The 72,089-nt window shown below is 40.9% G+C and overlaps 1 protein-coding gene across 1 annotated transcript; it reads right to left on the bottom strand.

Annotated features, from left to right (window-relative positions):
* Positions 1–12,608: 12,608 nt before the first annotated feature.
* Positions 12,609–59,042, bottom strand: LOC110367981 (major histocompatibility complex class I-related gene protein-like). The gene is made up of 6 exons (XM_036134379.1): positions 58,821–59,042; positions 25,262–25,540; positions 23,663–23,962; positions 14,143–14,253; positions 13,837–13,860; positions 12,609–13,483 (listed from the first exon to the last, which is right to left on the bottom strand). The coding sequence occupies exons 1-6, from the start codon at positions 58,858–58,860 to the stop codon at positions 13,434–13,436; spliced, it is 804 nt and encodes a 267-aa protein (XP_035990272.1). The 5' UTR covers positions 58,861–59,042; the 3' UTR covers positions 12,609–13,433.
* Between the last annotated feature and the right edge of the window lie 13,047 nt (positions 59,043–72,089).

The raw sequence follows: 72,089 nt of genomic DNA, 5'->3' as shown, positions 1-72,089 counted from the left end.
GGGTCTTTGTCAGGGGGAAATCCGTTTAGATCAGGCAGCGGTCTCCAAGGGGGAATCCAATAGAGCGTCCAGGTCCAGGTCCAGGTCAATCCAGAAGGTACAGACAGAACAGGGGGGGGGCAGGCGAACTCGTTAACTCACGGACAGGCTGGGGTCGGAATCACGGTGAGGCAGTCCAAAACTCTGAGGCTGACAGGCAGGACCCAGGCAGGCAGACAAATCCAAAGGGGCAGGCAGGTATCCAAAAAACAGAGGCAGAACAGGTCGAGAGGCAGACAGGCAGACAGGAATTTCAAAAATGCTGGAAGCGCTCACCGTATGGCTAGAGACGTTCTGGCACTGGAGGCTACGATGAGCAGAGCTTTTAAGCAGCCAGGGTGGAAACAGACACAGGTGTGCTGATTGCAATCAGCAGCTCCAGTGCCAGAAACGTTACATGCACTTCAAAATATATATTTTTAGTCAGTTTTACCTCAGTGGTTAACTTTGGATAACTTCTTTCCTGAAAAACAGGCAAATCAATTAAAGACAGAATGATACTTATTCTCCTTTAAAGAGGCAGTGTAATGCATGATAAAAAAGTTTCCATAAATCAGCTTACTTCAGATTTGAAATTGTTGTACTACACAAGAGTTTCCCACTTAATCCACTTTAAATTAGCTTTGGCCTAGTCGACAAAGACTGTTATTTATGGGAAGACCTCACATATGGAAGCATGATGTTTGAATAATTGATTTTACCAGTAGTTTTGGATGGTACACGAAAGTGTCTCCAGTGAGCTGTGAAAATCTTTCAGAGTCCATGCATTAATATCTCTGCATCTCCATTGAAAGAATCATGATTATTTTTGGTGTGTCATCAGTGGGTATTTTTTTCACTGAACCTGTCACCAATAAATAACGAAACATAATCTTATAACTTGAATATAAGTACTTTTTCTTAAAATGTTTATAAGATTATACCGCACGTTTTCCTGTTCAAGACTCCTCATCAATTGTGTTCTTTGTCTCTGATATTTCATGCATATTACATGTTCTACATGTTTCTTCCTGTTTCATGTTTTCCCATTAACTGTAACGTGGAATTAGGTCCTGTATGTCCCAACCGTAGTCTAGTTATTATCCATTCTTCAAAGCCATTTTCCTTTTATATCTTCTTCCCAGTGTTTTTGCGATTTGTCATGGATCTTTCTTTTAATAACACTTTTAACCTCTGATTTACTCCTGTTAATTCTTATATCACTCTCACTACGGTTTGTAGACTCTTTAGCCTTCTTATCAGCCATTTCATTACCTTTCACCCCTATATGCGCAAGAACACAAAGAAACACCACTGTTAACCCCATTATCTGAATATGATATACTTTTTTTGAATATCTAATAATATATCTGGACAGCTTTCTGAATGATTTCTTTTTAAACTGATCACTGATGAACTTGAATCTGAACATATAACGCTCTTAGTGGTCTCACTCCTTCGATCCATTCTACTAAAAGCAGCAGTGCTATAATTTCTGCAGTATAAACAGATAATCCTTCATTTAATTTCCTCCCTATAAGAAGTTTAAACTCTGGAACTAATATGGCTACTCCTGTTTGTCCTAATTGATTTTCTGATGCATCTGTATACATTTTAACATAATTGTAAAACATAATTTCTGCAATCTTATGAAATTACATATATACATTTTCTATTTTTCCTTTCTAATATTGTTACATCTACAGTAGCATCAAGTAAAATCCATGGTGGTATTATTGAAAATGACACTATTGGACTAATGCTTAAATTATTTAATTGTAACTCTGTTTCTTTCTGAATGATTGTCCAACCAAATGACTTATTATCAACTCTTTTTTTCTCACTGCAGGGATGTAAAATGACCTTTGTAGGATGATTTTGATTGTGTCCTTGCAAATGAACCCAGTAATTTAATGACTGTTGAATCCTTCTCTGTCATGATTTTAGGTTCTGTCTTAGTTTTGAATTATGGAATAGTTTGAGTTTTGTTGTGGTTTGATTTTGTTCTTTGTTTTATACTATCTGTTAGGGTTCTGTAAGCTTTTAGCTCAGTTCTGTTCACCTGCCAGCTCACCTCCCTGTTTTTACCCTATTAGCTTGTCACTCCCCTGTCAGCAGTCACCAACCTATCAGTTCACTTCTGTCAGTCACTTCCATGCCTCTGATTAGTTCCAGCTGTTTCCCTGTAATTAGTTTTCACTCCATTTCACCTGTGCACTTCACTATATAGTTCTGTCTCAGTCTTTAGTTCTCCGCCAGATCATTAACGAGCCACGGTGAGTTTTGTTCCAGCGTTCCTTTCTTGATTGACCTGTTGATGCTAACCTGAGAGCCTTTTTGATTCTGAGCCAGCCTGTTCCCTGATCTGTTTTTCCTGCCCTGTCTGACTGATTTACCGGTTTACCGACCGGATTCTGTCCCATGGTTATCCGAGCTTGCTTTTGCCCTGTCTGTACCTCTGCCTATTTTGGACTGCTTTTTGTGTACCGGATTTTGGACTGCCCTTTTGACTATTGAGCCCGCCTGTCCCTGTTTCATTATTAAAATCCTGTTTTTTGCTTATACCTCGCTTGTTTGGTTTGAATACTGGGTTTGCCTGATTCACGTTCATAACATTCTCAGTGCTAACGGATATTCACCCACCTCCACCTGTAAAGTTGATGTTGAAGTTGTCATGGTTTAGTTTTGACTCGGCTTTTGTTCACTATTAATTTCAGTTTTTCCTCTTTGTTTGGGTTCTAGTTATGATTTTACTTTATTTATTGTTAGTTTTCAGTTTCATCATCCCTTCTCAGTCAGCTTTCAATTCCCTCCCTCTGCAGTCAGTCGCACCTGTTAGCTATTTACTAATCAATCAGTCAGACTCCTTCCACCTGTTAGTTCCCCTATTTAAATCTCCCTCTGTTCTCATTTCCTCGCTGGTCCGTCATCATTCAACACCTACTCCTCACCTGTCTACCTGGTTTGGTTCTGGTCTTCAAGTATCCACCCTGTCCTGCTGTTAATCCTGCTGTTACTCTGGCCTTCAAGAACTCATTCCCTGCCGTGCTGAAGGGCATGCTGCTGAGCTCTGGCTAACTCTTGCCGAGCTGCGGACTCTGTTGCCTAACTCGTTCATGGACTATTACTCCGTTCTGTACCTGCCAGTCAGCTCCTGCATCCTTCATCTCCGCCTGGTTACAGACTCTGGTTCATTATGTCATCATCATTCACTACTTTCAATAAACTGTCTTGAAACCAGCTCTGTATGTGGTTCATCCAAAGACAAATCGTGACAGTTGTCCTAATTGTTCCCATTATCAAACACAAAGCTTGATGTTGGATGGTATCCAGTTTTTTTGAGTACTGTCTCCGATACTGTAGGCCTAATTAGATTTATATAAATTAATTCTACAGCTTGTCTATCTGCTCCCCATTCATACCCAACTAAACATCTCGTTATATTAAGTACCTTTTTACATTTTTCAATAACCTTACCTATATGCACTTTCCAGAATAGTTTTTCATTGAACCACACTCCGAAGAATTTAAATTGCTTTACTCTCAAGTTCCTGATTATATAACTTCAGTTTTACTACTACTACTTCTTTTCTGAGTAAAAACCAATACATTTATCAACCGAAAATTTAAAACTCCACTTGTAAGACCATTGTTCAGTCTTATGAATTGCTTTCTGGACTTTCCCTACAGTAAATTTTGTATTTCTTCCACGTTTTAAAATACCTCTATCATCAGAAAACAAAGAACATCCTAATTAATTTTCTATTTCTTTAAATGCATCATTTATCATGATTGAAAATAATCAGAATCACGTTTATTGCCAAGTAGGTTTGCACTTACAAGGAATTTGACTTGGTGTTGATGGTGCAGACAAAACAAAATCTAGAGCTATATACACGGTAGACTGTGCGTTAATGTAAAGCAGAAGGTCTGGAGATGCTACCTTGGTGTAGCTTGTAAGTCCTGAACGGGGGAGAGAGACGGTGTCCAGTGGCTCTGGGCCTTGTTCATAAGGCCGGTAGCAGATGGGAAAAAACTGTTCTTGTGACGTGAGGTTCTGGTCCTGATGGACTGCAGCCTCCTGCCAGAGGGAAGTGACTGAAATAGTCTGTGACTGGGTGCGAGGGATCAGCCACAATCTTCCTGCACGCCTCAGAGTCCTGGAGGCGTACAGGTCCTGGAGAGATGGAAGATTGCAGCCAATCACCTTCTCTGCAGACCTGATGACACACTGCAGTCTGCCCTTGTCTTTAGCGGTGCCACCAGCGTACCAGATGGTGATGGAGGAGGTGAGGATGGACTCAATGATGGAGGAGTAGAAGTGCACCATCATTGTCCTTGGCAGGTTAAATTTCTTCAGCTGGCGCAGGAAGTACATCCTCTGCTGGGCTTTCTGGGTGAGGGAGTTGATGTTCAGCTCCCACTTTAGGTCCTGGGAGATGATAGTTCCCAGGAAGCGGAAAGACTCCACAGTGTTGATGGTGGAGTCACAGAGGGTAATGGGGGTAGCTGGGGCTGAGTTCTTCCTCATGTCCACAACCATCTCCACTGTTTTGTGCAGAAGAGGTCAGTGAAAGTTTGACCAGATGAGGCCAGTGAGAGATTGAGGGATTGTTTCAGAACCACAGATTGGATCATGTTCCAAAGCTCTCATGGTGATGATATCAACAGTTTGAGTGGATGTACCACTGGCTACATGACCATCTGTCTGGAGAGCATTGTGCCTACGGCTACGGTGCTTTGCTACCACCCCTGGGTGACCCCTGAGCTGAAAGTCCTCCTGAACCAGAAGAAGAGGGCTTTCTACTCAGGGGACAGAGAGGAGCAGCGTAGGGCTCAGCGGGAGCTCTAGTGGAGGATTAGGGCGGCAAAGAAAGACTATGGGAGGAAGATGGAGGAGCAGCTGGTGCAGAACAATGTCAGAGATGTGTGGAGAGGTCTGAAGAACATCTCTGGCTTTGGGCAGAGGATCAGCAGGGCTGCAGACGGTGACACCAAGTCTGCAGATGAGTTAAACAGGTTCTTCACCCAGTTTGACTCCCCCTCACACTGGCCCCTTCCCTGCCATCAACCCATCCCCCCACCACTCTCACCAACCCCCGACCCATCCACACCTTCGGTTCTGCCTTCCTCCCCCCCTCACAGTCACACCAATGCAGGTGAGAGGACAGCTGATGAAGCTGAAACAGAGGAAAGCCTCAGGACGAGACGGCATCCCCCCCAGGCTGCTGAGGACCTGTGCAGATGAGCTCTGTGAGGTCCTCAGCTACATCTACAACCTGAGCCTCAGCCTGGGGGTGGTGCCCACCCTGTGGAAGACCTCCTGTGTGGTACCGTTTCCCAAAACACCACACGGCAGTGAACCGACCCACTTCAGACCAGTCTCCCTGACCTCCCACCTGATGAAGACCATGGAGCGCCTCATCCTAGCTCACCTGCGCACTGTGGTGAGCCCCACCCTGGACCCGCTGCAGTTTGCCTACTGTCCCAACATCGGAGTAGAGGATGCCATCATCTACCTGCTGCAGCGGGCGCTCACCCACCTGGAGACCACCGGGAGTGCTGTAGGGTCATGTTCTTTGACTTCTCCAGCGCTGACAACACCATCAGACCGGTGCTGCTGAGGGGGAAGCTGGAGGACGCTGGGGTGGACAAACATCTAGCTGACTGGACCATGGACTACCTCACTGACCGCCCTCAGCACGTGCGGCTGCACGGCTGTCAGTCAGAGGTGGCACTCTGCAGCACCGGGGCCCCCCAGGGCACAATTCTGTCTCCGTCTCTTTTCACCCTCTACACCTCGGACTTTACTTACAACATGGACAGCTGCCAAGCGGAGCAGAAAGAGGCTGAATAAGCTGGTGAGGAAGGCCACTGCTGTCCTAGGCTGCTCTCTGGACTCAGTGGAGGAAGTGGCTGAGAGGAGGGTGTTGTCCAAGCTCACATCCATCATGAACAACACCTTCCACCCCTTGTACCAGACTGTAGAGGAGAGGAGGATTAGAGGAGAGGAGCTGAGCAGCAGACTTAGACATCCTGTCTGTGAAAAAAAGCGCTACCGCAGGTCATTCATCCCTGCTGCTACCAGATTATACAATGCTGCACTATAACTGTAATAAGAGGAAGGGGGTCTTCTGGAAGAGAGAGACACTGAGGGAATCTGTGAGCAGAAATGTAGTGTCCCTTTAAGGTTTGGATGTTCTGTAGCATAAATACATTGTAGTAACTTATGAAGTGTAAGTAAACCTGAGCCACAATGTGATGAATATTTCATCCCCCAGAGGGCGCCAAAACTTTTCTCAATGGCTGAAACCTTTTAGTGAAAGGGGTGGAATTTAAGGCATTAATTGGAGAATGGCTTATGTGACACTTTCTGTTTGAAACATTTGGTTAAGTTGCCAACGTTTCAACTATCCTTACTTTAATAGAAACCATAGAGCTAATAAATGAATTTTTTGATTTGATTTTTAACTGAGAGAAGGATGAATACAGGCAGCAGAAAAAGGACAGAAGGCAACCAAGGTGGCCACAACATAAACAAAGAATGCATAAAAACAGATAGAAAAAACAAAAAAAACACTCACTTTTTCTGAACAGAAAAGTAATTCCATAATGCAAACAAAGTTTCAACCATGCAAAGCAATCCGTTGTTAACCGGTTCTTCCAGTGACTGTTGATTTAATCTTTATCTCACGTTTGTCTGGATTTTCCAGCACGCTGGTTTGAGTTGAGCCACGACTTCCCCATTATAAGCATACCTTCAACTGTGGGAAAGAGAGAAGAAACTGCCCATACCGAGAACTTTCTGTTATTATATCACAAAAAAAGGACTCAGCTCAACCTCAGATTTTGCCCAACTCACCATTTTATTTAGTTACACATCCCGTCGGAACGTTTTTGGTCTCTCTAAGAATGAGAGCTAAACAGGGATTTATATGTAGGATCCTAAACACTTATTTACATCTTATTAAATAATTTTTGTTGCCATGAATCATTCCAGCAAACACTCTTGACAACATGCCAGTTTTACAGATATGTTTAACAGGGATCTTAACAGTCCTCTCCAAGGTCACTTGACTTAAAGAAAGCACAGATTCATCTTGACATGACATATGAGCCTCCATTAGGTAAAGGTTCTGTGTGACGTTTTTTACAGAAACATTACATATTATAAAATATATAATGTCTTTACCTTCCACACAACCTCTTTGGTCTCATCATCCCAGGACAAAGAGGCAGAAATGAGAAACAAATAAAAATGTCTTTAATCTCTTTTCATCCCAAAAAATATGAAACATTAAAAGTACATTAGAAGTCTTCAAAGACGTTTAATCAAACTTCTTAAAATTCCTTGAAAATATGTACAAGTTTAACCTCAAATTGTAGGCTTGAGCAAATAGGCAAAATAATGACCAAAAGAAGAACCTTCTGTTTAAAAAACAAACAATTGCACCAAATTCACCACAGTGCTTTAAATCAAAAGACAGAGTTTAGTATTCAGGAATGAGGAAGCAGAAATAAGACTCTGACCTTTCATGAACTTTTGTAGCTCTTATGTAAAATGCAGTTTTGGCTGTAACTGAATAAGTACTGGCATTGTTCTTTAAGTGTGAAAATATGTCTCATAATAGCAAACAGGCTTAAACTGGAGGTAACCAGACTTTCACTCAGTTTTTCTGAAAATGTTTCGACACCTATCCAGGAGTCTTTGTCAGTTCTGGCGGCTGTCACTTGATGAACCTATAGTTGTAGTTCTGCTGTTTTTAAGGACATGGAAGCCCATGTCCTTAAAAAACATTTTAATTGCATAACATAGAAAACTGTTATAAATGTATGGGTAGCCGCTTAAAATCAATGTCTCACCTTAAAAAAGGAGTTCTGTTTAATGCAAACCAGTTCAGTGAAGCTCTAATGACACAAAACGGCCTCCATTGGACTTTTGGAAGCTGAGGTGCTGGAAATTGACGGAGGTCAGATGGTTAACCTACCGAGATTAGTGTAACAGGGACGGCAAGAAACAATTTCAGCATTGAATGGCTGGCAAAAGACCGAGAGAACAAGCAAACAGGCAAGTACTTCTCTGCAATTCACTTAAAAAAAGAAGAGTTATCTAAAAACTGTATGGACATTGTAATTGTGAAAGCAAATGAGATTCATACGTATGCTAATTCTGCTCTGGAAAACTCTGCTCTCTGAGTCGGTGCCAAGCGCACCTAGCTGAAAAGGGGGAAAACAGAGCCAACACTCTCAGAGCTATAGGATAACATTGTCCAACTTGTTTCAGAAAAAAAAATCAAAGAAAGTGTTGAAAATCTCGCTGTAATGATAACAGAAAATTTGTATTTTTCATATTATTTTATAGTAATAAATATTTCAATGCAATGGGTTAATAAATTGGTTATTACAGTAGTTGAGCTTCAAATGGAAAGTAGTTATTGTAAGCTAAAGCGAGAATTAAAGTTATGCAGTTTTTTGTTTTTTTAAAAAGGCAGTCAAGAGAAACTGAGACAGAGCCAAGAGGAAGTACAGCATAGTTTTAACATGGGTTAGTAGAAACCCGGCACAACCTAATACAAAACGAACAATAAAAGCTATACAGCCTGTTGGACAACTTTGATAAAAAGTTATGTTACATGATGTAGTTTAGAGAATCAACCAAAACAAATACAGAAACTTGAATATTCCCATTTTATCTATATTTCTTCCCCTTCATCAATGCATCAATGATGCTCTTGTTACTGGTGTTACTTCCTCATTGCGTTATATATTGAGACAATGTAGCCCTTTCAAAAAGGAGGTAATTATTCACAGGAAACTGTCTCTCTGGTTTAATACAGAGCTGTGTTCTTTGAATCACAACATTAAGAAGTTACAGAGAAATGGGGCTCTACACATCTAAAGGAATCCTCCCTAATCTGGAAAAAAACAGTCTACTGTTTTATATAAAGACCCTTCACAGAGGTAGAACAGCATTATTAGAGGATAATAAAATAATCCTAGGTTTCTTTTTAGTCCAATTACCAAACTTTGAGTCATATTTCCTCAGCTCTTAACAGTAATGACTTTATGGGATTCTGTATAAATAAAATTGATTCCATCAAAAATAAAATTATTGGCATCCTCCAAAACATAGTTACCTCGTTCTCAGTAAGTGAGGCAGGTTAGAGGAATCTTTCGAGCCTGATTGGTGTTTGAACTGTTTAGACCCAGTAGAGATTTCTGAGTTATCTAAAACATGAGCTTCGTCTAAATCTTCAATAGGAGAGTTTGCTGCAAAGAATAATTTATTATGCAGTTTTGTAACGTAAATTTGTAAAACAGTTCACGTTATAATCCATACAAAAATTGGTCAAAAGGCTAGCCTCAGAATAAGTGGCATTAGCACTGAACCCTCAATTTCTATACTTTTTATTCTGCTGTATACATTTTACTTTACATTAGGGGTTTTGGTTCCATCACAGGTTTTCCATCATGGAATTGGAGTTCCTGATAGTTTCTTGTTGGGTTTTTATAGAAAGGATTTCCTGCAGGATTGTTAGTTATGGTGATTTTCGCTTCATTCTGAAGCTAAAATCATACTGACAATTAAATTATTCTCATTTTACAATTGCAACATGAGAAATGTGTCTTGGAGCTAATAAATGCAAAGAGATAAAGCCTCAGATGTATCGAAACCCATAAAAACATAAAAATCTTTGATTATAACACCTTTACATCAGTTTAGTTTTAAGGGGCATTAAAGTTGTGTCTTTCATGTCCTGCAAGAAGTTTTGCAATGTTCCAATAATGTTGCATTGTAATGTGATGAGCCTTTTTATCTTTGTTGTGCTTTCTGCTCAGCTATTCAGATGGAGGCATTAAACACTGCCTAGCCCAAAAAAGGTCCCCACCTGGATTTAACTAAGCAAATAGGTACAAGCCTCCCATTGGATAATTACTGCATAGGTGATGATATTTCAGCTGGCGACAAGTTATTTAACCCCACAAGTGCAAAGCTTTGCTTCTCATTTCTTAAACAACCTTGTCGAACGACACATCTTGTGGTCGTTGAAAAGATGTCAGTCTGTTTCAGAAGGGTCAAATCAATGGCATGCATAGAGAAGAGAAAACATCTAGGGAGTTTGCAGAAATGACCTAACCTGACTCTGGCCAGATGGATGTCGTTCTGCATAGCTCCACACGGCTCCTTATATCCATCTGGAATCGCTGCCATTCGGATGGATTTCATCATCACATAAAATGAACGACCCAATCAGGATCACCAGGTGGGATTTTCATTGATGTGCCGTATCAGAGAAGCGACTTTTTGGATTCAGACAACAATGGCGGCACGCAGCGAGAAAGAAAGCGGTAACAATAGCCCCTTTTCCATTGCAACTTAAAAGCATGGGGCTTTGTAAATCACGGGTAGCTTTTTCATACACATTTACACAACTAATTTCATTTACCTGCGCTTTACTTTTCCGGGGGTTTGGTCCCCCCACTGACCTAGTACTTTTCTGCTTTCTCGGAGCTTGTTGAGGGTGTGGTGTTGCGTGCAGTAGAAAAAATTGTCCACCTCAAAGGTGAAGTAAGGAGATGAGGGGTCTACAAACCTATCAATCTTATCTTAATTTATCACAAAAAGTTGTTTTAAGATGATTTTAGGTGAGAAAGTACACCCCCAAACTTCATCTGTGCAGTCAGTTCATCAGGATTATGAGCCAGTTTAAATTCAATATTAATTAAAAAACATGGGTAATTGTTTAAAAGAACACAGATATCGTCCATTTACCGACATCACACTATCTGGTTTTCCCTGTGTCGCTCTCGTCAGTGTCACAGGTTGATTTCGATGTGAGTGGTTGAAGTAGCACGTCAGTAAAGATGACGGACAAGTGGTTTATTCAACCATATGCATGGATTTTTGATAAGGCCCCTACTTCTGAAATACATCTCCAATGGAGTGATCCCATGTGGATGTGTGGAGCTCAGCGGAACTAAATCCATCTGGCGAGAGTTAGGTTAGAAACTACCAAAAATGGGTTAAGAATTGTCCAACGTAATATTAAAAACTGTAAGGATAGAGAGGCCCCCTTGTTTTCGAGGTAAAACATGTGGCATAAGTGATACACCCAATATACCGAGTGCCTACTGTCTGTGGGGGCAGTGCTATAATCTGGGTTTGCTGCAGTAGGTCAGGTCCAGGTTCAGCAACAGTATGTGCTCATACAATAAGGTCAGCTGACTACCTGATTATACTGAATGACGAGGCTATTTCATCAATCAAATTTTTCTTCCCTGATGGCACGGGTGTATTCCAGGATGACAATGCCAATAGTCATCAGGCTTGAAAAGTTAAAGATTGGTTCAGGGAGCATGAGACATAATTTTCACACCTGGATTGGCCACCACAGAGTACAGAACTTAACCTAGTTGAGAATCTTTGGGATGTGCAGGAGGAGGCTCTGCACAGCAGGCAGAGTCTACCATCATCAATACAAGATCCTGAGGAAAAACACTGGGTGGAAATAAATCTAGTGACATTGCTTGCTGTAATCAAAGCTAAAGGCGGTACAATGAAATATTAGAGTGACCTTTTTTTGGTGGTGACTGTTTTTTGTCCAGGCATTATATTTTGAGATAAAAAAATACAGAAGAGATTAATGGAGCATAACTCTTGAACTGTTATGTAGTAATGCTTATCGTATACATAGGCATGTAAAAACTGTACATCTGTGGATAGTAACTGCCTAAAGATCCTTTAGGGTAAAAAGATAATTTATTCTTGTTGTTTTATGACGTACAGAAACTGTAAGCAGTCAGGGAAGCCGGTTTTTGTGGTTCATCAAAAACAGTCGAAAGAGAAAATGGACAAAGTGCAATAAAATTCTTCCCCAGTGATATGAACACTATTTAATTTATGCTACTCAAATGCTAATAATAGAAAGACCATTTTCCCAAAATAAGATTGAAAAGGACTGCTTGTGTTTCCCAAATATGAACATCAGGCCATTAACCATTAAAACGTGTTATTTAATGTTAATCTGCATTTGGGTGGCACGCTTTCTCTCAGACACATTTTACCTGCAGGAGATTTTTCATACTTGCGTTACATGTATAAGTGCAGCTGAAACATTACAAAAAAAGTCAACAAGAAAATTTGCAACCAGGTAACTTATACACTCCAGAGAGAATGTTAATGTATAATTACAAGTGCCATCATGTACACGTTAGTAAAGTACAATGCCTTGCAAAAGAAATTGTATTGTAGTGGGATTTTATGTGATGAACCAACTGTGAAAAGGAAGAAAAATGTAATGATCAGAGGAAGCGGACATAGAATTCTGCCAGACCAGCAGAGGTTTCTTTAAAAAGAAGGATCTTTAATAACAGAAATCAAAAACAGAGACAAAATCCAAAAAGCCTGTTGCACCAAAAACGGCAGAAAAACAAACAGTCCAGTTGGGCAGGCAGGGCAGGAACAGACAGAAACAGGATGGCTCAGATCTCTGGAGACAAGGGGTCAAAAATCCAAAAGCAAACCAATAAACAGAAACTTGCAGGAGGAGACTCACCCATACTCAACAAGACAACCTGGCACTGATGTCTGGTCCCTTTTTTATTTGAATCCAAAATAACAAAATATGTTTATATAAAAACATGTATTCTTTGTGCCTAAATTATTTCTTTCTGAAGATCAAACAGAAAGCAGTTCCTAAGTAACCTTGCATCAGGATAACATTTAGGAGATGAGCCAGAGTAGAAAGCCCTTGCAGTACAACCTTTTACTATCGAAGATGTCATTTCGCTGCTATCGTGTCTCAGACTCAGATTCAGATTCAGACATACTTTAATAATCCCAGGGGGAAATTACTTTTGTTACATGCTCCAGAATACACACATTGTTATATATATATTTACAACATTCCACACAAGGTATTACCATATCACAATAGTCATATCACTTCACCTTGGGAATCCAAGTGAAGTGATGGTAACTTGTGCAAGAACAGTGCAGAGAATGCATAAATGACAGTTACAGAGGGGGGGGGGGGGGGTTAGGATAACTGAGGGTGGCGTTGTAGAGATCGATAGCCACAGGCAGGAATGATTTCCTGTGGCGCTCTGTGGTACATCTGGGTAAGAGGAGCCTTCTGCTAAAGGAGCTCATCTTGGAGTGTGTGATTTGCTTTTAGACGCACAACTGAGCAGCTGATAACAATGGTGGGAAACAAGTCTTAACTTGAATGAGGTTTGTGGTTTAACACAAACAGGTTTTGGCAAAGATAAAAATCTGGTTTCACTTACTCAGTATCTGTGTATCTTAACCCCTTTCTACATGACGTAATTAGCAACAACAACAAAAAACAGTATTCACAGAACTTCACATGAATAAATATAGTGAATTCTCACATCAAGCAATGGATTATTCTTCAGATCTCTGGATTCAGAGTCTCAGTGAGTTCAGTGCCATTCTCGTGAGCTGAAAGGTCAGAAAAAGTCAGGGTAAATGGAGAGTGAAGAACCCTAAAATAGTTCAAAGCAAAAAACTAAGTTAAAGTATGGAAGAAGTTGAAATTAAGTTCCCTTATCTGCAGTAAACAAATAGCAAACATTTTCAGGCTGACTTCTTTCAAATCACTAAAATTGGCTAACATGGGAGTCTATCTAATCAGATACGCCTCTCTGAGGTTTTACAAGATAACAACACGAAATCTTTCAGGGAAGTATTACTGGTAGTGATTGTATAAAATTATACCTACAAAATCCTCACTATTACTTTAAATATAAGTAATATACAATTAGCTGAAAGAGAGTAGTAAAAAAATGTCTTACAGGTTGATGGTAGTGGATCTCGAACTGCAAAACATTTATAGAAATTCATGTAATGTTTAAAAAATGACTGCGTGTAATAATTTGCCCAAAATTAGCATATACACTGTATTTAGTAAACCAAATGAAAAACATTTTGCTTTATTTTTATATTGTTTATGCTCTTATTACTCTGTACCTTTAATTACTACCATACAATCACAGTTTTCTTAGTCTGTAGCTCTGTAGCCTAAAACTACTTAAAGATTAAGAAAATGGATGAAGGCATCAACAATATATCATACCAAACACAAAATTCAAGTTGCTCACCTATTTTCTTTTTGTAGACCACATGCCCAACAGCAGCAGCAGCAGCGATGGAAACAAGAACCAAAGCAATAACAACAGCTATGATGGGGAGGGATATGTTGCTGGGGCTCTCTGGTGAACAAAGACAAAACAAAATAAAAACTAATTATTACAACTTTATAGAGCTTTTGTATTTATCTAATTCCATATGATTTAATGCTGATGTTAAATACTGAGTTATGAAAGAAATTAAGGCGTGGCACACCTAGGACAGGTTGCCAGCCTATCAAGGTGAGTAACTCTAGTAACACTAAACACTAAAACTGCATTTCCCTGTCTCTCTACATTACCTGATAATATCCCTATAGATTTAAAGAAATAAATGTGACTAATATAAATACATGGTTTACATTATAGGACATGTTTCTGTTCACCCTCTACTTCTCCATCAGCTCCACACCTTGCCACCTTAGATTAGAGCTTGTGTTAATGTTTTTTTCCCCTTACTATTAATTGTATGTAACTCTGTGTCTTTTCCACTGTTACGCCTGAATTTCCCCATTTTTTTGACAATAAAAGCATTTTTTTTTCAAAGGTTCTTTGATGACTCTGCCGTAGTTGGTCTCATCACAGATGAAGACAAGTCAGAGTACAGACAGTGAATCCAGACTGGTCCCAGCAAAACCATCTCATGTTAAATGCTGGGAAAACCAGGAGCATAAAAAGCTGCTGCAGCTCCTAACTTTGGTTCAATGGACCACATATCAGTGGAGGTCACTTTCTATGTTCATGCTGATAAATTAAATTATGAGGCTTTTAACCCTGTTGCCTAGTCACTCCCATTCCAGATTGTGTGATAAGAAATAATTTAATAACAATTATGTTTTTTTCTTATCAAACATCTCATGTTCAGTGTTTTAATTTGGCACCTTATGATCTGACTCCTAGCCTTGTAGATGTCAGATGGTCATTGTGTCAACTCAACCAGAGTTTGGGAGGTAAATCTTTAAATTTTGTTAATTTAAAGAACTAAAGTTGGTTGCTCGATGCTGCACTGTTGATGTTGATAATTATGTGGTTCCTCAGCCACTGGGGAGGTGCGAAAGGACAGTAAATAACTCAATAGACTTCTCAAAAAAGTCCCCCTAACTTCTGAGAGGATGGTTATACGACTGCATCTCTCAGACTTTTACATCCTGTGGAGTCTGCTGGAGTTCAGCTTCTGCTGATGGAGGGGGTCAGGTTCCCATGATGAAGGTATCTGCCTACTGCAGTGCACCAAAACAGCAAGAATGACCCCAACAAAGAAGGCAAGGCAAGGCAAGGCAAATTTATTTATATAGCACAATTCAGTACAGATGATTAAAATATAGGAAAAAGCAAGTAGGGACAAAAAAGAACATTTGAAAACAGTAAAACAGTTTAACTTGAACATTCAAAGGCAATTTTAAACAAATGTGTTTTTAATCTCGATTTAAAGGAACTCAGGCTTTCAGCACTTTTACAGTTTTCTGGAAGTTTGTTCCGGATAAGTGGAGCATAGGAACTAAATGCTGCTTCTCCGTGTTTGGTTCGTGTTCTAGGTATGCAGAGTAGGCTGGAGCCAGAAGACCTGAGTGGTCTGGAGGGTTTATATGCTGATAACAAGTCTGTGATGTATTTAGGTGCTAAGCCATTTAGGGATTTATAAACTAACAGAAGTATTTTAAAGTCTATTCTCTGAGATATAGGGAACCAGTGTAAGGAATTTAGAACTGGGGTTATGTTCTCTACTTTCTTAGTCTTAGTGAGGACGCGGGCAGCAGCGTTCTGGATCAGCTGCAGCTGTCTGATCCACTTTTTAGGCAGACCTGTGAAAACACCGTTGCAGTAATCAATTCTACTAAAAATAAACGCATGGATTAGTTTTTCCAGATCCTGCTGAGACATTAGTCCTTTAATCCTGGAAATGTTCCTCAGGTGATAAAAAGCCGACCTTGTAATTGTCTTTAGATGCTTTTGGAGGTTCAGGTCTGAGTCCATCACTACACCCAGGTTTCGGGCCTGAAACCTGGGTGTAGTGAAACACCAAGAGACCAACTATCAGTCCAGTCATGTTCCCTCCATCCTCTATCCCTGTTCCCTGCAGAACACAACTAGGCCAAGATCATCATCTACTGCTCCCTGCCTACAAGCCATGTGATTAAAACCATTCAGCTTTGGACAGAGGACGCCTGCTCAGCTCTACAGGACTGTTTTGAAAGCACAGACTGGAAAGGGTTTTAAGAGGACGCTGACTAAGAAAGCTACACATCATCTGTGCTTATCTATATCCACTTCTGCACTGATGCCAGAGTGTTTCCTAACCAGAAACCATGGGTGGACAGTTTGGTGTGGTCCCTGCAGGGCTAGAAGTGAATTAAAAAAAGGCCTCCAAACAGCAAAGCACAGATACAAGTAGCGCATAAAGGACCACTTCAGCAACAACAATCAACGTGACATGTGAAGAGGCAACAGAACCGTAGCAGGCAACATGCACAGTGACCAGCAGCCCAGCAATGAGCCAGCTCTCCCTGATACCTTAAACAGATTCTTCCCAAGCAGGTATGATGATTAAATCGTAAAGAGAAACTAGTCTGCTGTTTTTTAAGGAGGCATCAATTTCTTTAAATAAGGTTCAGCTTAGATTTCTTTTAAAAAGTATTTTTCTGTATGAAAATCTGTAGTTATTTTATGGTAAATCTGACTTATTTAACTTTCCTAAGTACAAAATGTGCCTACGCAGCTAAAAAAAACTATGTTTTTCAACTCTTGAAGGAATTCTAACATTGCATTTTTAAAATAAGCCTGAAATACGCTTAGTTGGTAAGCAAATTGGATTTGTAGTGCTATTGAGCCATGATGAGAAAAATAAAATCAGATTGGATTGGAAGCAAAATTAAGCTTTACAGATACCAAGGACCTGCCCCCTTAGGAGGGTTCCATCAGTGCTACCAAAGTTTTGCTTCCACAGACAATCAGTCACTTCACTTCCTGCCTGGGACTCCGGAGGAGAGGGACTGGGACCAGGGGTCCGTTCTTCGTACGTCGCTAACTCAGTTAGCTGGATTTCATTGTTGACGATTTGGCATGATCTTGGATCGTTTGGTTCTTCGAAAGACATCCTGCACTTGTTGTTATAGCAACATGTGCGCCAGCTTAAGCCTGCTCGAGAGCAGGCTTATTTCATGTAAACAAGATTAGATCACGGCTGTATAAGCGGAGGAGATGGAGAAGTCTGCCGTAGCCATGTCCATTTTTACGACTGCAACCTGTTGCAGAAGGTGCAAGAATGATTTGCAGAGTTTTTCGAATTAATCGCGTATTGCGCAATAGACAGGATCCTTTAGCGCAGCGCGACAGTGAAATTGTAGAGATTTTTCTTGGTGGCTGTTATAAACAGACAAACACATCATTTAATAGTGGCTTTAAAGAGGAAAAAGTGATGTTGGAGCCATAAATCTAAAATATTTAAGTTATTTGTATGATAGTTTGCTTTTTATTTTTATCCTATTCAGTAAGAAGATTTGTTCGGGCCATTTTATTGTGAAGTTTAGTTTACTTTGAAAGGGTTGCTTCCTGTCGAGCCGTATATTGTATTAGAACTATGGATGGATTATCTAGCCACGGAGCAATACAGTTTTACCGTGTAAACTGTGGATGACTTGGAAAAGGAAGAACTTCATTTTTTATGGATAAAGATTTTTTTTTGTTAAAATTCCCAGTTTGCACGTTACTTCCCGTCTCTAAAGAATGACACTGAAATTTAGATCTCTTGACATAACAAGTGCCTTTTTAAAATAAAGTGTAATAATTAAAGGCTACCATTTTGTAGAATATTCTTGTATTTCACTTTTACTTGTCCCCATGTTCTAGTGGGTCCCGTGGAGGCTCTGATATAAAAGAACAAAGTAAATATGAGATTATTAAAATGCAAAAATTGATACTGTAGAAAGTGATAGAAACATCTACCATGGACAGTATTTACGCATTAATTTGTCTGCTGCTTTTTGCCAGCCCTCTCTCCTGGCTTTAACAGACTTTGGGGTGTTCCCTGTCGTTTTAATTAATGACTCAAATTCGGCATAACCTTCCAAGCTCTTGTTCTGCTTGGGAGAAAAACTGTGGGCGTTCTTTGGCCATGCTGAACAGCCAATAGCAGCGTTGCTGATCATTGTTTCTACTATCGATACATTTCCCATTTGAAACAAACGCATGAACGCGCAGTTGTCTCAGATAACTCAATCCAGCCATACTAATCGTAAACAACAGGTGTGTTGGAAGAACCCAATTAGCCGGATCATGATTAGCCGGATGAAATCATCTTGGATGTCTCATTTGATCTCGGATGTTTTAAGCAACGTACGAAGAACGGACCCCAGACCAGCCACCATGCAGGCCTCATGGAGCTCGAATGCTCACAAGCTGCACAGAACAGGCCTTCGGTGAAACTCATCTCCCCCTCGCTTCAAAGGAGTGACAAAGGGGGGGGGGGGGTCTCGTCCGACTGAGTTCGGAGAACCACTGACCAGAACCAAGCTAAATTGCAGTCTGACTTTTGCTCAACCAGTCGCGAAGTAAAGAATGCCAAAACAGCTTTGTTTATTTTTGTCAGCTGTTGCAGGAAAATGGACGCAAGACGGCGGATCAGCCCCCTTTACCCATGTCACGTGGCTGGCCTTAAGCGGTTGGAGTACGTGGGGTGTGGAAGGATTGATGCAGAGGCAGAGATGTCGTGGTCCACATTATTATTATTATTTTTTTTTTTTTTTTTTTTTTTTTTTATTTATTTATTTATTTTTTTTTTTAATACCTATTTACAAAGTGCAAAGGAGGTTGAGGGAGCAATGTGCCTTCTCCAGCAGCAGCCCAGTAAGTGATGAAACAGGCGCCTTTAAAACTGTCTGACTAACTGGTTAAAACCATAAAACTCTCCCAGGGGTGTACATTTAAAGATGACTTCCTAAAACTATCTAAAACCCTCTATAAACCATAACAACAACCATAAACCATGTAAAACCCCAAGCTATCTACATAAAATCCTAAACCAAACACCAAAGATAAATAGAAACCTCATAACCATATAAAAGCTAAACTTGGCTCCCCTGCCTTGGTCCAGCCCGGAACCTTCTTAAGGCAGTCGTTTCAGCCCCGGCCTCTTTTAGGGGACGGACCTGGACACAAGGACAAGGTGAGTACAACCAAACATTTCACTTCCACACTTCCACATACAACACTAAGGATAAAATAGATATTGCACACATGTTGACATTCTAATTTGTCACCCTCTTCTCCAGGGCCCAACCACTCTACTATAAAGTGCTGCAGTGCCACTGGATCTAAAACCAGGAAAAGGAAATGCGTTCAATAAACATTTATACAAGTAACTGTGTGCAATTATTTCTTAAATGTGCAAATATGCATCCTTAAATTGCTGTATGCTATCTAAAGTGCTAAATAAAGTGCTTAAATACAAAGTTAAGTGTTCATTCTTAGATGTAACAAACGGCTGTTTGTTACAACCCACCTCCCAGGCTGAGAACAGGCAGGACGTCGGGCCAGTATACCCTTGACCACGTGTTGGCTAGCCGCAGAACCGCTAGCCCGGTGCTGAAAGAATCAACGTTTTCCTTTTCCACTGCTCTCTTCCTTGGATGGCCAAAGTGAACCGAACTCACACGAGACACCGACAGGTTTGGCAAAGGATGAGCAGGGAGAGTTAAAAGGTTTGTTTGGAAAGCTTGTGTAATGTGTCCACGTGGTGTTTTAAACACAAAGGCCTGAGCGACAAAACTCTCGTTAGCACATTGATACCATGCCATTGCCGATGTAATTCGAGTGTGTTTTATGGTTATCACAAACTTTATGTCCACAAGAGTTATATACACTGATGGGATATTAATGTTTATGTTGTCCGGCTCACTCAGTATGACGAAAATAAAGTCGGAGCTTTTTAAATTTAGCGTCTTTTTAAATTCTAATTATAGGAAACAAAGCTTGGGCATGTCAGCTCAGATGAGAGTAGTGGTATAGTTGGCAGGAAAAAAGAGAACAAGAGAAGCCAGAAGGAAATTAAATTACAAAAGTGGGATTAGGGGCATCGTCTAGGGCAGGGGTGTCAAATTCATTTTGGTTGAGGGGCCGCATACAGCTTAATCTGATCTCAAGAGGGCCACCCGTGTAAACTCATTGCAAGATTAAATAGAACTAATAAAAGTGGACTTGTTGATTTTTGTATTAAGTTAATTTCACTTTTACACAATATATTATGAATAACCTCAGCGTTTTTAAGAAAAGTATGTGCAATTTCAACAATACTTTTACTCAGTTAAACATTTACTTGTGCGTTATGCATAAGAACTGATCACAGTGATTATACAATGTTGAAAAACATTTATTTACATTTTTAGAACTTAAAAACACTGTCCTGCATGACAAAATACATCAAACAGATAAAAATTAAGAAATGATTTGAATTTTTCCACACCTGAAGCTTAATCTGCTAATTAAAACACAGTGCCCCTCGTGGACAATATAGGAACTGCATATCTTCAATTAAACAAAGTACATGTTTTTTTCAATAATTGTTTTATCATTCTCTTCCTTTTATCTTTTCCACTTGTGAAAGTCAAATCTGATGAGCTCTTTGTGGCATCTTATTGCCACATTGCCAGACAGGACACTGGAAAAAAAACAAAAATTATTTATTTATTTTTTATAATAATGCATTTAGCCACAGGCCCGGACTAAATTGTTCGGCCGGATCCTGCCCGCGGGCTGTATGTTTGACACCCCTGGTCTAGGGAGTTGAAAAAGAAGCTTGGAGAAGTAGAGTTGGCAAATTTTTTAAGAGATAGAAGTTTGTTAATTATTTTGTGCTTCGGAGGAGTAGAGAAAGAAAACAACACAATTGGAGCATATTTGTAAAGCCATTGTGACTGAGAAGAATTGTTGGAGAAAAGAGGGCAGTTCTGTCTCCTTGATTCTCTGAGCCTGCCTTAACCCTGTCGGACCTGATTGCCTGCCTGTTACCGGACCTGTTGCTGTGCCCCGACTCTGCTCCCAGATTCTGCTCTGGACTCCGGATTCTGATTATTCCCCTTGTTCATCCTGCATGACTCTGACATCCTGGTTCGGACTCCGTGCCCGCTTATCGACAAGCTGCAGGTTACCTCACAATAAACTGTCTTTTACGATATCTGTTTGTCTGGCTGAATTCTGGGTCCTCAGTTTCCGTTCATCACATTTGGTATGTTGCAACCCATTCTCCATATAAATCCTGAGTTAAACAAACATTATTCGAGAAAATAACATTTTAAAGAATAATTCGCTTAGTAAAAATCAGTATCGTTAAGACACTCAATTATATTGATGTAATTATTTCCACTAGAAATGATTAAGCATTATCAAATGTTGGCGTAGCTAAACTAAAACAAGCATTATGTTTAAAACGAACCGTAGTTATGTTTACTTGGTGGCAGTCGTAAGCTATTAAGAGGGGCTAAATAGCGCTATGCTAGCAAACATTCTGAGCTAACTTAAAAAGACTTTTAAGTACAATTTGGTGGTAATAAGTAGATCAGACAAGACAAACATTTAATTTATATAATATCCCATCAGTGTATAAAACCCTTAAGGAAATAAAGCTTATAAGTGTAAATCACACTCAAACACATCAACAAGACTTGGTTTCCAGAATGCTAGCAGAAGCTAGCCTGTTAGCTCCAGGAAATTTACTTCGGTCAAAGCTTAAAACAAAACAGTTAAAAACATTTTGAATAAACCATTTGACTTTCCCTGCCTACCTCTGCCAATCCTGTCTGTGCCTCTGTGTCAGTTCGGTTCACTTTGGGAATCCAGTTGGAAGCAGTTGAAGTAGGGTGAAGCTGGTTCTTTAGCACAGCGAGCAGGCAGCTAGTCCAAAGGGAAAACGGCTGTCGTTTGGGATACCATGCCTGGGCAAACTTTACACTGTTTTTGGGAGGAGGTGCGGTTGATCTGTGGAAGGGGGATCCCCCGCTAGGTCTCCCTGGTGTAGCTTTTTCCTTTGAGGGCCTGTGCAGGTTGCAGCGTGCTACTTCAGATCAACGTTCCTCTTAGCTTGGCCTGGCCAAAGGATAGGAGACCCCTCCAAGCCGTCTCGACTCAGCTGTCCTCCAACAGGAAGTCTATGCACCCCATGCGGCCGACGTGTGGCTTGTCTCTCCAGTGTAGAACTCCTTGAGGGTCCACAGGCAAAAAGAGCTGAGATTGTTCTCCCCGATGCTGCCCAAGCAGTGGGCAAAAGAGAAAGATGTGAGGAAGGCAGCATAGCTTCGTTGCAGTGCCCTCACTAAGACTAAGAAAGTTGAGCATATCACCCAAGTTCTGAAGTCCTTCCATGGCTCCCTAGAATAGACTTTAAAATCCTCCTGCTAGTCTGTAAATCACTGGATGGCTAAGCACCTAAATACAACACAGACTTGTTATCAGTGTATCAACCCTCCAGACAACTCAGGTCTTCTGGCTCTAGCCTGCTCTGCAGAATCAGAACCAGACACGGAGAAGCAGCATTTAGTTCCTTTAAATCAAGATTAAAAACACATTTGTTTAGGATTCCCTTCGACTAGTTAAACTGTTTTAATAAATAAAAGCCTATAGAAATAATGAATTATATTCAATCAAACAAAATAGGATTCACAAACACAGAACAGTGACTGAAGTTTTAAGTTTATCATTAGTTCAACTTTGTATTCCAACTGTTTAATATTTGCTGTTAATTTCTATTTTCCCATTTTGTTTCTACATTTTATTCCAACTTGCTTTTATTCTGTTTTATTTTCCTGTTTTAATCATGTAAAGCACTTTGCATTGTTTTTGTACTGAAATGTGCTATACAAATAAATTTGCCTTGCCTTACACTCTCTTTTTCCTCTGCTATATTTTTGTCAGCTTTTATCACAATAACTTTTAGCCTCAACTTTTTCCCTTCCTTTCTTTCTCTTCTACCTTTCCATTTCTGTGTCCATTGAATTTCAAATTAGCCCAAAATAATATCCAGTAATTTCTTTTGCTTACATATCAAGGGGAGCACTATAGTCAAATCAGTAATGCTCCACTTGTGAAAGTATATATTTTGGGTCCTCTTTGGCATTTTGGCATTTGACTCTCTCTGGCATTATTTATGTGTTTAATTAGGTAAATATCTGCTCAAAAAATAAGTAAATATATCTCACTCACTGCTTGTTTATGTGTCCCGTGTGTGCTCGACTACGCATTCCTATTCTGATTGGCCCTTCATTCAAATTAATTATGTCCATGTAAATAGGTAATTACTAGATGCAATATGCACCTCCCTTTCAGCGATGAACAAGCACAGATAGTGGCTGGATGAATGCACGAACTTATTTTAAATACATGAGACATTTATCCAAACCTTTCTTTTTGAGTCATGTGGCAGATCTAGTGTGTAAATGGGATACATTGTTAACATAAAAATAAACAACAAAATACATAATAGCATCAGGCACATATTTAGGCTTACCTCTGTTGATTCTTAGAGTTGCTTCATCCAGTTTGATGATTTTTTCCACTTTGCCAATAAGCTGAAACACACAGTCGTACCTCCTCCAGTCTTCAGGATTGATTGAGGAAATGTCCAGGTAAACCCTCATCTGGAAGGTCCCATCATGGTTTGGAAGGATCTCTCCATGATCCACATTCTCATGAAACTCTTCCCCATCTTTCCTCCAGAACATCAGGGCTTTGCTGGGATAGAAACCTGTAGCGTGGCAGCTGACAGGAGAGGAAGGAGACTTCTGCAGCAGAGACAATGAGGGATGCTCTGAAAATGGAGTAAATAGAAAATAAGGAAGGAGATAGAGTCAGAAAGGGTTGATATACAAACAAGAGATCAGGACAACCAGTTGATAGGAAAATAATTGGGAATGAGGATGAAGATAAATAAAAAAAACCTAGACAACAAATACAAATTGTAGCAATCACATACAGTTCAAAGCAGGCAGTGACACAGTAAAAGATACATTTTATTTTCTTCTAAAATCTTCTAAAATGCATTAAATCAAACTAAACGTTTCATGTTTCAGGTCAGTTGGGAGGAGCAAACTTCTTTCTTCCTAATGTTGATTAATTGTGTCATGGGTTTTGGGAGCCCCAATACAAAGATAGGTTTTAATCATGCTCTCAGTCCTGTAAACTTATCTAAAAGGTATATGTTGCTGAATTAGTTTTATAAAGTATACCTACATGCTACCAACTATTAATAACTCATTGTTGATTTCCCAAATGATAATAACTTTAGCTTAAAGTCTTGTATTTAGGTTTAAGCCAGAGTAATGCTTGGACCTTTATCATCCCACCCACCACATTTTAAGCTGCAGAGAAAATCTGGCCCCAAAACAACCAATATTTAAATTTTAAGGTTTTGAAGCTCTTGACAGAGCTCTCTCTCTTATGATCTTGTAGTGTTCTTTTCCTGTTCTTACTATGTTTTCTTTATTTGTTTCCCACATACCGGGATGCTGAAACCACTGGAACGGATAAGTGCTAAGGTAAGGTCAAACTTAATATTTGAAAAAAAAAATGTATTGTCTTTTGAGCAATGTTTGGTCCTATGATCCCTTTTGGAGCAATTGTTTTTATGGATGGAGGTGTGGTGGCCCTGTCAGGGAATTTGACTGTTTGAGCTGTTTCAGGAACTTATCCATTGGATGGAGGGCAGCTGGCAAGACATTTGGAAATACCTGTACTGGCACTATAAAAAGTCTCTGGTGCAGCACAGCAGCAGAGAGGGTGAATGGGTTTATCTCTCCCCTCTCTCCATTAGCCATGGGTTTCTGTCAGGGTTTGGTTTGCATTAGTTTGGCTTGGTTAGTTTAATCTAGTTTTGTCGAAATTAGATAACATAATTTATTGACCTTACAAAAAGTTTTGTTATTTTCTTTAAATAAATTAATCTGAACTGTTTTTGTCCTTTTCCTCTTTTTGTCACAATCCTTGAGCCAGGTTGTAACAAAGGCAACAGGGATTATGCTGTTTCACTTCTTCTGGGAGTTCTTATGCTTTAAAAAAAAATGCAATATTAATCTGTTTTTAAAATCATTGTAATTTGATATTGTCATACCAGTTCTTAGCAGAATGCTCTTCCCTTTGTCCAATAATAGCTTAAGAAGCACAGGGAATTCCTTGGTAATTGTCCTTTCAAGGATCATTATTCCAACTTCATCAGTGTCTGCTACCCGTTTAACTGGTATGGCACGTGGTTGTAGAGCGATCCATGTCAGAGTTTCAAAATCCAGCTCTAAAAAGTCTTCTCCATCATAACCTACTAGTTGGACAAAAGAAACTTTCTGAGTCTCCTCATCCCAGTCACAGGTACCTCTCAATTGTACAATATGGACTCCTGAAAACAAAACAGAGACAAATTGAAACAGATAAACAACATTGTAGTAATTAATTACACTCAGAACCACTACAAAAATGCAATATGATTTGCTGAACCTGTCATACTTTTGCTCACCAAAAGCTACATGAATGAAAGCCACACGTGACAATATGCAGCCCTTGCACCTCAGCACCGCTCCAGCCTGTGTCGCAACTGCAGGAGAACGGCATCACTACCTGCGCACCTCCTTATTACTCACCTGCCGTTCCACAGGTTGCCACTAGCTGTATAACGAATCCACTGTCTGCACAGGTTTGGAATTCACAAATGTATTATTATTATTATTTAAACAACCTTTACAGGCCAGCCAGTGGTTGAGAACACATGGCACTTATCCTCATGACATTCTGACGTAAAGTGTACACAGCAGTAAATATGTACCAATATCTTAAAGGCACAGTAATCCTTTTCAAAGTACACATTATGTGAAAGCTTCCCCTTTCAAGATAACAGTGTCATTAATTAGCTCAAACTTTCTCAAATGAGCTTTAATTCGACTTTAAGAACTTTAATCCAACAAACTTGGTTCATAGCTAAATTCTCCCAATTCTCTAAATGGGTGGCTACACTTACAGTACAATGAACCAGAGAAGTGAATGCAGTACAATAAAAAGGTGATCTTTCTTTAATTTATCTTTCACAGATTCAGTCTTTCAACAGGTTTACTTAGTCTTCCGGACCAAGTATACAACAGTGCTTTCTGCATGACCGTTGTTTTGTCACCAAGGGTTGACAGGACAGCATCAGCGGAAAGTGCAAAGTCCGCCTGTAGCCTGAGATCCCCTCGCTTGTTTTCTTCATCAGCAAGAGTGTCCTAAACTGCTGGTGCTGCAGACACAAGTTGCAAACAATGACAATTACGCCGCTGTTTCTCTCCCCTGGATGTCTCAACGGTGTAGGAGGGAGGTGTGTTGCTTTCTCCAGTGACAAAGCAGGTGTAGAACAAGATTTTTGATGGTCTAGTTTAATAGGAACAGGATCACCTGGCTCTAATGATGGGAGGGGTCTCACATCATGACGCTGATTAAAGTAGAAGGCCTACTTCCATTTTTCCTCAGTATCTTTAGTTCTGATCTTTTCCAGATCAGGCCACCTGGGCTGAAGATTTGCATCCAATGTAGGTTGAGTTGTTTGACTTTTTGGCCAATGAGCAGCTCTGCTGGGCTTACTCCTGTGGAGGTGGAGGGCGTTGAATGGAAACACATAAGGGCCACCAAAGATCTTTCTGTTTTAAGATTTTTTTTTTTTTTTATGTCTGAAATCCTCTTTCTGCATGTCCATTAGCTTGGGGATTATGAGGGCTTGAAGTAATAGTAATAGTAATATCATCTTTATTGTCATTGAAACATACAATAAAACATACATTACAACAAAATTTGTTCTCTGCTTTTTTTAACCCATCCCCTTGGGGAGCAGTGGGCTGCCATGTGCAGCGCCCGGGGAGCAATTGGGGGTTAAGAGTCTTGCTCAGGGACCCAGAGTGCCAGCACTGGGGATCGATCCAGGTACTTGAATCCTTCTCTGAGTGCAAGCACGCTGCTCTAACCACTAGGCAACGACCCCCCTATCACTCTAAAAAAAGTGATATGCAGATAATCCAATTTTCTTGCAAACCCCCAAACTCCTGACATGAGAACTGGGACCCATTGTCAGACACGACTTCGTCTGGGCAGCTAAACCTATCAAACACTGCCTTCAGTTTTAAGATAACCTGTGAGACAGTTGTTATTGGCAAGTGAATTATCTTGAGGAATCGATAGAAATAGCCTGACACTACTAGATATGTGTGCTTATTGTGCTGCTAGATATGAGTGCTTATTGTGCTCACACAGATCTATGGCAAGTCTATTCCAAGGGCGATCCGGTAGAGGAGTTGAGATGATGTTGGCACACCGACAGGACTGAACTTTGACTTTCTGAAGAGATGCCTGAATACATTTTCCCAGGTATTAAAAACATGCCCAAAACACGTGTTGGCTCCTTCTGGTTCTGTGATGGTGGGAGTTCTCGTATTACATTGACCTTTTCTGGGTGTGGTTTTACACTTGATTTGACCTAGAAGTTGTTGCTGGTACTGACTGAACTTGCATTTTCAGATTCAGTCCGGTTGACTCTGTCCTCTCCAACACTTTACTGAGATGCACGTCATGTTGCTCTGGAATGACACCATACACCAGTAGATCGTCCATGAAAATAGCCACACATTCTAGGCCACTCAGAGTCTCAGTCATTTTCCGCTGGAATATGTCAGGGGCACTTGTTATTATTATTTATTTATATAGCGCCAGTTCATGAAACATGTCATCTCATGGCACTTTACAAAGTCAAATTCAATCAAATCATACATATTGGTCAAAAAGTTTCCTGTCTAAGGAAACCCAGTAGATTGCATCATGTTTAGACAAGCAGCATCCACTCTTCATGAAAGAGGACAATAGTCCAACATTGAAGTAATGTTGGACTATCCTGGACAGAATCATTCATGGACAGAATATTTCTAATTTTGGCAATATTCTGGAGGTGAAAAAAGGAAACACTGGAAACCTATTTAATATGAGATACGAATGACATGTCCTGGTCAAAAATAACATCAAGGTTTTTTTTTTACTTTAGTACCAGAGGCCAATTTAATGCCCTCCAGATTAAGTGATTGATTAAAAAGCCTTTTTTGAAGACTCTGGTCCAAAGATCACAACTTCTGTCTTGTCAGAATTTAAAAGCAGGAAATATAAAGTCATCCAGCTTTTGATGTCATCAAGATATGCCTGTGGTTGAAGTAATTGATTGGATTCATCGGGATTCATGGATAAATATAGCTGAGTGTCATCAGCATAACAGTGGAAATTAATCCCATGATGTCTGATAATTTTACCAATCGGAAGCATATATATAGTAAAGAGAACTGGTCCAAGAACTGAACCCTGTGGTACTCCACAAGTGACCCTCGAGTTTGGAGAAGATTTATTATAAACATGAACAAACTGGAACCTGTGAGACAGATTTCCCTTAATCCCTACAATACGTTCAAGTCTTTCGGGAGAATATTGTGAGTATTGTATCAAACACAGCACTGAGATCTAACAGCACAAGTACAGACAAAAGTCCATTATCTGAGGCCATGACAATATCATCAGTGACCTTCACCAGAGCACTTTCAGTGCTATGATGAACTCTGAAGCCTGACTAAAACTCTTGGAATTGGTCATTACTTTGTAAATGTTCATATACTTGATTAGCAACTACTTTTTCAAGAATTCTGGATAGAAAAAGAAGATTACATATGTCATGATTTGTCGAGATGAACTGACCACACACAGAGAGCTTATTTCTGAGAGTTTATTGAATGAAGGATGAGTTGTGGAAGAAGGAGACCAAAGAGGCTGTACCAGGCTGGAGCTGGAGGATGTAGACGAAAGCAGGAGCTGGAGCTGGACGACCGGAGAGAACTGGAGAGCTGCAGGTGCTGCACTGAAAACCAGCTGCTCAACAGAGAAGTGACTAGGAGCGCTGGGGAAGCAGGAGACCAACAGCACGGCTGAGAAAGCTCTTTGGACACAGGGGCTGCAGTAGACCGGGAGAGCAGCAGAGAGTGAGTCCTTAGAATGCAGGAGGGGCTGCAGTAGATTCAGCAGCGCTGCAGAGAGAGAATTCTTGGAGGTGCAGGGCTGCTGCAGAAACAGAGGAGCAGCTAGAGAGTTTTTTGGACGCGGGGGCTGCAGTACGACCAAGAGAGCAGCAGGGAGAGAGCCCATAGAGTGCAGGGGCTGCAGTAAATCCAGCAGAGCAACTGAGATAGTTCTTGGAGGTGCAGGAGCTGCTGTGGAACCAGAGGTGCAGCAGAGAGAGTTCTTTGGACGCAGGGGGCTGCAGAAGGACCAGCAGAACAGCAGGGAGAGAGTCCAAAGAATGCGTGACTCCAGTCGAGGGAAACTGAGACTAGCAGGAAAGAGGAACTCAGACTGACAGACGTGGGAAAATCTCTATCAGTAGACGAGGTTTGAGTGGTGACTCATGACGATCCGGCAGGGAAGAGAAGACTGAGGGAGTCTTTTGTAGAGAGGCTGGCAGGTGGAGTGTGTACTGACTGATAGGTGCCTGGCCGGTGTGACTGATTGGTAAGGGAGTCGAGGCTGAGCTGTGTGAGAGGAGAAGGTGCTAGAAAATAACAGGGGAAACAGCCAGGCCAAAACCGCACCATGACAAGATATAGGTCTGTAATTTAATAAGTCATCTTGATGACTAAATAAAGAGATTTACATTAAGTTACATTAAAAGCCTGTGGTACCTATCTATTCACTAAGAATAGATTAATCATGTCTAAAATGGGGCAAAGGGAATACCTCCTTAAATAACTTGGTTGGGAATGGGTCTAACATACAACTTGAAGGTTTAGATGAAGCAAAAATTGTAGATAGCCTAGAAAGCTGCACTGCTTCTAAACAGTTTAGACATTGATCAGTTTCTAAAGATTCCTCCAAAGCTGCCTCACTTACTGAGGATGAGGTAATCATGTTTGGGAGGGTGCCAATGATTTTCTTTTTAATGGAATCAATTTGGGTGGCAGTCAGGGGCGGGGACCTTGGTGTTCTGATCCTCGGCTGAAGAAGCTGGCTTTTGGGACGTGGAATGTCACCTCTCTGGTGGGGAAAAAGCCTGAGCTAGTGCGCGAGGTGGAGAGGTTCCGACGGAATTACCTCGACACATGGCTTTTGCTCTGGAACCAGTCTCCTTGAGAGGGGCTGGCTGGACATTCTTCCACTCTGGAGTTGCCCCTGTTGAGAGGCGCCGAGCAGGAGAGAGCATACTTGTTGCCCCTCATCTTGGTGCGTGTACGTTGGGATTTACCCTGGTGAACGGTTCTGACTGTTGTTTGTGCTTGAACAGCAGTTCAGATTACCCACCCTTTTTGGAGTCCTTAGAGGGGGTACTGAAGACTACTCCTCCTGGGGACTCCCTTGTTCTTCTGGGGGACTTGAACGCTTAGATGTGCAATGACAGTGAGACCTAGAGGGGCGTGGTTGGGAGGAATGGCCCACCTGTTCTGAACTCGAGTGGTGTTCTGTTGTTGGACTTCTGTGCTCATCATGGATTGTCCATAACAAACACCATGTTCAAGCTTAAGGGTGTCCATATGTGCTCTTGGCACCAGGACACCCTAGGCCGTAATTCAATGATCAAATTTGCTGTTGTTTCATTTGACCTGTGGCCGTATGTCTTGGACACTCGGGTGAAGAGAAGGGTGGAGCACTCCAGCAACCACTACGTGGTGGTGAGCTAGCGCCGATGGTGGGGGAAGAAGCCTGTCAGATCTGGTTGGCCTAAACGTATTGTGAAGGTTTGCTGGGAACATCTGGCAGAGTCCCCCGTGAGACAGAGCTTTAACTCCCACCTCCGGGAGAGCTCTGAAAGCTTTCTGAGGGAGGTGGGGGGACATTGAGTCTGAGTGGACCATGTTCCGTGCCTCTATGGTTTAGACGGCTAATCAGAGCTGTGGCCACAAGGTTGTCGGTGCATGTTGCGGCGACAACCCTTGAACACGCTGGTGGACACCAGAGGTGAGGGAAGCTGTCAAGCTGAAGAAAGAGTCCTATTGGGCTTTATTGGCCTGTGGGACTCCGGCAGCAGCTGATGTGTAGGGATGGTCAAAGCAGGAGGCGGCTCAACTGGTCGCTGTGGCAAAAAACCCGAGCTTGGGAAGAGTTCGAAGAGTCCATAGAGAAAGACTTCCGTACGGCTTCGAAGCGTTTCTGGTCAACTATCCGGCATCTCAGCAGGGAGAAGCAGTGCTATACCTGTTTATAGTGGGGTGGTGTGCTGCTGATCTGGACTTGGGACGTTGTGCGTCGGACGGCGGAATACTTCGAAGACCTCCTTAATCCCACCAACACGTCTTCCATTGAGGAAGCAGAGCCTGAGGACCCCAGGTAGGGTTTTCCCATCTCCGGTGCTAAGGTCACAGAGGTGGTTAAAAAGCTCCTTGATGGCAAGGCCCTGTGGGTGGATGAAATTTCACCCTGAGTACCTTAAGGCTCTGGATGTTGTGGGGTTGTGTTGGTTAATGTGACTCTGCAACATTACGTGGAAATCAAAGACAGTTCCCCTGTATTGGTAGACTGAGGCGGTGGTCCCACATTTAAAAAGGGTGTGTGGTCCAACTACAGAGGAATCACACTTTTAAGCCTCCCTGGTAAGGTCTATTCCGGAGTTCTGGAAAGGAGGGTCTGTCGGATGGTCAAATCTTAGATTCAGGAAGAGCAGGGTGGTTTTCGTCCTGGCCGTGGAACACTGGATCAGCCCTCAGCAGGATCCTGGAGGGTGCATGGGAGTCTGCCCAATCAGTCTACATATGTTTTGTTGATCTGGAGAATGCATTCGACTGTGTCCCTCGAGGGGTCCTGTGGGGGGTACTCCGGGAGTATGGAGTACTGGGTCCTTCTGTTCATAACTTTTAAGGACAGAATTTCTAGGCGCTGCCAACGTGCTGAGCAAATCTATTTTGGTGACCATAGGATCGTGTCTCTGCTATTCGCAGATGATGTTGATCTATTGGCTTCATCAGGGCGTGACTTACAGCTGTCACTGGAGCAGTTTGCAGCCGAGTGTGAAGCGGCCGGGAAGAGGATCAGTGCCTCCAAATCCGAGACCATGGTCTTAAAGGTATACTATATGATTTTCCAGCGAGGCTCCCCCCAGAGGGCGAAAGTAAAAGTGCACTGTCATAAAGATGCTCAGCTGTTCTGGTTTCTCCGTCAAGCCAGGCGCGGTTGTTTTGACCTTAGCAGACAGGCGAACGCAACGAAAAGTCGAAAAATCAGCAGTACAAACAATGACTAACACAGTGAAAGTATGAACATCAGGGTTTCCCGTAGCGCTATCTTGGCGAGCCGCCTCGCCAAACTCACGCTACCGCCTCACCAACATTCAAAAACATAAAATAAAATAAATTAATTAATAATAATAATAATAAAAAAAACTTGATATGCTTGCATGTTTATTTGACGTTAACAAGCGGTTCTTTGTTGTTGCTTTCGCGCATGCACATAGTGAATGGTAGGGCAAAAACACATGGAGTTCTCGCCGTAAAGCAAGACCGACTCTCGCGGTCTTGCACGAGACTTCTGAGCCTGTGGGTGCGGGCCGAGGGCTCTTGCAATTGCAAGTACGATATTTCCCCCCCAGACCACCAGGGCGGCCGAGAAAACCTTTGTTTGACCTGAAATGACTCATTTAATCATCCAAAAACGGTATGGAACACATTAATTAACTGAAAAATGTTGCATAGTATGCCTTTAAGTCGGAAAAGGGTAGAGTGCCTCTTCCAGGTTGGGGAGGATGTGCTGCCCCTAGTGGAGGCAGCACATTAAGTATCGTGGGGTCTTGTCCACGAATGCGGGGAAGATAGAGCAGGAGATCGACAGGCGGATTGGTGCAGCGTCTGCTGTGAAGCGGGCGCTGTACCGATCCGTTGTGGTGAAGAGAGAGCTGAGCCAAAAGGCAAAGCTCTCGATTTACTGGTCGATGTACATTCCTACCCTCATCTATAGTCATGAGCTTTGGGTCATGACCGAAAGAACGAGATCCCGGATACAAACGGCTGAAATGAGTTTTCTCCGTAGTCTGTCTGGGCTCTCCCTTAGAGATAAGGTGAGGAGCTTAGTCATCCGGTGAGGACTCAGAGTAGAGCCGCTGCTCCTCCACGTCCAGAGGAGCCAGTTGAGGTGGCTTGGGCATCTGGTTAGGATGCCTCCTGGACGCCTCCCTGGTGAGGTGTTTTGGGCACGTCCCACCAGTAGGAGACCCAGAGGGAGACCCAGGACACACTGGAGGGACTATGTTTCTCGGCTGGCCTCGGAACGCCTCGGAATTCCCCCGGAGGAGCTGGCCCAAGTGGCCGGGGAGAGGGACGTCTGGGCCTCCCTACTGAAGCTGCTACCCCCGCGACCTGACCCCTTAAAAGCCGAAGAGGATGGAATCAATTTTATTCATGAAGAATCCCATTCAGTCAATAATGCTGAGAGCTGATGGAATGGATGGATCAACCGAGCTGTGACTCTGGGTAAGTTTGGCAACTGTACTAAAGAGAAACCTAGGATTATTTTTATTATCTTCTGTTAATGATGAAAAATATGCTGCTCTAACTCTGCAAGGGGTCTTTCTATACAACAGTAGACTGTTTTTCCAATTAGGTAGGATTCCTCTTGGAGTGTAGAGCACCATTTTCTCTCCAATTTTCTAACATTGTGCTCCAAAGAACACATCTTTAAATTAAACCAAGGATCCAGCTTCTTGTGAATAATTACCCTCTTTTTCAGGGGCACTACATTGTCCAGTACAAAACGCAATGAGGAAGTGACACCGTCCACGAACACGTCAATTTGTGAATAGGAAGAAACAACATTGTTGCAATCTGCTGGACATTTCTGTGATGCTCAGAAAGTTAAAATGGGGACAGACTCTTTAAAGTTTGATACAGCATTATCTGATAAAGATCTACTATCATGAAACATTCTATTGGGGGTGGAGAACTCAGTCAAATTTAACTCACAGCTTATTTAAAAAATGGTCAGATAGGGCAGGGTTGGGAGGAAATACTGTTAATTTTTCACAATCAATGCCATATGTCAGCACAAGGTCTAAAGTATGAAGGCAAGAGTGTGTCGGTTTTTGCACATGTTGAGCAAAACCAATTGAATCTAGGATAGTTTTAAAGGCTACATTAAGGTTATCAAATTAATTATCAACATGAATGTTAAAATACCTTTTTCAGTTTTTAACACTAACTCAGATAAGAAGTCTGAAAATTTATCTAAAAACTGAGGGTAAGGGCCTGGTGGACGATACAAAACAACAAACAGAAGAGGTTTTATTGCATTGCAGTTTGGATGAGGGAAACGGAGGGTTAAATGTTCAAAATAATTGTAATTATTAATTGGCCTGGGACTAACTAATAAAGTTGCAGAGTTGACTCATTTTTACTAATGTAGTCCTCTTGCAGCCAGGTTTCTGTGAGACAAAATAAATCAATCTGATTATCAGAAATAATTTCATTAACTAAGAAAGTTTATGTTACTAAACCATATTTAATTGATTAATTTTTTGGTTCCAGTTGAGTCACATTGAGTTTGAAGAGATTTTTATGATTTGCTCCTTTTATATTAGGCCATGGGAAATACATTGTCTCAATGGGGTAATGGGTGGGTAACAGTGCAGAAGCAGCAGAGAGGTGTGTTAAACTACGGCTCTGCTTCCTGGTCTGGACCCTGGGTTGTCAGCATTTAGGAGAACTAATAAATCCGGCCAGATTTCTAGAAAGAAGAGCAGCACCATCCAAAGTAGGATGGATGCCGTCTCTCCGGATCAGACCAGGTTTTCCCCAGAAAGTTCGCCAGTTATCAATATAGCCCACGTCGTTTTCAGGACACCACCTAGACAACCAGCGGTTGAATGATGACATGCGGCTAAACATGTCATCACTGGTCAGATCAGGCAAGGGACCAGAGAAAATCACAGAGTCCGGCATTGTTTTAGTAAACTTACACACTGAAGCATCACTAACTTCAGTCCCCTCCAATTGGCGTTGGGTGTCATTACCACCAGCGTGAATGACAATCTTACTGTATTTACGCTTATCCTTAGCCAGCAGACCATGTGAAAAATGAGGAGTTCCTAAACATGAATTGCAGCAACAGCAATGCGTATTAATTGTGCTTATGTGTTACAGAGAGATGTCTGAGCAGACAGATCAAAGATAAAATCGGGATAGTCTGGAACACCAAACCACAATCCACACCACAGCAACAGAAAACAGGAAGTCTTTATGAGGAATCTCATAAAGAGCTCTGATGAATGTTTCTGCTTTCTATTATTATTGACAATTTATCCAGACAAGGAGAGGTTAAAGTTACAAGATGGTGTTTTAATAAAGTAAATTGTGAAAATGTTAAAAGAACTTGTGAGCATATGAGTAAGAAGGTAACATTTCTAGGAGACATGGAAGAATGCAATAATCAAATAACAGAACATATTAGAATTGCTAAAGAACTATCCATCCATCCATTTTCTGACCCACTTAATCCCTGATGGGGTCACGGGGGTTGCTGGTGCCTATCTCCAGCATTCTGCTACAGAACTAAGTATTCCAAAAATTACAAGAAAAGAAAAGATTAAAGTAATATCGTGGTGGAATGATAAATGCAGCAAAGCTGTTAAAGATCACAATAAAAATCTTAAAACCTTACAGAAAATTATGACTGGAGAAAATGTAATAGAATGAATATAAAAAGAAAAGGGCAGTAGCTCTGAAAGCTATTAAAGAGGCAAAATATAACACTTGAAGAGATTATTGTTCTGCCATAGGATCTGAAATTAAGAAACATAATGTATGGTCAATGTTAAAAAAATTAGTAGGGAAAGAAATAGTTTTGACTTGGCATTGTTTACTATTAGTCTTCAGTTCTTCCTCCTTGTTAGGGTTTTAGTTTTGATCAGGCTTTATTTTCTGTTAGTTTTCAGCTCCTCCTCCCCTTCTCGCTCAGCTTTCCCTTCACTCCCTCTGCAGTCAATCACACCTGTTGGTCATTAATTAGTCAGACTCACTTCACCTGCCAGCCTCCCTACAAAAGCCTCTCTCTGCCTTCACTTCTCTGCCGGTCCGTCATCAGACTCCACTCACTTCTCGCCTGTCTACCTGGTTTGCTCCTGCTAGCTGTTTTTATCCTGCCTTGGCTTACCCTTGTTTAGTCTCTACCTGCTGCTGCATGTTACCTGTCTCACCTCTACACTTCTAGTGAAGCAACTGATCCTGCTGTGATTCTGGCCTGCAAGTATTCACCCTGCTGTGCTGCTGGTTCTGCCGTTACTCTGGCCTGAAGGTTTTCACACTGCTCCAACCAGAACTCTCTCTGGGCCGTCAGCTCCTGCACCCACCTCCTCCAGTCCAATAACATACTCTGGTTTTCTTCATCCAGCATTTATTACTTTCAATAAACTGTCAAAACGAGCTGTGTGTGTGTGTGTGTGTGTGTGTGTGTGTGTGCTCGATCCGGGTTCATAGCAAAGAGCATTTTACTAATATATATATAGTATTCAGAAGGAACAAAAGATCCAAGTATTCAGTGATTTAGGCGAGAAGAGTAGTTTTAGTTCAGCAATAAATGAATATATAACAAGGTAGGAACTTAAAAAAGCAATTAAATAGACAGCGTATTCAGCTCCAGAGGAGGCTAATTTGTGTTACGCTATGTTCAGACAACTTCCAGATGAATCATTTAATCTAGTGTTAATATTATTCATAAAATATGGACAGAAAGAATTATTCCTAGAAGTTGGAAAAAATAATTTTACCTTTTAATAAGCCAGGAAAGGATGATACAGACCCAAACAGCTACAGGCCAATTGCTTTGACTTCTCATTTATGTAAATGGATGGAGAAAATAATAGTTGACATGTTAATATTCACCCTTAATCAAAAGGAGTTTGTTAGTAAATATCAGTGTGATTTTAGAACAGGTTGTTCCACAGTGGATGCTCTTGTGAGGATATGTAATGAAATTGAGAAAACTTTGAAAATGAAAGAAATTATGAGTATTTTTAGACATTGAAAAAGCATATGATGCAATGTGGAGGGAAGGGCTTTTGATAAAGTTAGATCAAATGTGAATAGGGGGGAAACTGTATAACTGGATAGCTAGCTTCTTTAAAGATAGAAAAATTAGGACAGGACTATTAAAGAGATTTTGAAATAGAAAATGGAATACCACAAGAAAAGTCTAACCAGTCCAGTACTGTTTAATATTATGATAAACGACATTTTCAAAAATAGATGGATGCATTGAATCGGCATTATACACAGATAATGGGGCAATACGGATGACGGGAAGAATGAGGTACATGTAGTAAGAAGTATTAAAAAAGGAATTAGTCAGATTGAGAAATCGTCATATAAATGGGGTTTTAAATGTTCAGGTAGCAAATCATGCTATATGATAATAACTAATGGAGGAAAGGTTAATATTGATAAATTAACACTGTGTGGTCAGCAGTTGGAATCAGTGTTTGAATTCAAGTATTTCTGAGTGTGGATGGATAGGTATTACACGTGGAAAACTCACATGCAAATTTTTAAACAAAATGCATAAAAGTCTTAAATTTAATGAATTAGTGGCAGGAAACCACTGGGGTGCAGGTAAGCAATCACTATTAAACATCTGCAGGGCTCTAATGAGATCAGCTATAGATTATGGTTGTATTGTGTATTGAGCAGCAGCATTACAAAAAATAGACAGATTACAACATAGGGCATTAAGGGTATTTTCAGGAGCAATGAAGACTACTCCCATGAATTCATTGTTATTTGAAATAGTGAAACTCTGTTAGAACTGAGATTTAAAATGGCATTGACATCCATCCATCCATCCATCCATTTTCTAAGCCGCTTAATCCCTCATGGGGTCGCAGGGGTTGCTGGCACCTATATCCAGCATTCATGGCATTGACATATTGGATTAAATTAAAAGGAAGTAAAAAAGAAAATCCAACATCTACTGTAATGTACTGAAGTCGGACCCTTCAGTGTCAGTGACATTTTAGAGCACAGTTTATTTAAAGGGAGGAGAAGCATGGCTCTCAGGACGCGCTGCTTGCGCTTACTGGCTAGCAATCTCCTGGAGGCAAATGGGAAGGTTAGTGACCAGTGGAGGCAGATGTGACAATTTGCTAAAAGCTGGATCACTAACCTGACAGAGAGCTGGCTTGTTCAGGTGAACTGGCTTTGGAGCTGAGGCCCGTCTGCAGGCAGATGAGGCTGATAAGCAGAGTCTGTGTGGGGCTATATAGGGGCGTTTATCCAGGGGCAGTCCGGGTCCGTAATGGGGGGGCCAAAGGTCTGGCGGCGGTACAGAAGGGTTCTCTAAAGATGGGTACAGGTTCAGTCCAGGTCCGGTGCACGGGGAGACAGTCTAGAGGTAAGGGTTTCCAGAACAGACGGGTTCCGGGCAGACAGACAGAATCAGGACGGGCTTCGGCAGGCTCAGGAAACAGAGATCAGGTCTAGGTCGGGCAACAGGTGAGCAGACAGGTTTGATTCAATAAACAGGCTTGAAGGTTCTCACCGTGTGGCTTGAGACGTTCTGGCACTAAAAGCAGATCTGGACAGAGTTTATAAAGAGGTGAAACAAGGTGGAGCCATTGAGGGTTGATTGCAGGTAGGGTGGAGTATGAACCAGGATCGTCACACCTACAGTATTACAAAATTGATGGCAATACTGTAAATTTGAGAGGAATGGGTTTGAGTGGAAAGGAAATCAATGGACTAAATAACATGAAATAGATAATAAAATATTATGTAAGAGTAATCCAGGAAGCACAACTCCTTTTTGGCTATATCCAAAGATAAAAGCAGACTTGAATGTAATTGAAAAGAAGAAAGAATGTAAATTAAATGAAATAGGGGTAAAAACAAATGTATATTAGATATATTAGAGATTAGATTTGAGATTACATTTGAGATACAGATGGCTCAAAGAATATAAAAGGGTGTGTAGGAATAGTTATTTATACACACACACACACACACAAACACACACACATATATATATATATATATATATATATATATATATATATATATATATATATATATATATATATATATATCTCAGAATTTCAAATATACATCTTAATGGCTTTCAGATATTTTATCGATTGTCACAGCAGAGATGGCTGCCATCCTTAAAAGTTTGCAGTGGGCGGAGGACGTCAGACTAGATAAGGTGGTGGTGTGCACAGGTTTAAAGGCAGTAACTGAAAGTATTAAGATAAGATGAGATAAGATAAGATAGGCTTTATTGATCTCACAGTGGAGAAATTCACCTGTCACACATCGGCTTAATAAACAAAGAAGGTGCCAAAAGGAGGAAAAGGTGCATAAGGTATATAGAGTGTGTCCACGTATATACAGTGTATCAAAAAATCAAATAAAAATACAAAGGAAATAAAGCAGAGATTTAGGATGACCTCTGTACATTCAGGTGACTTACATTAAAGTGGTACCAGGTAAGAACAACAGTGAGGTAGTGAGATAACTATACAGCTGAATTCACTTATTTAACAGGATTATTTAACAGGATTATTGCACAGGTTATTGCACAGGGTATTAAATAGAATTGCACACTAGTTATTGCACATTAGTTATCACAGTTATAGTGCAACATTGTAAAGTCTGGTAGCAGCAGGGATGAATGACCTGCTGTAGCGCTCCTTTTTACAAACACCAGTTGTGGAACAATTATTTCTGTATCTATGGATTTCCTAAGCGACTACATTCAGACAAGGGTGCCAATTTTGAAAGTGCTCTTATTGCTGAGTTGTTGCAGACATGCAGAAGTCACACACTACGCCTTATCACCCAATGGGCAACGGGTCATGCAGTGGGGGTTCTAGACCAAATTTAGCAGGGGAGCCAGGGTGGGGCCAGTGTTTTTTCACAGGGGCACAGAACAAAAGAATTGGGGGGGATTTAACAGGTCAACATTCAATCGTTGAATATATTAAGCCAAAGAGCCAATTGTGGCAGACCCCTGATCGTTTCTCAATACAGCGAGAGCTTAACGTGAAACAGATACATTTTTATTATTATAATTGTTTTATATTTATTTTTTTATTATTTTGTTATTTTATTATTGGGTAAAAATATAAACGAAAAAAAATACAACTGATCCAAATGACCAGTCAGTCATGGTATCTTTGTCAGCATTTATCATACTAAGAAATTTAATATCATGTTTTTAGTACAGGGCCATAACAGGGGCCAGGAACAGTTCTACTGAGGCACAGGCCTAAAAGGATGAACCGGACCCTGGTTAATATCACTCGAGGGCTGCCGCCAAGAGCGAAACACCATTGGCCTGAACCTTTGAAGTTTTTGACACTTGCTTATAATTGCACAGTGCATGAAACGACGGGCTATGCGCCATTTCTTTCTTTTTTTTTCTTTTTTTGTAAATGTATTTATAGTTTGCAGAGTTAACAACCAAGACAGAAGAAAAAAATAAAGCAAATACAACAACAAAAAGTAAACTAGAACTGCAAGCAGTTATTAACGGGTTCCAAGCCCACGCACCGCCCCCTTTGAGCATGTTCCTGGACTTCAGCATTCAATCCCACAGCATCTGGTGGAAAAACTGGAACATCTGGGCTTCAGCACACCCCTTCACCACTTCCTCACCTCCTGAGCACTGTCGGTCCGGGTCTGACAGACCACCTCTGATGTCATCACCCTCAGCACGGGCTCCCCTCAGGGCTGCATCCGGAGCCCCTTGCTGTTTACTCTGATGACACACGACTGCACCCCCAGGTTCACCACCAATCACATCATGAAGTTCGCCGATGACACAAATTCATCAACAGTTCAGCTATGGAGGTGGTTAGCAGCACCAAGTTCCTGGGGGTGCACATCACAGTCAACCTCACCTGGTCTGTGAACACCACGTCACTGGTGAAGAGGGCACAGAAGCGCTTGTACTTCCTGCAGAGGATGAGGAGAGCCCACCTGTCCCCACACATTCTCACAACCTTCTACAGAAGTACCATAGAGAGCATTCTGACCAGCTGTCTCTCTGTGTGGTGTGGAGGCAGCAGCACCTCCGACTGGTGGAAAATGAGGAGAGGGGACGGGGACAGCAGAAGGGATCATCGGGGCTCCTCTTCCCTCCATTAAGGACATTTCATCCCAGCGCTGCATGTCCCCAGCCCATAGCATCAGCGCTGCATGTCCCCAGCCCATAGCATCAACAAATAATATGATTGAACTTGACTTTGTAAAGTGCCTTGAGATGACATGTTTCATGATTTGGCGCTATATAAATAAAATTGAATTGAATTGAACAGAGACCCTCAAACCCCCACCATGAACTGTCTCCCTATATATATATATATATATATATATATATATATATATATATATATATATATATATATATATATAATGAATGTTCTTCATTTACAGTGACCCTTTAAACCATTAATGCCATTACTCCTTTTCATGACAACTCATAATATATGAATTACATGTTTCCCGTAACTTATACCTTTTTATTCTAAGTTCAACCAAGATATTCTCTTCTTATCCTTGTAGCTTGTAGTGTTAAATAAGACTAAAATCGTTTCATTTGAATCAAGGTATGCAGATGTTGATAGATATATCTATCTATCAGTGACGTGCGGTAGGGTTCATAGCTGGTGAAGCACTGACGTCATCAGTCAGATTTACAAATATATACACTACAGAGTAGACTCATTGCAAAGTGCTGAAGGGGACTGGTTGAGCCAAATCAATTAACCAAGAGACATGGAAAAATTATTGATTATTTGTTTAAAAAATAAATAAAACTAAATTATTTGTCATTTGATTGGTAGCAGTTTATGAGTTATGATGGATTTCTACATTTGTAGCACATTCAAAAACTAACCTACATTACGCACATTTCATTACAAAAACAAAACATGAATAATTATTGCTGTCTTACTTCTACTTAGAAATGAAGTCCAGCTGCACTCTTTCTGAACAAAAATATCGGTCACTTTCCGGTAAAAGTTCTTTTTATCTTCTTCAGTTTTAAAAGTTTCTCAGTCTCAGTGGAGCTCACTGCCAGGGAGGAAAGCCTTCCTTCATCAGTCCTGTTCCAGCTGTATGTTTAGAGTCTTTTTAGTGCTTTACTTGTTTAGCAAAACTCGCTAATAACACATCCATAACTTGCTTTGACTCTACTATTTTGGGATAAGAGCGGTGCCCCTTGAGCGCCCCCTGCCTAGAGGCCAAGGAACTGCCGGCCTCACATACAACCAGCTCTTTGGCTTTTATGATCGCCCAGCAGCACACGAAAATACATAGTTTAATGACCAAAACCGAATTCGTAATCCACATATATTAAATTGTGGAAAATCAGTTAATCAGTGTTTGAACAATTGAATTTATGATCTAGAGACAGGAAGATGCATTCACGGAATGGAAGTCAGCGCAGTTAACATGGGATTGCGCAATCCCTGGGGAGACCAAGATCGCTGGCTTGGTGGCGCTTCACTATCAAGCACCACCAAGGATTTACGTTTAAAATAGCCAAAAGTCTTCGATTTTAAAGAGAATATCATAAAAAAATAAGGAAATTAGATTAAAAAAACAATTATTATTACAAATGACTGAGTGAATCACAATATATATTGTTATCATTATTCTATATTTTCTTTCTTTCCAGGATTGCCTCCCCTGAATGCATGTCACTGCTATCTATAACTATAACACATAAACTTTGCACAACATTTGCATATTTGCTCATTTTGCATCATTGCATCTCCAACTAGCATTACAAATGCTGTCGAACTCTCAGTTTCTAAATGCATTCTCGCACAAATGCCCTTTGCACAATCAATTCAGTACATACAAATGGTTTTAAAAATCCTTACCTGTACACTGTGACTTTCTCATGCATTGTTTACACTTCAATTGTTTACTTTTAAATCACTGCTGCACCTTATACTGTAATTTAAATTGACTGTAATTTACAAGCTGTATTCTTGCACAAATTGCCCTCTGCACAATCAATTCTGCATATACAAATGTTTTTTAAAAATACACACCTGTACACTGTGACTTCTCCTGATTTGTTTGCATTTCAATTGTTTACTTCAAATCACTGCTGCACCTTATACTGTAATTTATTTTACTGCAATTTACAAGCTGTGTGCAACAGAATTTCGTTCTGTACGCACTCTGTGCATACAAAATGACAAATAAAGTTTTCTAATTCTCTCTAAGTCTATCTATCTATCTATCTATCTATCTATCTATCTATCTATCTATCTATCTATCTATCTATCTATCTATCTATCTATCTATCCATATTATATTATAACGTTACTTTTCGAATAAGTCTGATCCATATCTGAACTATGGATCTTTGCAAATGTTCTTGCCATTACTTCTACTTTTTATTCATTTGTTAATGCTGTTCCTTCTTCATGTTTTAGAACTGGATATGTTCTCTCTGATCTATTTCCCTTCATTTTCTTAATCATTCCCCATACCTCAGCTATAGAAGTTGTTCTGCCTATTGAATCACAAAAATCTCTCAATTTTGTCTTCTTTTCCTTCTAAATAACTTTCCTTGCTTCTGCTTGATCTTTTTTATATTCAATTAAATTTTTTAAATTATGTGTTCTTCTCAAAACTCTAAAAGCTATCCTCCCATTTCAAGTCTCTGCTCCGCTTAGAAAAAACACAGGATGTGATGTCACTTCCGGTGATGTGCCCAAATATGGGCATAATGGCCGCCCTGTTCACAGTTCTGGATGGCAGAGCTCTCGATATTGAGAGCTGTAAACTGATCACAAACTTCATAAATTTGTTAAAATTCAACGGTTTGCTCTAAAATTCTGAAAATATTCATGAATGTCCAAGAGTGTTTCATCTAACCACACGATTTTTTTGATGGTCATTAAAAAAATGGATTCAGAGAAATAAAATATTAAACTTTATGATCTTGTATCATTAATTTTTAAAATCTTGTAAATTGGTCAAAATCGCCTGGATTTTTACCAAACTGAAAGACATGATTATGCTGGCTGTGCTTTACAGATAGAGGCCATTTTTATTGGGATTGACCAATATTTGGGGAAAATACATTGATTTCTCCATTTTACAAACTTTGAAAAAAACAGAGTGTGGCACTTTCAAACACTGGAATACATGCAGTGAGAGAATTGTTGCACCTTATTCAAGGAATACATCCTGAAAATCTGAGCTTGTTACACCACACAAGTGATTTTAGGTGAATTTTTGAAGTTTTCCAGTTTTTTCCACACTTTTGGAAATAGGCCCCGCCCACTTGTTTCAATAAATACCATATTTAATACTTTAGTTAAGGGCAATGTCTGGAAGGGAATGAAGAAGGTTTTGTAAAAATCCGATCAGCCATTCTTGCGTAGTAGATTTCTTGACATCACAGCGCCCCCTAGTGATGGACGATCCTCAAATGCGGGTCACATGTGCAAAATCTTATTTGGACAATGGTTTATAAAGGACATGTCAAAATCTGTTATGGTTTTACAATAACCAGCAATTACATTTAGAGCTAGCTAGCTAACAATCACTTATTGTAGCGTTACTTTTTGAAAAAGTCAAAATTCAAAAATCTGCCGCGTTAACTTTTTTTATTTGTCCATGACACGCTTATATATAAAGTTTTGCGCGGATTGCACAAAAAATGTAGGAGGAGATTAACAAGAAAGGTCCAACCTTTGTAGCCATGTAGCGTGAAAACCAGCTGGGAAACAAAGGGTGTGCCAATTCCCTTTATTTTGCAGAATCATCCAATAAACAAATTGATGTGAAGTTTTTGAGTGTAGGACCAGTAGTTTGGTGGTTACAGGCCAAAACGCGTTGTCCTTTGTTATAGCGCCCCCTAGTTGTTGAGGGGTCTGAATTTCTGGGTTTGAGTAGCGGTGCACATTCTGTACTTGGATACCTGATTCAATAAGTTCGTTACAAATCCGCATGGGCCGCCCAACGCGTTTTAGCGGAGAATAATAATTACCCGTAATAATAATAAATAATTTAAAAACACGAGAAAAACAATAGGGTGACGAACGGCATAGCCGTTCGCCTGCGCTGCGGGCTTGGAACCCTAATAATAATAATAAATAAATTAAAAACACGAGAAAAACAATAGGGTTCTCTGCTCACAGAGCAGACGAACGGCATAGCCGTTCGCCTGCGCTGCGGGCTTGGAACCCTAATGATGAGTAAGAAGAAAAAAAAAGTACAGGTCCAGATAAGTACCACACTCATTATAACCCATTATTTTGAATGTATCTACTAAAAGGACCTCACACATCAAGGAACTTATGATGGTTATCTGACAAAGAGTAACAAATTTCTTTGAGATAGCTACAGGACACCATATCTATGAGCCATTTCTAAAATCAAAGAGGGATAGAGGATTTCAATTCCCGCAGAATAACCCGTTTTGCAACCACCAAACCAAACATTAAAGCCTGCTGCAGAGACATGGGAAGAGTAAGTGAGAATTTAGAGCAACCCAAAAGTATCAAATGATTATCCGAATATAGAACTTTGCCATAAGCGTTACTATAAAATTTAAATATTCTGCACCAGAAGTCCATAAGCTTAGGGCAGGAGCCAAACAGATGACCCAAAGTCCCATCATCTGATTTACATTTGTCACATATTGGTGAGACACAGGGAAATAACTTGTTAAGTTTGGTTTTAGAAAAGTGCAGACAATGGATTACTTTGAATTGAATAAGTGTAATATTCTGGGTTTTGTTTTGTTTTATGTTTGATTAGTCAGTTTACTTCCCTGTCTTAGATTCTATTTCTGTCTTGTTTGGTTTCTATGTTGTTTTAGTTTTCCCTGGCATATTATTGGTTTTAGTTTTTGCGGTAGTGGGTTCTGGATTGGTTTAGTTTAGTTCTTGTTTCCCCTCCACTTATCCTTTCAGTCACTTTACTTCCCCTGATTACCTCCACCTGTCCTAGTCAATTAGAGTCACTTGGTTTCACCTGCCCACCTGTCTATTTAAACCCTCCTCAGTTTTCTGTTTCTTGCCGGAACTTCACACTTGTCTCCTTGGTAAGAGCCATCCACATTTTTGAATATCTGATTTTACCTGACCTGTCCTGTGTTTTTTGAGTGTGCCCCAGTTTTTGTTGTCACCTGATGTCTGCTCTATACTTCGTTGTGAATTGTTTTCTGTCTGCCTGGCTCATCCATCATCTCCAAAATAAATCCTTTCAAGTATTATTTTAGTGTCTGGCTGAATGCCGGGTTCATCTCCTCATAAATCATTACAATAAGTTGCAATCTAGAGTTAATGGAACAGGTTTTGATTCTTGACAAACTTAGCTTCCACAGCTCATCTGAGATTTCGACTAGTGTATCCGAAGCCCAGGCCTCTTTTGTATGATTAGTAGATGGAGATGAACTCAAAAGATTAACAAACTGAGAGATTAGCTCTTTAGAAGTAGGGGGCTTTTTTATAAGCTTGTAGAAACTATGTTGCTCTGAAATGGTTTCAAAGCGAGGGAAATGTTGTCTGACAAAATTATGAACTTGCAAATACCTGAAAAAGTGGCTAGAAGGAAGACCGAATTTAGATTGGAGTTGCGTGAAGGAAACAAAGTTATTATCAACGTATAAATCCTTAACCCCTTAGCCCCTATTTAACCAGTGCTTAAAGGCTACGTCCATATTGCCTGCCTTTAAAAGCTGTGTTCGGAAAAATAGGAGTATACATCGAAAAACCAGGGAGATTCAGAACAGTCTTTATCTGCTTCAGAATCCTGAATGAATTTTTTAAGTATAAAATTATCCTTCAGCAACTGAAAAGGGAAGGAAAAATTGGAAAATAGTACAGCAGAAAGAGATGAAGTAGTAAGTGTCAAGGACACAATGTTTTCATTCAGCAGCCAAATGGGCAACAGTGAGTAAACCCCTTCACCCCTCGGACAGACATGACTCCAAAAAACCTAGGTTCTGGTTACAAGCCCAGTAATAATGACGAAAGACAGGAAGCCCTAGACCACCCTCAGCGTTAGGTTTTAGAAGGTGAGACTTTGACATTCAGGGGTGTTTACCAGCCTAGATAAAAGGAATTGTAATGGAATCTATCATCTTAAAAAAGGAAGCAGTGAGATAAATGGGTGTATTTTGAAAAAGATATGTGAATTTCAGGACGACCACCTTCTTGACAACATTAACACGACCTATCATGGAAAGAGGGAGGAGCTTCCACCTGTCCACCATAGATTTAAGCTTGTTAATTAATTCAATAAAGTTGTGTTTAAGAAGGAGTCTAGGGTCCCTTGTGATATTTACACCCATATATTCAAAATGACTAGTTGAGACTTTGAATGGGATGTTACTAAGAAAAGCAGTGTCCGGACCATCAGAAAGGGGCATAAAAAGACTTTTGTCCCGATTAATAGTAAAACCAGAAAAAGTGGCAATTTTTTTTATAAGAGTAAGGAGCGGGGAAAGAGAGATTGTGACATCTGAAAGAGTCAAGATAACATCGTCCGCATAAAGGCCAATGGGACTAACTGTAGCATAGTCCGAAATGCCAGTGATCAACGGATGGGTTGATCTGATCTGGTTGTTCTGGTTCCGCAATGTAATGAAAAAGAGGCAGACCTGTCATGATTAGTCAAAACTGAGGATTTGGGGTGAGCGTAGAGCATTTTTAGTAATGTCATAAATTTATCAAAATTTTTGGAGAACCAAAAAAAAATAAAAAAATAGTCCCACTCAATTTGATCAAATGCCTGTTGAGCATCCAATGAAATAACTGCAGAGGCAGGAAGGTTGTTCCGGTACATAACATATGAGTCGACGAGTATTTGAAAAAGAATACCTGTCAGGGACAGTCTGGTCAGGATGGATCAGGCGTGCTATATATTTGTTTAAATGGGTAGCTAATACTTTTGCAATCATATTTTTGTCGCAGTTTAGTAAACTTAAAGGGCGGTATGAGGCGACATTAGAGTAATCCTTGCCTTTCTTCAGAAGAAGGCAGATATTAGCATCATACAAACTCTGAGTAAATACTCCTTCCATCACTGAAGAGTTCACCATACGCAGAAGAGGGGCAACCAGATCCAAATGACTTTAATAAAATTCTATTCCAAACCCATCCGGACCACAACCCTTACCAGAAGATAATGAGCATGTTGCAGATTTAATTTCTTCAATTGTAAAATTAGAGTCCAAGTGTGCAATGGCGGATTCATGCATAACAGGTATGTTTAAATTATTTAGGAAGTCTTTAACATCAGAACTGATGGCAATTGTCTTGGAAGTGTATAAATTGCTGTAATAATTGAGAAAGGCTTCATTTATGAGTTTAGGGTCAGTTAACATTCGCCCAGAGGGGGAATAAATTTTATGAATAGCTGTATCTGCAAGTGTGCCTTTTATTTGTCTGGAAAGCAATCTATCAGGCTTGTCCCCTAGTTCAAAATGTTTTTGTTTAAGTCTGCGAATGTAATTACCAACTTGTTCCCCGAGCATGTGATTGTAATCAGATTTTATCTTCAGGATATGTCAGGGTTTTGTTTACCGATGAACTCAGGACACACACACGGGACTAAAAGTTTGAGTCTTTATTGAAGGAAGTATGCTGGGTGGTGAGTGATGAAGACCGGAGGTTCAGGACTGCAGAAGGTCAGGGATGAATGTGATGGCAGGAGCTGACGACTATCCAGGCAGCCGGGAATGCTCAGAACTGCTCAGCTAGCAGCCCCAGTAGCCACAGCAGGTTAGCAGTTCGTTTGCAGACACCAGGACACAGAGCTGAGCTTCTCGAGGGCGGCTAGTCAGGTTAGCAGAACTTGAGAGACACCAGGACACAGAGCTGAGCCTTTCCAGGATGGCTAGTCCAGTTAGCAGTTCTCTGGAGACACCAGGACACAGAGCAGAACTTCTCCAGGGACAAACAGCAAAGTAAGAGTCTAAAGAAAACTGGCAGGACTAACCTTAAACAAGAAAAACAAATCTTCCAAGGCAACAACAGGGACTGGCATGGAGAAGTGTGGAATGATGACGGCCCAATGCGGAACTGAAGACAGAGGGAGGTTTAAATAGAGCACTAACAGGTGAAACAAGGGTCTGCCTAATTAACTGCTAAATGATTATCAGGTGTGACTGACTGCTGAGGAGGTGAAGTGAAAATTGACAGAAAATAACTGATGACTGAAAACTAACAATAAATAAAGTCAAACCTAACCCAAAAGAGATGAAAAAATGAAAGTAACAGAAAAACAAAGCCAAACCAAAACTCAACCATGACATTACCCCCCCCCCCCTCAAGGCCGGACTCCGGACGGCCTAAAATCAAACAAAACAAACTACAAAGTGACCGAACCAGGATGGGTGGAGGGAAGGCAGGATGGCGGGCAAGAGTCATAACCAAGCTGATCTAACCTGGGTGGGTGGAGGGAAGGTAGGATGGTGGGCTAAAATCAAACCAAAACTACCCACTAGGGCGAACTAAAAGGGCGTCTAACAGATGTTGGTAAGCCAAACAAAGGGCATCTAACAGATGTTGGCAGGCGAACATCGCCACAAGGCAAAAACGGGCATGACAGGCGAACATCGCCACAAGGCAGAACAGGCGTACGACAACGCCCGAGGGAAGAAACAGGCGTACGACAACGCCCGAGGGAAGAAACAGGCGTACGACAACGCCAGAGGGAAGAAACAGGCGTACGACAACGCCAGAGGGAAGAAACAGGCGTACGACAACGCCAGAAGGAAGAAACAGGCGTACGACAACGCCAGAAGGAAGAAACAGGCGTACGACAACGCCAGAGGGAAGAAACAGGCGTACTTAGCGCCAGAGGGAAGAAACAGGTGTACTTAGCGCCAGAGGGAAGAAACAGGCGTACTTAGTGCCAGAGGGAAGAAACAGGCGTACTTAGCGCCAGAGGGAAGAAACGGGCGTACTTGGCGCCAGAGGGAAGAAACGGGCGTACTTAGCGCCAGAGGGAAGAAACGGGCGTACTTAGCGCCAAAGGGAAGGAACGGGCGTACTTAACACCAAAGGGAAGGAACGGGCGTACTTAACGCCAAAGGGAAGGAACGGGCGTACTTAACGCCAAAGGGAAGGAACGGGCGCACGACAGCGCCAAAGGGAAACCCGCCGGGGCCTGAGGAAAACGCCGGGGCTTGGGGAAGAGAACGTCGGGATGTGAGGGAAGCAGGAACATCTAAAATGCCTAGGAACAAGAACGGAGGGCGTACTTACACGCCGGGGAACCGAGAACAGAGGGCGTCCTAACTCGCCGGGGACCGAGAACAGAGGGCGTCCTAACACGCCGGGGAACCGAGAACAGAGGGCGTCCTAACACGCCCGGGGAACCAAGAACAGTGCGCGTCTAAACACGCCGGGAACACTAAATCTAAACGCTAGAAATCTAAACACCAGGGAACCAGGAACAAAGGGCATCCTAATATGCCAGGAAACAAGAGCGGAGGGCGTCTTAGAACGCCAGGAGACAAAGGGCGTTCTAACACGCCGGAAAAACACGAAATCTACAGGGGTCAGAGGGCGTCCTAACACGCCAGGAAACAAAAATACCAGGAACTAAGGGCGTCTAAATTCCGAGAATGGAGGGCGTCAAACACGCCAGGGGACTAAGAGCTAGGGGGCCAAAACAAAACTAAGAAGCGCTGGGACGTAAAGAGCGCTGGGAAACTAAAGATCTAAACCAAAAACTAGAAAACCAGGCATGAACTAACCTATATAACAAAACCAGAAGACCTAGGGTAGGGATAACAAAAGAAAAACCGAAGCAAAAAACTAGAAATCAAAATAAAACAAAAAAACTAGGAAAAAGAGCAAGACGTACAAGAGAAAAAAAAAACTATAAAACTAATGCAAAAACCAAAACAAAGAAACTAGGACAGGAACGGTAAACTATTGTAACACTAGATAACTAAAGCTAGAACAAAAACAAAAACTAAGAGTACAAGGCAAAAAACTAGGATTCTAAAGCAAACAGAAATAACCAAAGCAAAAACCGGAAGACTATAGGCAAACCTGGAACACCAGAACAGAGGTGGAAAAACAAACGAAAATAGAAACTCAAGTACTCAAAGAAAAAACAAAGAACCCCCTAAATAACTCTAAAAACCCCAAAAAATCCTAAGTAAACCAAAACTGAAATTGAGCCCCAAAAATAACAGAAGGCACTGGCCTTAAGGGCTCAGGCAAGAACGGCTGCTAAGCAAAAAAGAAAAAGTCTTCGTGGAGGTCGTCCTGGACGAGGCAGGCGGTGGAGCAGCATCGCCCGACTAAACCCTCGAGGAGGGTGGCCCCGACGAGGCAAAGTCAAGCGGCCCGGAGACCGCGGTCGGCGGCTCTGGCCGAACAAAAAAAGTCAGAGGCGGCCGACGTGGTGGGCGGCCCCGACGAGGCAGAGTCGAGCGGCTCGAAGTCCGCAGTCTGCGGCTCCGGCCAAACAGAGAAGTCAGAGACGGGCGCCGTGGTGGACGGCCCCGACGAGGCAGAGTCGAGCGGCTCGAAGTCCGCAGTCTGCGGCTCCGGCCGAACAGAAAAGTCAGAGGCGGTGCCAAGCTACAGGTCTCGGCGGAAACCGAGGCCAGAGGCAGGTCCTCCTGGACCTCCTCACGAGGCTTGGGCGGAGGCAGGTCCTCCTGGACCTCCTCACGGAACTTGGGCGGAGGCAGGTCCTCCTGGACCTCCTCACGGAACTTGGGCGGAGGCAGGTCCTCCTGGACCTCCTCTTGAGGCTTGGGCGGTGACGGAATACAGACCTCGGAGGGCGGCGCCGGGCTACAGACCTCGGAGGGCGGCGCCGGGCTACAGGCACGGAGGGCGGCGCCGGGCTACAGGCTTCGGAGGGCGGCAGGTTTGGAGGCTGAAGCGCGTCCTTGACGGACCTGCCGTGCCGGTGCTTCTGCCGTCCTTGCCGGAAGGAGCCAGATGAGGAATCCGGGGCAGTCTTGGAGGTAGCCGCTGGCCAGCAGGGCAGAAGGTCGTCCCGGTCACCGTCGAAGAAATCCCACAGCTGGCTCTCCTTGATGCGTGGAGCTCCGCTAGGTGGAACGATGAGCCTCACTCGAGGGGCCAGTTGCGAGTCATGGAGGTGATGACCGAGACGACGAGAGGCTGAGCGGCTTCTCTCCCTGGGCTCCGGGGTAGCCGTAACAACGCCCACGTAAACCACCTGGGGAGTGGAGTCGGTCCGGACGGGTGGCGCAGGGTCCCGGGCGGAAGCCATCTTGGCATACCTCTCCCTCATCTGGCGTTCGCACATCTCCACATATGCGAGGATGTCCGGGTCGTCAACTCCTGCAGGTAAGTCCCGCATGGCGCCTGAGTTCACCTTTTGACTGGGCCGTACTGTCAGGGTTTTGTTTACCGATGAACTCAGGACACACACACGGGACTAAAAGTTTGAGTCTTTATTGAAGGAAGTATGCTGGGTGGTGAGTGATGAAGACCGGAGGTTCAGGACTGCAGAAGGTCAGGGATGAATGTGATGGCAGGAGCTGACGACTATCCAGGCAGCCGGGAATGCTCAGAACTGCTCAGCTAGCAGCCCCAGTAGCCACAGCAGGTTAGCAGTTCGTTTGCAGACACCAGGACACAGAGCTGAGCTTCTCGAGGGCGGCTAGTCAGGTTAGCAGAACTTAGGAGACACCAGGGTACAGAGCTGAGCCTTTCCAGGATGGCTAGTCCAGTTAGCAGTTCTCTGGAGACACCAGGACACAGAGCAGAACTTCTCCAGGGACAAACAGCAAAGTAAGAGTCTAAAGAAAACTGGCAGGACTAACCTTAAACAAGAAAAACAAATCTTCCAAGGCAACAACAGGGACTGGCATGGAGAGGTGTGGAATGATGACGGCCCAGAACTGAAGACAGAGGGAGGTTTAAATAGAGCACTAACAGGTGAAACAAGGGTCTGACTAATTAACTGGTAAATGATTATCAGGTGTGACTGACTGCTGAGGAGGTGAAGTGAAAATTGACAGAAAATAACTGATGACTGAAAACTAACAATAAATAAAGTCAAACCTAACCCAAAAGAGATGAAAAAATGAAAGTAACAGAAAAACAAAGCCAAACCAAAACTCAACCATGACAGGATAGGACTGAGTATGTTTTCATCATTTGAATTCTGATAGCCGTCCTCCAAAACAGCCAATTTAGCCTGGATATCTGCAAGATGCTGTGATTTGGCCTTTTTGACTGAAGACTGATAAGAAATAATATATTCCCTTAATACCACTTTAAATGACTCCCACAAAACTGAGTCAGATACTTCACCGTTGTCATTAAAAAAAAGAAAATCTGAGATTTTGGCACAAACATAGTCCTGAAATGTTTGATCAGAATTGATAGGGGGGGATAAATTTCCAATTAAACGACGGGGCATAAAGATTAAAGTGAATCTGTAGTAAGAGATCTGAAATTAAGATGCTGTAATACATTGAGCTGACTGTGTGTGAAATTAATTTAGAATAAATTAAAAAGTGGTAAATTCTGGCAAAACTACCATGGGAGGGGGAAAAAAAGAGTATTTACGATCAGAAGAATGCTGAAGCCTCCACATGTCAACTAAATTTAATGACTGCATGAGATTATTTAGAACCGGGACTGATTTCAAAGAAGACGCAACTTTATTGGAGGACCTATCCAGCAATGGATCGAAATAACAATTGAAGTCACCTCCTATAATTATGTCCCTATTATTACATTGTGAAACAATGTCAAATATCTTCTGGACAGTCATAAAATCTGGACAGTCATAATTTGGGGCATAAATATTTAATAAAGCAGCAGGAATGGAATTGATATTGCCAGTGACAAGCACATATCTTCCCCCTGAATCTGCAGACATGGAGTCAAAGATAAATGGAATGGATTTGCGAATAGGGATTGCGACCCCTCTAGCCTTGGAAGAAAAATCTGACTGGTAAACCTGTGACACCCATGAAGATCTCAACCGTCTCTGCTCATTTGGCTGAATATGCGTCTCCTGAAGAAAGACAATATCAGAAGAGAGTGATTTTAAATGTGAAAACACCTTTGCTCTTTTAAGCCCTTTATCAAGCCCTCTGCAGTTCCAGGAGACAAAATTTAAACAACTCATGCCCGGCTTAGAAGTATTATTATCCTGCATGTATCATAACGTAAAAACAGCAGCTGACAAAGTGAACACAACACAACACAGGAGTTTTAACAACAACAGAACAAACACAAAATCCCCAAAACTCACTCCAGCCACAACAGGAACTAAGCGGCATATCCCTCAATCTAAAGTGGAGGCTGCCGGATAACAGAGAGGAAACCTCGAATAGCCTAAGCCCAACAAGCCGCGTTTACCTCCAGAGGAACTATATAAATGTTAATGTGCACCAAGGCTTAAATGAATGTTCACGTAGAACGCTTAAAGTCAGTCGATATGAGACAATGAGTTGACAAACCGCTCTGCATCAGCCGGTGAAGTGAAGGTTTTCACAGTGCCATTTAAATACACTTGCAGCTTGGCAGGAAAACGCAGGGAACATTTGGCACCAGCTTCCACCAGCCTTTTCCTCACGGTGTTGAATGCCTGGTGCTGCGCTGAAACCTCCGGCGTGTAGTCTGGGAATATGAAGACTTTCTGGCCGTGGTACAGGAGCGGGGATTGTTGTCGACTCAGCCGCAGAATATTCATCATGTCGCGGTCATTGAGGATGAGGATCCGAGGTTGTTCATTAGGAAGTGGCTTGGGTCTCAGGGCACAGCAGGCTCTGTCTATTTTAACGGGCTTGGGAAAGTTGTCCTGTCCCAGCAGCTCCGAGATTAACTTTGAAACAAGCTCTGCAGGATGGCCAGCCTCTTCCCCTTCCTTGATGCCAACAATACGGATATTTTGTCTGCGTGAGCGCCCTTCCAAGTCATTCACCTTTGTTTCAAGAAGACCGTTAGCCGCCGCTAGCTCGCTGCAAGTTGCCTCCAGCGCCGAAACACAGGCATCTGTAGAGGATAGAGCCGTGTCTATGTCGTCTAAACAGTGCTGGACCTCACTGTGCTCTGTCTGCAGGGTTGTTAAATGAGCCTCAATGGAGTCCAGGCGAACTTCCAGTGATTTCTTGAGAGAATCCACGAGGGTGTAGACCAGGGGTGTTAAACTCATTTTGGTTTAGGGGCCGCATACAGCTTAATCTGATCTCAAGAGGGCCACACGAATAAAAGTCCACTAGAACTAAAAAAGTGGACTTGTTGTTGATTTTTATATTAAATGAATTTCACTTTTACATAATATATTATGAATAACCTCAGCGTTTTTAAGAAAAGTATGTGCAATTTCAACAATACTTTTACTCAGTTAAACATTTACTTAAGTGCATTATGCATAAGAACTGATCACAGTGATTGTGCAATGTTGAAAAACATTCACATTTTTTGGAACTTAAAACCACTGACAAAATACTTAAAAAATTAAGAAATTATTCAAAATCAATTTTCCACATCTGAAGCTCAGTGCTACCATCTGCTGATTAAAACATGGTGCATGGACAATATAGGAACTGCAGATTTTCAATTAAACGAAGTACATGTTTTTTTCAATAATTGTTTTATCATTTTCTTCTATTTATCTCCTCTTTCTTTCACCTTTTCTTTTTTTCTTCTTGTTCTTCCTTTCCTCTCCTACTTTCCCATTGTAGTGTCCATATCATTTGAGATATTCCCCGCATGAATCATAATAAAACTATTCACATTCATAAATCAAGCGGAGCACTATGGCAAAAGCAGTCAAATCTGTGAAAGTCAAATCTGATGGGCTCTTTTTGACATTAAGACAACAATTCTTATTGCCCCATTGCCAGACAGGACACTAAAAAAAAAAAAAAAAAAAAAAAAAGATTATTTATTTTTTTGAATAATGATAATGCATTTAGCCACCGGGCCGGACTAAATTGTTCGGTGGGCCGGAACCGGCCCGCGGGTCGTATGTTTGACACCGCAGGTGTAGACTTTAGAGAGATCATCTCTATGGTTATTGACGGCGGCTAAAAAAGCCTCGTTGCTAACAGCAGAGCACGCCTGAACGGTCGACTTCTGGGCTTCGCCTTTCCATGGCATAATGTGAAATGCCAAAATTGCAATATCCTGAAGAAACAGGTGCCTACTAGTCCTCTGGCAAGAAAACAAATAGCTTCAGTGCAGTAATTAAATGATAAATGAAGGCAGTGACAAGAAGCTCTGTAAAACACGTCTACTCCATTACAGCACTCTAGCGCCCGGCTATGCGCCATTTCTGCTGATGTTCGGAAGAGAGACACACTTTTTGGGTCTGTACTCAGTGATCCGGAGATTGTGGACTATGATCGCTACATTGGGTCTCTGCGGAGGGATCTGAGAGAAGCTATGGCTATAGCTCAGTCAAATGCGACTAAACAGCTCCAGTGCCACAAAGATTTGTATGACCGGAGAGTGTGTGGAACACCTGTGGGAGTTAATGACCGTGTGTTGCTGGCAAAAAAAGGGGAACGGGGCAAAAGAAAGCTTGCTGACCACTGGCAGAGCACTGTGTATGTAGTGGTTGGGATAAATGATGAGAGCCACACATTCAGGATCCATAACCCTGTCATTGGTCAGACAAAAGTTGTTCATCGCAACCTGATAATGCCAGCGGACTTCCTCCATCTGCCGGACAGTGATACTGACGATCAGGAGGAGGCTGCAGTGTCTCTGGCAACAAGTTCATTGGATCTAACTATGGAGAGATCAGCTATCAGTGAGGTTAACTCGGACTTGGATGAGTTCAGAAGAAGAGTGTGGGTTTCTGAAATACACTCTGGTGCAAGTCGGGAGTCGAGTATTAAGGATGCTGATCAGTTTGAGAACATAATATTCGACCAAGCACCGGAATCTGCTGAAGTTAGGGTGTCACCTCGGAGTGGACCGGCCTTTGAAGGAGCTGCCTTGGAGGACAGCAGCGCGTGGGACTCTAGTTGTTCAGTGATTGCTACGACTTGCCCAGAGACTTTACCAACTGCAGACCCTGGCCCTCCTACTGACATACCTGTTACTAATGCATCTGCTGTGACTGTAGTTGATGGTGCTACTGACCGTAAATCTAGTGCTGGACGTTTGTTGAAACCAGTGACTAGACTTATTGAAATAATGCACCAAAACAAAAGCCGTTGTTAGCCTTTTGAGCTCTTGTTAGTTTTGCTGTAGTTTTGCTTGTTCGTGATTTTTGCTTAGGAATGGGTTTCCTGTCTCTTTGATAAAGTCGGTGTGTTGGGTTTATTGATAAGGTGCATTTTGCAGTTACATGTTTTAAGAATATGTAAAAAGGCCATGTTCTTTTCCCTTTGTGTGTGGATTGGTCTGGCCAACCTCTCCTCACACTAATTCTTATGGGTAGTCTTTGGGACTGGGATTTTGTTGCTGTAATTTTGATATTGTGACACCTTAAATCTAAATTTGGAAGGGGTGGTTGTGTTTTGCTTTCCTGTGTATTTGAATTGTGATTGTATGTAGTTTTGTGTGTTGTACCTGTGTTGTTATATTTATTTTATTTTTTGGGGGGGTTGCACGTTTTTTGTAATATGTATTGTTCTGATTATATTGATGTTTTTGTCTGATTTTGATTGGACAAGTGGAATTCGGCCATGGGGAGTGTCACAGTGTTTAATATGCAGAGGATTCTACTTGTCATATATTTAGTGGGTTCAGCACCCCCAACTGGTAGTTGGCGGTAATAAGTGTAGTGGACACAGGGACCTCATTGCCAGTCGGTGAGTGACAAGCACGAGGTAGGTTCACTTGGGGGATGCTCTGGTACATTGGATCTATTACCATTCTATGTAATTGCTAGCCAACTGTAAAGTGTATATAGGTTAACGAGGATGTTATTGTATTAAATATGATGTATTTGAGGAAACTATTAGCTGTGTTAATTTAACACACATCAGGGAATGTGCCACCTACCCAGCTAATAGAAAATGCTATTCCTCACAGGGTGCTGTTCCTGTGCTGATGAGCCTGAAGCCTGATTCGTTTGTATATTCCATTTCATACAGATAAAAGCTTTTTCACTCATCCTGTTTCCTGGCCGTCATTATAAACACAACGCAGAGAACGTAGAAAAAGAGAACTAAAGGTTAAACACACACACACACGCACACACACACTTCCACAATCTCTGACCATTTATATGAGCATATAAATCGCCTCTTTAGGGCCTATGTGTTGTTTTATCTGGATTTTCATGTAATATTGATAAAAAAAAAAAAAAAGCAGTATGTATTAGGATTTAAATAAGACTAATTGGATCTAATTAGGAGCTATCACAGTGAACTGCATTGCTAGAGAAAAGTTTGATACATAGCCCAGTTTTATGATAACCCTGCCTGCCAGATGAATTATCACCATATTTGTGCATCCACAAACACACACGGGAACATGTGCTACACATTATCAATCTGGCTGGCAAGGTTAGCTGTAGGAACTCATGATGATCATTTCCTTATTTCTAAGGATCCTACTGCATAGAAATAGCCTAAAATCGCCATCATCACAATTTAAATTAAAACACCCAACCATGTACCCATTCATTTTTTACTTAATAACATTTAGTAATTTGTGCTTTAAAAAGGCACAAAAACGCTTCTTAAAAGCATATTAGATACATTTTAATTACCTTTTTCTTGTTGACTTGAAAGCTTCTTCACATCACTCATAATGGATTTAGTTTTGTTTGGCCAAAATTCAAAACATCTGTAACGAAATCCATGGTTCACGTCAGGTTCGTCGTGGAATAATTTCTTCAACCAGTCATACTTCAGATCCAGTATCTTGTTGCTCCCATCGCAATAAACGACTGGATTATTATCAACTGTCAGTGAATATTGATACTCCGGGAAGTTCAAGAGGTCCGAAGTTATGGTGGTGAAAAACGTTAGAGCGTGGTTCTCTTTGGAGACATGAAATGCCATTAAATCACTCGCTTTGTACATAATAACACCTACTTCAAAATTCCTGATAATAACAAACACTACTGTTCAAAGACAATGTGAGGCAGTAAGACAGGAAAAAGTCTGATGTTACCTGCTGCTGATGCCTTACAGAAGAGGTAAAGCAATAACAACCTGATCATCTTCTATCGACACAGCAGCCGATAAATTTGTTAATCCCAGTTTGTCCGTGACAGAGTGCGGTTCTGCTGGTGCCGTCAGGTCAGCCTCCACTTCGAATACAAAAGTGACGCCAGCCCGCACTGGGTTTTGTAAGTGACGCAAACACCACGAATTACGGTAGTAATGCTTGCTTTGACCTTTCACAATAAAGGCAAAACTTTTACATTTACTGACTGGAAAGAGTTGATTTCATTCTTTCCCTTCTATGTTCTAAAAATATTTTTTATGTATTTTTAGAATAGGGCCTATGGCATGTGAATATGGATATGTAAAAAAAAAAAAATCATAGTTTTTATTTTTGTTACTGTTTTATGTGGTCATTTGGATGTTCCTTTTTTGAAAATTTATTAATTCATTTATTTTCCCTTCATTTCACATAATTATTTAAACAAAAGTGTTTTCAGTTTCTGCATTCACAACAGAATGACAGTAGAACACCTCCAGATGCTGCTTATCAAAGTTCACCTACATCTGATGTGGAATTTCAAAATTAATGCCCTTAAAAATATATATTCTTAGACAGTTTTACGTAAGTGGCTAACTTTGGATAAATTCTTTCTTGAAAAACAGCTAAATCAGTTAAAGACAGTATGATACTTATTCTCCTTTAGAGAGGCAGTGTAATGCATGATAAAAAAGTTTCCATAAATCGCCTTACTTCAGATTTGAAACTACACACGAGTTTCCCATTTAATCCAGTTTAAATTAGCTTTGGCCTAGTAGACAAAGACTGGTATTTATGGAAATACCTCACATATGGAAGCATGATGTTTGAATAATTGGTTTAACCAGCAGTTTTGGATGGTACACAAAAGTGTCTTCAATGAGTTGAAGAAAAATGTTCAGAGTATCTCATATCTCTGCATCTCTATTGAAAGAATAATAATTATTTTTGGTGGGTCCCTTGATAATACATACTTATTTCTCAGCTTAGTATTCTAGTTTCAGAATTTTTCCAAATTTGTATGCTATGGAACATTAGGAGTTGGAGCACAAGACAGAAGAACAGCTTCCGTGTTACAGCTTTGAGACTGTTGAACGCAGGAGGAGCCATTTAGACCTTGCTGCCATCTCCTTCCCAACAACCACCCACATATAATATCTGCCTATTGCTAGACATGCTCAACTAGAGTGAGATCGAGATTAAGGAGACGGGAGGGGTTGCGTTGGATGTGTTGTCGGTAGGATTTGGACTTGGAGCGGCGCGGGAAAACAAAACATAGAAATATGTCAGATTTGGAAAGGGCGCATTTTGGCATAAACTGGTATGTGAATGATTTGGGTGGAAATGGAAGTAGAAAATGAGGAAGGTATGGATTTTAAAGGGTGGACGCCAGTGGGGAGAGGAAGAGGGAGAGGACGTGGAAGAAATAAAACAGATGAAGGAAAGGGAATTCAAGGCAGTAAACAAGAACTGGAAGGAAGTAGTTCAGACGAAGGAGGAAAGTTGGAGGAAAGAAGGAGGAATTTAAAATAATATTAAAACTTAAGAATGAGCAAGAACAGGATAACATCAGCCCCATAGTGATGTCAAGAGAAAGAAAAAAGAAAATTGGAGATGTCGAAATGGTAAAGATTTTGTAAGATGGAAACCTATTGATAGTTTGTAAAAACAAAGAACAAATGAATAAGGCTTTAAATGTGGATAATATCTGTAAAAAAAACTGTGTTGGAGAAAAAAGAGCTGGGAGAAAATAAAAAGATTAGAGGAGTGATTTATGGGATCCCTCTAGATGAAGACCTTGAGAAACTTAATAGAAGTATTGTGGGTGCAAAAGTGAACAACTTGAAGAGAATGTCAAAAACAATAAAAAGAGAAAAAGTATGAAAGTTTATCAATCCTCATTGAATTTGAAGAAAAAGAGTTGCCACAAAACCTCAAAATAGGATATCTCAGTTTTCAAGTCAGACCTTATATCCCTCCACCATTTCATTGTTTCAAATGTCAAAGGTACGAACACATAGCAGCAGTTTGTAAAGGAAAGCAAAGATGTCCAAAATGTGGGGAAGATCACAAGTTTGAAGAATGTAAAGAAGTACAAGAAAAATGTTGTAATTGTGGAGGGCAACATAGAGTTATGTATGGAGGATGTGAAGTAAGAAAGAAGGCAAAAGAAATCATACAGATGAAAATGACAGAAAACACAAGTCAAATCTCACTTATGTTTAAACGCAGTTAAAAATGTGAAGGAACAGAAAACAAGCCAAAGTACAGTCAGAAGAAAATATTACAATACCAGTAGAAAAACTAATATTATTTGTAGCACATGTTATCAACTGCACTGACCAAGCCAAGTATAAAACTGAGAAGATTAAAATAATAGTGAGAGGAGCGGAAAAGTTTTAGGGGTTTAAATAGGGATCATGGTAGAACATAAACTAAAAGTTGGAGGTAGATGGGAGACCAGGACCAACAGGTGAAAGTAGCACATGTTAATATTAGTAATAGTAATGGTAATATCATCTTTATTGTCATTGAAACGCAGATAAGGTGAAATCAGATATGGAAAGGTCATCCCTCCCGATATCATTGGCAGGTAAGATAAACTCTCAAAATGATCGTAATGTCAAAGTTCCTGTTCTTATTCCAGACAATACCAATTTTTATTCCTACATCTTTTTTTAAATTAAATAAATGTACATCTACCTTTTATATGAAAAAAAAAAAACAGTCCCCCGGATATGAAGAGAATTTCTAGAGAGAGAGACAGAGAGGAGGGGGCCTAGCTCTACCAAATTATATGCATTTAATCCGGGGCAGCAAATCTACATAAATTGCTATTTTGGGTTCCGCAGTTAGATGATGAGGAAACCCCAGTATGGGTACATATGGAAAGATATGCATCTAGCCCAATATCCCTGCATTCCCTGATTTGTACCCCTCTGCCCCTAAGCAAGCACCTATACACAAATAACTCTGTTGTCAGAACTCATTTTAAAAACAGAAATGCCCTCCTGTCTGCTCACCTGTTCTCTCCAGCTCTGGGGGGAACAGCATTTAAGGAATGGTATAGAGCTGGGGCTGAATCTGTTAAAAATCTGGTTAAAGATGGTGTACTTATGTCTGCTGCTCAGCTGGAAAAGGAATATGGAATCCCCTTAAAAACGAATTACTTCAGATACTTTCAGATTCGAGATTTTGTGAAAAAGACATTCTCCTCATCTCTTGAATCACCGCAGAGTGGGTGGATAGATGGGCTATTGGATATGAATCTGACTACTAAGGGGTTGGTTTCTATGCTCTATGTAAATATCCAGAGGGTGGCTTCCCCATCCCTTGCCTACATAAAAAGGAAATGGGAGGAAGAATTAGAGCTGGACATATCAAAAAATGAATGGATGTGGGCAGTAGAACATTTTTCGTCTGTATGTGTTAGACTTGGATTAACACAGTTTAAAGTGGTACATAGACTTAATTTCACGAGGGACAAATTGGCAAGAATTTACCAGGGAGCTGATCCGACTTGCCCTACATGTAAAAATGTTCCAGCCAACACATCTCAGATGTTCTGGTCTCTCCCCAGGCTCAAAGAATTCTGGATCAAAATCTTCAAAACCTTTTCATCCATTTACAAGAAAATATTGAACCCTTTCCTTTAGTAGCCATTTTTGTTGTGGCACCGGGGGAAACAAAATTAACTGTCAAAGGAAAGCAATGGCATTTCTTCATTGTTGACCAGGAGATTGATTTTATTTAATTGGATAAAAGCAGCACCGCCAACTCATAAAAGATGGGTTGAGGAGGTGATGGCACACCTAAAGTTGGAACATCTTAGATTTACTTTACAGGCAAGACTATGAGATATTTCAAGGTCTGGCAACCTTTTATTTCCTATTTTGAATCTGAATTTTCATCTGCTTGAGCATAACTAGCAGCATCACCACCCCCCCTTTTTTTCCCTCAGGTTTGAATGGCAATAACAATCACGATGATAATAATTATATGTATCTAGTTTTAACCCAAGAGTGTCTGGAACACAGGTGGTGTGTATGGTAGTAGGAGGATCTGTCTTGTCGTTATTTTGTCTGTGTTTTTTTAGCTGTTTTTGTGATGTAAGTTTTGAGTCCAGGGGTCCGTTCTTCGTACGTTGCTTAAAACATCCGAGATCAAATGAGACATCCAAGATGATTTCATCCGGCTAACCATGACCCGGCTAATTGGGTTCTTCGAACACACCTGTTGTTTATGATTAGTATGGCTGGATTGAGTTATCTGAGATAACTGCGCGTTCATGCGTTTGTTTAAAAGGGGAAATGTATCGATAGTAGAAACAATGATCAGCAGCGCTGCTATTGGCTGTTCAGCAAAGAACGCCCACAGTTTTTCTCCCAAGCAGAACAAGAGCTTTTAATGGAAGGTTATGCTGAATTTGAGTCATTAATTAAAACGACAGGTAACACCTCAAAGTCTGTTAAAGCCAGGAGAGAGGGCTGGCAAAAAATAGCAGACGAATTAAATGTGTAAGTGCTGTCCATGGTAGATGTTTCTATCACTTTCTACAGTATGAATTTTTGCATTTTAATAATTTGATATTTTTTGTTGTTTTATATCAGAGCCTCCACGGGGCCCACTAGAACATGGGGACAAGTAAAAGTGAAGTACAAGAATATTCTACAAAATGGTAATCTTTAATTATTATACTTTATTTTAAAAAGGCACTTGTTATGTCAAGAGATACAAATTTTAGTGTCATTCCTTAGACATTGGAAGTAAAGGATGCGTGCAAATTGGGAATTTTTACAAAAAATTCTTTATCCATAAAAAATGAAGTTCTTTCTTTTCCAAGTCAAACACAGTTTACTCGGTAAAACTGTATTGCTCCGTGTCTAGATAATCCATCCATAGTTTTTTCTAATACAATATACGAGTCAACAGGAAGCAAGCCTTTCAAAGTAAACTAAACTTCACAATAAAATGGCCTGAACAAATCTTCTTACTGAATATGATAAAAATAAAAAGCAAACCATCGTACAAATAACTTAAATATTTTCGATTTATGGCTCTATCACCACTTTTTCCTCTTTAAAAGCCACTGTTAAATGGTGTGCTTGTCTGTTTATAACAGCCACCAAGAAAAATCTCTCTACAATTACACTGTCGCACTGGGCTGAAGGATCCTGTCTATTGCGCAATACGCGATTAATTCGAAAACTTGCACCTTCCGCAACAGGTTGCAATGGACATGGCTACGACAGACTTCCCTATCTCCTCCGCTTATACAGCTGCGATCTAATCCTGTTAACATGAAATAAGCCTGCTCGCGAGCAGGTTTAAGCTAGCACACATGTTGCTATGACAGCAAGTCCAAGATGAGTGTCGAAGAACCGAACGATCCAAGATCATGCCAAATCGTCAACAATCAAATCCAGCTAACTGAGTTAGCAACGTACGAAGAACGGGCCCTGGTCTATCGAGGTCTGAACGTCAGTGCTGGAGAAACTGCGGGAAGAAAGAGGACATGGATTATGAGAGGTAGAACCAGAGGGAAATCTCCAGAAGCCGAGCCGCTTACCATTTAGTTGGGCAGATCTAACCAGGGAAGTAGTGCCGAGGGAACTATGGAGTCTAATGCTCACAATGGTTAACAGGTGGCTAGCAACAGGAGGGCAGTCTGATGGTAAGTCGGCGAGGGATCCGGAGCAAACCACGCAGACAGAGGTGACAGATGGATTAACCAGAGAACGGAGGTAACCAGCAGAATCCAGGGAGGAAAAAAAAAACATCAGAAAGAGTTGGATCAGGCAGCAAAGAGCTGTAAAACCTCCTCTACTTGTGGTCATACTGGGGCTGGCCACCATAAGGGATTCTTCCCATCCTGCCTGTGAAAGGGAAAAGCTCGAAGGGAACTAAGATCATTAAAACATACGCCTTTCTGGATCCAGGTAGCACTGATACGATCTGCTCTGAAAGACTTCTTAATGAAGTTCAAGGTCGAAAGGCTCAGATTCATCTGTGGACAATGGGTCATAGTAAAACAGTGACAACCTCTATCATTAAAGGGCTGGAGATTTCAGAAATCAATGGAAGCCATTTCTATCAGCTTCCCATTGTGTTTACACAAAAGGAAATGCCAGTCTCCACCGACATTATCATCAGTGAGGAGGAGCTGTCAAAATGGTAGTTTTTAAAGGACATTCATTTTCCATGCATACATGCTGGTGTAGACCTACTAGTTGGCACAAATGCATCTAAACTAATGGAACCTTGGGAGTCAGAATCAGAATTAGACATACTTTAATAATCCCACAGGGAAATTACTTGGGTGATTAATAGTCAGGGTGAAGGGCCCTATGCAATCAGAAGCCTCCTAGGATGGGTTGTAAATGCTTCAGCAGAAGGTTACAAGGATCCTGAAAATGGCTACCCTTCAGTTCATGTCAACAGAACTACAGTTGATAAAATTGAAGAGCTTCTGAACAGCCAGTCCAACTATGACTTTATGGAAAAGTCCTTTAAAGAACAAGAGGAAATGTCAAGAGAGGAACAAAAATTTCTGGATAATGGATCGCTCTACACAGCTAGAGAATGGACATTACAAACTGAAACTGCCTTTCAAAAGAGAAGAACTCTTTATGCCAAACAACATTTCTGTTGCTCTGCAGGGCATACTTGGTTTGAAAAGGAAATTCAAAAGGAACAGAAGTTTTCATAAAGAGTACACAAACTTCATGACTAATGGCATTAATAGTGGTCATGCAGAAAAGGTTCCAGAGCATCAGCTGACAGCAGCGAAAGGCAAGCTGTGGTATATACCACATCATGGTGTAAATTGAATCATCTTGCTACTGAAAGGTGCCTTATAAATAAACTTGCCTTGCCTTACAATGGAATAGGTTAGGGTTAGGGTGGAATGGCCCAGTCAATGTACAGATTTTTCAAGAACCTCTGGCAAAACTTGAACATTATTATTAACAGACATTCTTATTCAACTGATTGAGGTTTTCCTTCCACCAAGTCATCGAATCTAAATATCTGCTCCTATCTGGTCAAATAAAATAAAACTGTTCTTGTGACTCTAACAGCAAATGGAAATTAAGCAGTCAGGTCTTTGACCAAAATTAAAATAAACATCTATGCCCTGTCAGGACTCAGCAGGCAGTAGAGTGAAGGTTTCTGCCGACTCTGCCTCCTTTGCTCTCTCCATGGGTGACTGGAGTTGGCAGGTGGGCGTGGTACACACCTGCGGCTCATTCAGCAGTGTGCGGCTGAATGACCCGTGCTCTGTGGTAAGCTACCCTTCCCTCACCAACACAGCGCCCACTCTCAGTGCACTGTCTAACCCCTCTCTTCTCTTCCTAGATTAAGCGAGTCCCGGCCTTGCGTCTCTCATTGACGTTGACTCGTCGTGATTTATCCTCACGTTCACCTCTGTATGGTTGTGTGTTCAAATAAACGCCTTAAACTGCTTCCTGTCTCCCGAGTGTGATCTGCATGTGGGCCAAATACGTTAAGAACATGACATGCCCCCTCTGAAAGTAATACAATCTTTATGGGTTTTTTTCTGCCTTTGGTTGACATTTGTTGCAAATTGGATGATAGAAATAAGCTGTATTTAACTGTAGCGAGACACCTGAAAGCTTCAGTTTCAACATATCAAAGTTATAACAGAAACCACAGAATTACATTTTTAAACATTTTAGGAGTTGTGGAAATCACAAGATTTTAAGTGTCTAATTACTTTTATAGAAAAAACAATCAAACTTGTTAGAAGTTTAATTTCTCTTTGGGTGGCTACTATAGAGGAATTAATTCATTATAAGGTACTTGCTCTGTGCTTCTTTGGTGTTAGGTTTAAATCTTTGACCGGATTTTGACCCTTAGCTCTAATGAACCAAGATAATAAAATGAATAAGGTTTTTCAAAATTGAGTGGATGGTTCATTAATTATTGAGACAGAAATATCTGGGTTGCACATTAAAATTAATAACAAACAATACTAGACTGTTTGTGTAATTGGTGTTTTATTAAAATAAATGTGTGTATATACTAAAAAATCTGCTACTGACTATAAATATAAACCAACAGCAAAGCCATCTTTTAGATTGGAAAACGCATTAATCTAAACACTACCATCAAGAGGTGAAACACAGAAATTACACCATTTGAGGCTGAGCAACTTACAAATAAAAATAACCGGATATTTAACCAGGTAAGTTAACTATTTCTTATACAGTGAACTGGCTGATAACAAACTAAATTAAATAAATTAAAAAGGTAAATGGACAGTTCAAATAACAATGTAAAGGAGGAGGATAAATATTTACATAGATACATTAGTATGTACATTTTGTGCAATCAGCTCATTTATTTACAATTCAGAACAATCAGTAGTTTGTGGTGTAATAAAAATCCTAAAAAGCTTTATTTCTCTGATGTGTATTTTTTATTTCAAGTAGGAATTTTCTGAACATATCCTAAATGAAAATTGTTAATTGAAACAAGACCTAAACACCTATTTTCTGTCACACCTTTAATGGTTGAACAGCTGTGTAACAATGCCACGTTTGAAGTCTTGAAACAGCAATAAAGTTATCTTTTAATAACAGCAACAACCAATGATAATGAGCTGAAAACTATTTATCTACTATATACAAAATGAACTATTCAAAAACATTTATATCAATATGCATGAGCACACATTTAAAAAACAGTTAAATATTTAGGCGTATTTCAGAAAATTAAAGCTGACATTTTCTAAGCATCTGTAATTTGAATTAGTTATTTTACGCTCAAAGAGTTTAGATCTTAACTCAAAAACCTTCTGCTATAGTGGTGTATATTCAAAGTCTCTGCTAGGTATTTAACATCTTTCTTTGTTTATAATATTGGGTTTAATACAATACAGAAGAATGGAGAGGAGGGGGTCTTCTGGAAGAGAGAGACACTGAGGGAAGCTGTGAGCAGAAATGTAGTGTCCTTTTAAGGTTTGGATGTTCTGTAGGATAAATACATTGTAGTAACTTATGAAGTGTAAGTAAACCTGAGCCACAATGTGATGAATATTTCCTCCCCAGAGGGTGCCAAAACTTTTCTCAATGGCTGAAACCTTTTAGTGAAAGGGGTGGAAATTCAGGCAATAATTGGACAATGGCCTATGTGACACTTTTTGTTTAAAACATTTGGTTAAGCTGCCAACATCTCAATTATCCTTACTTTAATAGAAACCCATAGAGCTAATAATTTGATAATTAGATTTGATTTCTAACTGAGAAAATGATGAATACAGGTTGCAGAAAAAGGACAGAAGGCAGCCATACAAGGTTGCCACAACATAAACAGAGAATGCATAAAAATAGATAAAAAACTAAGAAATACTTACATTTCCTTTACAGTAAAGTAATTCCGTAATGCATACCAATTTTCAACCATGCAAAGCAATCCATTGTTAACAAGTTCTTCTAGGGACTTTTGTTGATTTAATCTTTCTCCCACGCTTGTTTGGTTTGAGTTGAGCAACAACTTCCCTATTATAAGCATACTGTTTAAAACTCTCAACTGTGGGACAGAGAGAGCAAACTGACCACACCGAGAATCTCTTTCTGTTATTATAGCATGAAAACAGGACTCAACCTCAGACTTTGCTTAGCTCACTGTTTTATTTATGAAACTCGTACACATCCCATCAGAACATTCTTGGTCTCTCTAAGAATGTGATCCAAACAGGGCTTTGTATGTAGGATTCTAAATACTTGAATCTTGATATATCATTCTTGTTGTCATGAAACATTCCAGCAAACACTCTTGACAACATGCTAGTTTTACAGATTTGTTTAACAGGGATCTTAACAGTCCCCTCCAAGGTCAAGTGACCTGAGGAAAGCACGGATTCATCTTGACATGAGATGTGAGCCTCCAATGGGTAAAGGTTCTGTGTGATTTCACAGAAACTTAATTCATTACATATTACAAAAAAACAATTTCTTCCACATAATCTCACTGGTTTCATCATCCCACTCACAGCCTGCAATCTGCTGGATAATGTAAGGGACAAAGAGGCACAAATGAGAAACAAATAAAAAAGTTTGAATCTTTTTTCATTCAAAAAGAAATGAAACAATAAAAATGTATTAGAAGATTTAAAAGAGATTTAACCATACTTCAGCAAATTCCCTGGAAATACATACGCATTTAACCTCAATTTGTAGGCTTCAGGGAAGCTTAAGAACCTCTTAAAGACTTTTTAAAAAAAATCTACTTAAGTTAAAAAAAAAACCCGTCAAATTCACCACAGTGCTTTAGATCACAAGACAGAGTTTAGTATTCAGGAAAGAGGAAGCAGAAACAAAACACTGACATTTCATGAACTTTTGTAGCTCTTATTTAAACTGCATTTTTGGCTGTAACTGAATAAGTACTAATGTTGTTCTTTAAGTATGAAAATATATTTCATAATAGCAAACAGGCTTAAATTGGAGGCAACTGGATCTTCAATCAGTTTTTCTGACCTATCCAGGTGTCTTTGTCAGTTCTGGTGACCCGTACTTGATCAACCTGCGGTTGGTGTTCTGCTGTTTTTAAGAACAAGGAAGCCCATATCCTAAATACATTTTAATTCCATAACATAGAGGTCTGTTATAATTTAAAATTTACAACAAGATAACCACTATTATAAAAGAAGAAATAGTAGTAATGGATTCATGAAAGCAGTAGAGTAAGAAAAAGCCACCAAAGTGAGTTTCCGGCTCCCCATACCACAAAAACCTGTTTGTAAAATCCCACAGATATAGCCATTCCCCATCTCACAATATACAGTATACCCATCAGGTCCCTGTTAGATGACATCTGACATATTTCACACTTTATCTTTGATAGGGTACAGTTTGAGATATCAAAAAAAACCTCAGCACAAGAAAAGCACACATCACAAGACATAGGTGTCACATGTGAATCCCATGTAGTATTGACCATCAGTTGTGTGTGTTTGAGTGAATGTGTGCAGTTTGTCCATGAACGCTGTACAGAGGCCATTGTCCTTGATATGATGGAAAGTTAAATCAACCGGTGCTTCAGTTCTGAACAAATCCACGGGTGTCTGCGGGGGGAGGGGCAGGGGGAGGGGGGGTGGGGTGGGGTGGAAGTTCTGGGCCTTTCTGCCATAACATCCAGATGAGTTTTTATAAGGGGGGGGGGGAGCCAAAATACAAATGTTTTGTTGTTTTGGAGGTCTCCGGTTCATCGGGTCTAAAAAGGGGCTTGATTGCATTAGATCAAAAAAAGAAATTTGACCGCGTTGAACAAGGCTTCTACTGGAAACGATGGATAAGTTCGGGTACAGCGCTGGTCTTATTGCCAAAATCCAAGTGATGTACAGCAGCATGGAGAGTGTGATAAAGATTAACGGTGGTCTCTGTGCTCCTTTTAGACTGTGTTAAGGTGTTTGGTAAGGCTGTTCGCTGTCAGGGATGCTCTACATACCTTCTGTGGAACCCCTGCTTCAGAATATATGCTTGAGTGTACTTAGTTTGCTTTGACCCAGTTTTGCCTATGTTGATGATGTTGTTGTTTTTACCAAAAATCGACACCATGTTGACAAGCTGACAAAATTACTAACCAGCCCTTGCTGTTCTTGAATGACACAAAGCACTCTCTGTTCTCCTTAAAGTTTTTACATAGAAAAGAATGTTTTTTTAAATACCTTGTTTGTTTTTATGGGATGGAAACACTAAAAAGGAACTGGAAAAACAATGAACAGATAATAGAAAGCATGTTGGCAAAGTGGAGATGGCTACAGTTCCAATTGTCTTATAGAGGAAGGGTATTGGTTTTAAATAGCCTTGTAGCATCACAGCTATGGCATAAACCTTCCTGTTTAAACCCATTATATAATTTATTGGTGACCAACCAGCGTTCCTTTCCTGATTACTTGCTAGCCTGTTTCATGACATGTTTCTGTCTCTTGTTATCTCTGAGCCTGCCTGACCCCAGTCTGACTGCCTGCCTTTGAAGCGTACTGGACCTGCTGCCTGACATCTAAGCCTGCCTGACCCTATTCTGATCATAAGCCTGCCTGTTACCGGGCCTGGAACTATGCCCTGACCCTGTCTTAGATTTCCCTCTGGATTCTCGTCGGACCTCTGATTACCCGGCTCTGACTCTGGACCTCACCCTGGATTACGGATTCTGGATTGACATCCCCTGTTCTGCCTGCCTGCCACTGTCTTCACGGTTCTGACCCTCTGCCTGTCCCTTGACCACCGTACATCAGCCAGTGCCCCACTCAGGGTTTTCCTGATCAGAGCTAGCAACGTTAGTGCTTCTACCAGCCTGCCCAAACCGACACTCATGGTTCTCACCAGACTACGGACTGTGAGAACGTTAGTGACCATTACGCTTGTTTATCATTCACCCTGTAAATTTAGTGTGTTGTTTGGCAGGTTCGAATGCTGGGTCCTTAGATTCTGATCATTACTTCCCTGGGTTTTTCCCTGGGTCTTCCCTGGGATCACCTGATTTAGTGTGGAGGGATGTGGCCAGCTGCATTTTCAGGTGTGTAAAAACCTGCCAACTAGCCTCACCCAACTGTAGAGTTAGGGACAGAATCATAGTGACCCAGAGGACTCCTTTCCTTTCAAGGGTTGTGTTTTGGTTTGTGGACCAACCTGTGGACAGAAACTTGGAAAAGGCATTTTTGCACTAAGTATTTTTTTTAATAATGAAGAACAAAGGCTTACATGCAGGCAGGGAAACAGGAACCAGGAGCGGAACAAAACGATGATTAGAACTAGGACACATTGCAGAGCACCTAACACTCAATGAACTACATCAGTATAAT

This window comes from Fundulus heteroclitus, unplaced genomic scaffold, assembly GCF_011125445.2.
Source record: "Fundulus heteroclitus isolate FHET01 unplaced genomic scaffold, MU-UCD_Fhet_4.1 scaffold_80, whole genome shotgun sequence".
In the NCBI taxonomy this organism is placed as follows: domain Eukaryota; kingdom Metazoa; phylum Chordata; class Actinopteri; order Cyprinodontiformes; family Fundulidae; genus Fundulus; species Fundulus heteroclitus.
Note: the sequence above shows the minus strand (reverse complement) of the source record. Positions and strands in the feature narration are given on the sequence as shown.

Coding starts and splice junctions, on each gene's coding strand:
- LOC110367981 (XM_036134379.1), bottom strand. CDS start 58,860: ATGAGTGATGTGAAGAAGCTTTCAAGTCAACAAGAAAAAG. Junction 25,541..58,820: donor TTCAAGTCAACAAGAAAAAG/GTAATTAAAATG, acceptor TTTTGTTTTCAG/GAGTCCATATTGTACAATTG. Junction 13,861..14,142: donor GGTCTACAAAAAGAAAATAG/GTGAGCAACTTG, acceptor AATGTTTTGCAG/TTCGAGATCCACTACCATCA.